The sequence below is a fragment of the Saccopteryx leptura genome, chromosome 6 (assembly GCF_036850995.1).
Source record: "Saccopteryx leptura isolate mSacLep1 chromosome 6, mSacLep1_pri_phased_curated, whole genome shotgun sequence".
Lineage (NCBI taxonomy): Eukaryota > Metazoa > Chordata > Mammalia > Chiroptera > Emballonuridae > Saccopteryx > Saccopteryx leptura.
Window position 1 is genome coordinate 164,105,761 of NC_089508.1, and position 70,847 is coordinate 164,176,607.

General features: G+C 50.6%; 1 protein-coding gene across 7 annotated transcripts; it reads right to left on the reverse strand.

Annotated features, from left to right (window-relative positions):
* Positions 1 to 22,844: 22,844 nt before the first annotated feature.
* PCDH1 (protocadherin 1) lies at positions 22,845 to 46,060 on the reverse strand. 7 transcript variants are annotated; one of them, XM_066344093.1, is made up of 6 exons: positions 38,079 to 38,206; positions 37,044 to 37,906; positions 31,899 to 34,094; positions 26,284 to 26,503; positions 25,269 to 25,307; positions 23,951 to 24,086 (listed from the first exon to the last, which is right to left on the reverse strand). In XM_066344093.1, exons 1-5 carry the CDS (start codon positions 38,161 to 38,163, stop codon positions 25,282 to 25,284), a joined length of 3,390 nt encoding a protein of 1,129 aa, XP_066200190.1. In that variant the 5' UTR covers positions 38,164 to 38,206; the 3' UTR covers positions 23,951 to 24,086; positions 25,269 to 25,281. The 7 variants fall into 7 exon arrangements, with proteins under 7 accessions (XP_066200185.1, XP_066200186.1, XP_066200189.1 ...); XM_066344088.1 differs by lacking the exons at positions 25,269 to 25,307; positions 38,079 to 38,206 and adding an exon at positions 45,832 to 46,060 and having other exon boundaries at positions 22,845 to 24,086; XM_066344089.1 differs by lacking the exons at positions 25,269 to 25,307; positions 38,079 to 38,206 and adding an exon at positions 44,344 to 44,626 and having other exon boundaries at positions 22,845 to 24,086.
* Between the last annotated feature and the right edge of the window lie 24,787 nt (positions 46,061 to 70,847).

Here is a 70,847-nt window from a genome sequence, read left to right on the forward strand (position 1 = left end):
TCTTACTCAAGGCACATACAAGAAGTAATCAATGACAACTAAAGCGAAGCAACTACAAATTGATGCTTCTCACTCTCTCTCTTCCCTCTCTCTCTCTCCCTTCCTGTCTCTCTCATTCAAAAAAACCCCTTTCAGTAAAAAAAACCTCATTTTTTTAGATTTTATTTTTATTCATTTTAGAGAGGGGAAAGAGAGAGAGAGAAAAAAAAAGGAAAGAGGAGCAGGAAGCATCAACTTCCATATGTGCCTTGACCAGGCAAGCTCGCGGTTTTGAACTGGTGACCTCAATGTTCCAGGTTGATGTTTTATCCACTGTGCCACCAGAGGTCAGGCAAAAAAAACCCATTTAAAAAAATAAAATAAAATGAGCCCTGGCCAGATAGCTTGGTTTAGCATTGTCCTAAGTACAGAGGTTGCTGGTTCAATCCCTGGTCAGGGCACATACAGGAATGAATCAATAAATTCATGTCTCTCTCCCTTTCCTTTACTCTCTTGCTAAAATCAGTAAATAAAAATGAAATAAAATAAAGATTTTTTAAAAATTTAAAGCAGCTCCCTAGATCTTTCTGAGATCCCAGATCTTTCTGTGTCACCACTGTTCTCACCACGCCTCTCCCGGTTTCTGCTCCTGATGGAAACACTGTGACACAGAGGGGACAAGGAGGGAGAAAAGAGAAAGGAAGAGATGGGAAGGCGACAGACATAGAGAAAAGGAGGGAAGCAAAAGCTCCTGAGCACATTTCCAAGGCTGTGCTAGTGTCGGGGACCAGAGCCCCTTCCTCTGCCTGCCCACCCCCCTCCTCTGCCTGCCCACCCCCCTCCTCTGCCTGCCCACCCCCCTCCTCTGCCTGCCCACCCCCCTCCTCTGCCTGCCCACACCCCCAGCCTGTGAGTGGTACGTCATGGCTGAGCTGGGCCAGCTCGCTGGCCAGGCTGGGCTCCAAGTCCCCAAGGCTTTGTCAGGGTGTCACTATCCCCATTCTGTGCTTCTCATCACCTGGAGGTTCTTCCTCCTCCTCTGGCCCACACCCCAAGCCTGCACACAGGTACCTCTGTGCTTGCCTCCTGCCTGGCTCTCAGTTCCTTCTAATTGCCGTCTTCTTCAGAGCCCTCCCCTCTGCTGCACAGTCTGTGTCCTTGCCCCTCTTGGTGCCAGCCCTGCCCCAAGCTCCTTTCCCCTTCCTCTTGTCTCCCTTTTCTGGGTTCTCTAGTTTTGGTGTAGGACAGACAAGGCCTCTGCTCCAGGGAGCCTCCTTAGCCTCCCTGGGAGGACAAAGGAGAACTGTCCAGAGGCCAGAGGCAGCACAACCAGGTGGCACATCCAGTCAACCGAAGACCCAGTGAGAACTGAGCATTCACCTAGTATCCACTCTGCGATGCATCCACGCTTCACTGCTTCAGCTTGGCTGCTCCTTAATGGCTTATCTCATACTCAGGACTCTACTGGTTATCCCATAATAAGGATCCACTTTCCCTGGGTCCCTGTTTTTGTCTCACTGTATAGCTTTCACCTGGGTTTTGGGCAATAGCAAGGGCCCTGAGATCCGCCTCCAATTCACTGTGTAAACCTTGAACAAGTCCCTTCCCCTCTGGGCTCCACAGCTGCTCCGCAATGAAGAGGTTGATCTAAATCAGGGATGTAAATTCTGGCACAGATGCCACCACTTCCAATCCAGTGCCCATGGCAGACATTGCTAATCAATAACGGCACTCTCTTCTCAGGACATACTCTCGGCATTGGCTGTTCATCATTCAGCTTTTAGCTCATGACTTAAAACTTCTTTTTCATTTCTGGACTGGTTATCTCTAAGGACTCTTCCAACACTGACAATCAAGGATTCTTTTGGCCTGGTTGGATCAATATCACATGCCCAATTCCCCAATTCTCCCTATAACTCATCTTTTGATCATCCTCATCCTTCTCTCTCTCTCCAATCTTGCCTTATTTCTAAGTTCCTGCTGCTGAATCCATGTAAACCCTCGATGATGTCTGGGTCTCCAAGGTTCTGCTTGCTGTCACTCAATTTCAGACTCCTTGAAAGTTACATTTTCCAAGCAGTCACACTTACATGTGTTGAGTGATTCTGTGGCATTGGCTCAGGGAGGGGGAATCTGTGATAGAGACACCAGAGAGAGTCAAAGGAGGAGCAGGCAGGATGTGGCTGGAGAAATATTAAAAGACAGAGATAACACGGTGGACAGACAGAGGGGCTAGAGTTAAATTTATGTATCAAGGACATACCAGTAGGAATGGGGAGGAGAAGTTTGAATGAAATTTATCCTGGACCTCCAAGGTCCCAATGGGAGGTAGGACCAGGTAGGAATTAAAAGCCAAGGATAGCCTGACCTGTGGTGGCGCAGTGGATAAAGCATTGACCTGGAATGCTAAGGTTGCTGGTTTGAAACCCTGTGTTTGCCTGGTCAAGGCACATATGGGAGTTGATGCTTCCTGCTCCTCCCCTCTTTTCTCTCTCTCCTTCTCTCTCTCTCTCTCTCCTCTCTAAAATGAATTTTTTTTTTTACAGAGACAGACAGAGAGTCAGAGAGAGGGACAGATAGGGACAGACAGACAGGAACAGAGAGAGATGAGAAGCATCAATCAGTTTTTCATTGAGGCTCCTTAGTTGTTCATTGATTGCTTTCTCATATGTGCCTTGACCATGGGGCTACAGCAGACTGAGTAATCCCTTGCTCGAGCCAGTGACCTTGGGCTCAAGCTGGTGAGCTTTTTTCTCAAACCAGATGAGCCCGCACTCAAGCTGGTGACCTCGGAGTCTCGAACCTGGGTCCTCGGCATCCCAGTCCGACGCTCTATCCACTGCGCCACCGCCTGGTCAGGCTAAAATGAATTTTTTAAATAAGCTAATGATAAAGGGACTATACAAATTAGTAGCTCAGCTGACAAACATGACAGGAGCAAAGGGCTTCTTTGGTGGGGAGGAACTGTCAAGAATTGCAATAAACTGATCAAGCAGTGGTGCAGAGGATAGAGCATTGGCCTGGGGTGCTGAGGTCCCAGGTTCGAAACCCCAAGGTATCCGGCTTGAGTGCAGGCTCTCTGGCTTGAGTGCGGGCTCACCAGCTTGAGCAAGGGGTTGCTGGCTTCAGCATGGGATTATAGACATGACCCCAAGGTCACTGGCTTGAGCAAGGAGTGACTGGCTCAGTTGGAGCGCCCCCGCCCCATCAAGGCACACATGAGAAAGCAATCAATGAACAACTAAAGCACTACAATTATGAGTTGATGCTTCTCATCTTTCTCCCTTCCTGTCTGTCTGCCCCTGTCTATCTGTTCATGCCCCTCCCTCTCTCCCTCTCTCTCTCACATGTGCGCACACTAGAAAACAAAACAAAACAAAAAGAATTGTAATAATGATCACTGGCTTGAGCATGGGATCATCAACATGATCCAAAGGTCACTCAAAGGTTGCTCATTTGAGCCCAAGGTCACTGACTTGAGCAAGGGGTCACTGGCTTGATTTGTGTCCCCGGGTCAAGGCATATATGAGAAGCAATCAATAAACAACTAAGGTAAAGCAACTATGAGTTGATGCTTCTCACTCTCTTTCCTCTCTCTCTAAAAATCAATAATAATGAAAAAAAGAATTGAGATAATGAGATGGTCTTATGGTGGTTGCTTCATGAACATAAAAGCAGCCACTAGTTATTGATCAGAATAGTTTGGTACAGAAAGGTGAGTGCTGGCCAGCAGCCAATTAGAAGCTTAAAGCAAAACCTGACCCAGGTTGCAGGACATGTCTTTATTGTCAGACATGCCTGGAGCAGTTTTAGCATTTCAGGAAATCCTGTCAAGTTTTTCTGATGAGCACATACACTTGTGAGACATCCCCAAGGCTCCAATCAGCCAGAAGTGAAGTGACCACAAGAAAGTTACTTATCTGCAGGCCTGGGTTCAAATCCCAGCTCACTGAGTACTAACTATGAGATCTGGCCTCAGTTTTCTCATCTGTACAATGACTATAAGTAGCATGGAACTCATAAAATCATTACGAATATTAAATAAGAATGTGTTTAAAGTGCTCAGCACAGTGTCAAGTTTGTTAATAATAAGCAGTAGCTAGCAAGCTGGTAATGTTAGCATTGTTATTATCATAGGTGATGCATTTAAGGGGTCCCCTGAGCCATCCCCAACTTACTCACTGTATATATGCCAGGCACTGGCTTAAATGTTTACTTAATGGTAAGATTCTGCTAGGCATACCATCTAATAATTCATATGGGATAGATGAGTTTTGCCTAAACCAAAAGGCTGCAATTCCACACGTCTCCTCTTGGCTGGGAACTGTGTGTGATATAGGAAGAGCTGGACAGCTCCCCTCTGCCCTGAGAGAAAAGGTCCATTTTTTCCCCAGGATGCAAAAACCAGGAGTGGAGAACACATTAGAGCAGGGGTCCCCAAACTTTTTACACAGGGGGCCAGTTCACTGTCCCTCAGATTGTTGGAGGGCCGGACTATAAAAAAAACTATGAACAAATCCCTAAGCACACTGCACATATCTTATTTTAAAGTAAAAAAACAAAACGGGAACAAATACAATATTTAAAATAAAGAACAAGTAAATTTAAATCAACAAACTGACCAGTATTTCAATGGGAACTATGCTCCTCTCACTGACCACCAATGAAAGAAGTGCTCCTTCTGGAAGTGCAGCGGGGGCCGGATAAATGGCCTCAGGGGGCCGCATGTGGCCCGCGGGCTATAGTTTGGGGACCCCTGCATTAGAGCCTGGTCCCAGGTTGGGAAAGGGCCCCAAGGTGCTGACCAGAGAGAGGGCAGCTTTCAAGTCAGTCTGCGTCTCCTTCGCAGTCGTGCTGTGGGCAGCCGTGGACAGGCTGCCAGCCACCCAGCCCCTGAACCCCCCAGGAAATAGCAAAGCAAACAGGGACCTGCTGCTGCTGCTGCTGAGACTGCTGCAGGAAGCTCCTGTGAGGGGTTAGCAAGGACCAGCATGTGGGCAGCAGCCAGGATGCTTGTCAGCTGACCACAGGGATCCAGGGACAAGGCTGGTGGGGCAAATTCCCAGATGCCCTGAAGCTGGCCTATGCTGCTTTCCTGAGGCTTGAACCGTAAGCAGCCCCAGATGGAAGGAGCCAGGGATCATCTGACCCCACGCTGTGCCCATGCCTGCGCCACAGCACACAGAGAGGAAGCCCAGGCCAGCATGGGAAGCAAGCCCAGCCTCCCAGCAGGCTTCTGTCCTGGCATGTGAGTGGTGCCCACCTGTGCCTTGAGACCACAGTCACTTTCAAGATGCTTCACCAGCATGGAGCTGTACCCTTGGGCCATAGCACAGAGGCCAGGAGGAAAAGGCTTAGAACACACAGACTTGGGGTCAAGTCCCAGCTTTGCCATTTACCAGTGTGACGTAGGGCTAGGGTCAGCTCTGTGAGAATCTGTGACTCAATCTCCTCACCTATAAGTGAAAGAAGATAAAAATGGGCTCCTGGATGAAGTAAGAATGATACATGTATAGTATTTAGGCCAGGTCTGGCACACAGTAAGTGCTTGGAAAATTTTAGCTGTTCTTCTAATTCTTACTGTTGTACGTGAGGTCCCCAAATGTACTACAATTGAGCAGTCAAACAAATTCCAACCAGGAAGGCCATTAGGGCCAGAGTGGGAGTGAATCTTACCAAAGCCCATTGTGATTTGGTCCCAGTCCTTCTGTCACCCTGAGGAAGTGGCCCGGGCCAGCCACAGAGGGCCACTGCAGAGCTATGTTTCCTGTGGCTACCTGATCAATCCCACAGCTGGGAAAGACAAGATCTCAGATGACATGCCTCCCGGAGCCCCCTGGGCCTCTGTCAGGGTCCAGGAGGAGGCAGAGGTATGGGGAGTAGATGTCTGAACAGCGTTGTCCAGAGTGGGCAAAGTGCAAGGGATAGGACCAAATCTGCTGGAACTTCCCTGGATTTCAGTCCTGATTGGATATCAGGGCTGGTCATGGCGGGGAGACAACCCACCACTTCTCCAGGCAATTGCTGAGAAAACCAGAGGAGAGCAGTCACTCATAAAGACAGGCAGGGATAACCATGAGGAGACTTCAGACCCTCCTTGTTAAGGACCTTAGCTCAAGAGCCTCACCCAGCGAGTGGGGCTCCCCCACTCCCCTCCCCCACTGGTTGCTGGTTTTCATTTCAGGAACAGACGGTTCCTGTGTTTACCTGGAAGAGTGGGGGCTGCTATGTCTGAGTATTGCTCTGTACCCTGGTCCTTCCTTGCCCCCCACCCAGCGGATGCCTGGGCTGGATTGTAGATTTCCGGGAGTCGCCTCCTTGAATCACAGGCTTTTATTTTTAGAAGTTTACAAATGCGGGGGCTGGGAGGGGCCCAGAGCTGGGCCCGGAAGAAGCTCAGGGGTCTATGGTGACTGTGGGACGGGAGTGGATTTAAACACTATGGGGAATAAGTGAGATGGTGGGAAATATGAGGTGAGGAAGTAGCTGGGAATCTCATTCTCCCAGCGCCCAGAGCAGGGAACAGTGTCTTTACCAGCTAGGCTGGGGACGGCTGGCATGTGGAGGGGGATGGGTCAAGGGTCACCTTTCTGGCATGTGGCTGGATCCCTAGGGAGGCTGACGAGCCTGGGAAAGAGACTGAGAAAGTTGCTCCTCTCCCCCCCCCCCCCCCCCAGGCCTCTGGGACTGGAAGAGCAGCTTCCTGCATGGACAACTCCTCAGTCCCCGGGGCTGAGGATGCCTTAACCCTTCTGGTGCTGGTATCAGGGAAAGCAGAAAGCAACCCAGATATGCACATATGTCCTTGTAGGCATGGCCCAAATGCTGTGTCTAACACAAGTGGGGCCTTCCACTTGTTGTCCTGCTCAATACTATCACCCTGGAGTCCTGACCTCAAAGCCCCAGATTGCCTGAAGCTGTGAAAATTCCATAAAGGTAAATAGGGCACTTCCTCTAGGGAGAGGCGCAGCATCTTCTCCTCCTCAAGGGGGTGGTGAGGGGACGTCAGACAGAACTTAGAGCTCACAAGGTAGGAAGTCTCCAACCTGCGATGAATGGGAGAGAAACCTTAAAGTCAGGAGACCTGGTTTGTCTGTGTGACCTTGGGAACATACATCACTCTGAGCTTCAGATGTTGCCCCTGCAAAGCAGGAGGAAATCAGACCTGAAATGGTCTGCTACCCTAAGGGGCAGACCCTTCTCCTGGCCCTCCATTCCTTGGACCAAGGCAGCCCCAAGTCCACCTTTGGGGCTTTCCTCTCCACTTGCTCCATGGAGACAGGAAGCCATCTGCTTTCTCCATCTCTGCCCAGTACTCGTTTGTACACACTCCTCCAACAAGCTTGTGATAAACAAGTAAATAGATGGACTACCCAACCTTGACTTAAGGATAGGAATGTCACTGTTTTCTCTTCCTATTGTCCCTTGAGAGCTTTAGACAAGGAGTCAGAAAGACGTTTCCTGGAAACGAGCCCTGACTGTTACCAGCAATGAAGTTTTGGACAAGCCACACTGCCATTCTAAGACTCAGTTTCATTTATTCATAAAATAAGACATCTACATTATAAATTTGTCAAGATAAATCCAAACAGCCTTTGTAAACACTAAAGTGATATACAAAGACAGGAAGTGCCACTATCAATAATATTGTTAATCCTAGACCCAGGTCAGGGATAGTATAAAGTGTGGGGGTCTTGAGCCAGAGTTGTCTTGATAGCGTGAGACCTTGGGTAAGATTCTTAGTTTCTCTACTTCTCACTTTTTTCATCTGTGAAATGGAGATTTTAATAGACCTACAGCCAAGAGTTATGAGTGTAACTGAGTATACAGTTAAGTCTTCCCTTAATGTCGGCAATAGGCTGTGACTTTAAGCCAAACGACCTATCCTGAAATCACTTTAACCACAGGCTAATTGATATAAATAAGAGCTAAGTTCCTAGGGTGTCTCAATGTTATAACCAAAGATGCTAAATGAAACGACGTTATTCTAGGAGCTGCTATACACATAAGTAGTTTGCACAGTGCCTGGCGCATGGTAAATTCCATAAACAGTGGCTACTGTTATTTTTACCTTCCCCCATTCATTCCACCCTCCCACCTGGAGGAGATGGTTGCTTCCCTGTATCTTCCTTGCATAATGACAGATGTTTCCAGTCTCATTTGGATGAAAATGTATCTCACAAAAGCTGCCTTTCTCCCAGCCCTTAGAGGAGGCAGAGTAAGAGAGAATTTGGTTCAGGGGAGGCCAGAGGATGAGGGCACTGTGAAGAGCTGTGTGGCAGCCAGGGGGACGTTTGGGGGTCAGAGGCTGTCCCAGAACCCCCCACCCACTGCCACCAGGTTTGAGGCCACTCCGCCTGCCACGTCAGCCTCATCGATGTTGGGAGCTGCTTATCAGGTTAGAGTGGAGTCGCTGTCTCTGCACATTACCCTACCCATCCGTCCAGCTCTCCTGCGTGTCCTGCCTGCCCCCAGCTCTGCCTGCGCTAACTAGTTAATTGGATCTTGGCTAACCTGGTTATGGGCCAAGTCAGCCCAGCTCCTCCTGCCTCCAGAAGTCCAGGTGGGGGCAGGGCAGAGCGGCTGTGCATGTATGTCTGTGTGTAAGAGCCTGTCTTTGAGTCCTTGTTCCAAGCCTCCCACAACCCACCTGGCCCATGGAGACTGGATCTTGGTGGCTGGGGTGAGCCCAGAGTATGCCAACCTGCTGTGATAGTCAAGGGCATGGACACTGCCATTAACATCATCTCTGTGGGGGGTCGGGGTGCTGAGCCTCAGCTTCCTCCTCTTTAAATTGTATTATGATAAAATGTCCCACTTGGTATGGCTGTGAGGTTAAGAGAAACATGCCTGACCTGTGGTGGCGGTACAGTGGATAAAGTGTCGACCTGGAATGCTAAAGTTGCCAGTTCGAAATCCCAGGCTTGCTCAGTCAAGGCGCATGTGAGAAGCAACTACGAGTTGATGCTTCCTGCTCCTTCCCTCCCGCCTTTCTCTCTATCCTCTCTCTGAAATCAGCCAATAATATCTTTAAAAGAGGGAAAAAAAGATTAAGAGATACAGAACATCTTCAGTGCCTGGCACTTAGTAGGCACTCTGGGAATGATAACTGTGGTCGCCATCATCATCATCAGGCACAGTTGGGTTCCTGTAATTCCCCCACCCCCATCCTAGGGTTGAGGATAAGAGGAATCTCAGCATAGGGGGTGGGAGAGAATTTCATTCAGTTCCTTGCAGGTGTTTCCTCTGAGGCCTGACTCCAATCTCCTCCATTGTTCCTTATGCAAATTATGTGCTAATGTTACGTCAGCACACCCCTGTTCCCCTCTCTGGAAAGGTGGAGGGTAGGCTGATTCACCAGGTTTCACTTCAGCCCAGTTGTCCCCTTTCTCCCTGAAAGAGAAGCAAATGCTAGTCCTCTGACAATACCAGTCCTCAGGGCAGAGTGAGAGGGAGAGAGACCCCGATCGAGAGAGAAACAAAAAAAGGCCCCAGTGTTGGTAGGAGATGGACAGCTTCATCATTGCCATAATCATCAACATCCAAAAGGCCTTTGGAAACGTCAGGTTCTTACCCGCCCTGCGCTGGCTACTCTGCAATTACTGAGGCCCAGCCCCCCGCCCTGTGGCGCTAGGGCTGGGGCTGGGGCTGGGGGTGGGGCAGGGGCGGGGAAGAGACGGAGGAGGAAGAGGGGGAGATAAGGTTTGTTAAAACAGTGGTCCCCAACCTTTTTTGGGCCACGGACCGGTTTAATGTCAGAAAGTATTTTCACGGACTGGCCTTTAGGGTGGGACGGATAAATGCACAAAATAAAATTATGCGACCGGAGTAAAAACTGTGGTATTTTTAAATATAATTGTCGAACTTACAAGACAAGCGTCAAGAGTGAGTCTTAGACGGATGTAACAGAGGGAATCTGGTCATTTTTTAAAAATAAAACATCGTTCAGACTTAAATATAAATAAAATGGAAATGATGTAAGTTATTTATTCTTTTTCTGTGGACCGGTACCAAATGGCCCACGGACCAGTATCAGTCCGCGGCCCGGGGGTTGGGGACCACTGTGCTAAAAGACAAGTGGCCACTCTCTGGTTGTCCTTGAGGGCAGAAGCCGCACCAGGTCCTCACCCATCGCCCCAGCTCCTGGCAGAGGGTGGGTTCATGATAAACTGGGGAGACCCATTAGGAAAAGGATCCTAAGCCTGCCATTCTTGTTCTGCTTTGCTTTCACTTTCTTTCCAGCTATGTGACCACCTCTTTGCCTTGATTCCTACACTATAAAATGGGCGGAAGTTCTCCAGGCTCCTGTGAGAATTAAATGAGATGCTATAGGCCTCAATGACAGATGATCCTCACTGGCAAACAGAGAGATAGCAAAGGCCCATCCCAGATCCTGCCCACTTTAGGGTGGTCAGACATAACCAGTCCCACTTTGTGTGAGTGGTCAGTTTTCTGAACCAAGGTTAAGAAATAAAATCAAATGGTGGGTGCCCTCTCAAACTAAGTGGGTTTGAGATTTGGATCTCCACTGAACATTTAACCTACCCTCTGTGTTGATGTTGGACAAGACTTTACATTTGAACCCAAATCTTTTGCTGCTGTCCTCTGGTTGGTATAAAAATAGGGGTGGGAGAGGTGCAGAGATGATACTGTAGGCACAGCACAGTAGGGACAAGCGGTACTGTCACGGCCAATGTGGAGCCAGCCTCTTCCCTTCCAAGAACCCTTTGTGATCACTGCCATTTTGCTGAGCTGTGCAAATCTGCAGGCAGCTCTCCCATGATCCCTCCAGCCCCTGTAGAGAGGAGCTCCAGCACTTGGAGTGTCCTCCAGGGCAGACCCAGCCCTTGAGACATAGTAGGTGCTCAATAAACACAAATTGGTCGGACTGGGGAGACAGCCACGAGGACACTGCCAGATAAATAACAAATTGTGCAAGCAGCAGGCTGCTGTAATTAAACCAAGGAGGCCAATCAGTTGTTAATATCAGCAGGGTTAACAGCCATCAAGGGTGGCTCTAATGAAGAGAGTCACCTCCTGAGCCCTTAGGGCCTTCTCTCCTTGATGGCCTTCTGAAGAGGGCTGAATAGCACCAAGTGCCCCCCTGCCTTAGGATCCCCTTGCCTTCATAGTACCTCAAATCATCTCTGTCTTCGTGCCCACGACTAGGGTCCTGGTCTCTCCCACTCCTGCCTTCCTACTAGAACCCCACAGCTTTATCTGCACCTCCATTAGGATGCTATCTGTAAGGAGTCCAATTAGAGTTCTTTATACCCAAAGCCTATCTCCTCCTTGGGATCCTCTACTCCCCGGGGCAGGATTTATCTTGTGTCACTACTGCATCCCCAGTGGTGGAAGCCAGCCCCATCCTGTAACAGATGCTTAATAAATGTGTTGAAATAGAAAATTAGGGTGAGAAGGAGAAGGGGAGTTAGAAAGAAGGGAGAGGAAGATATGAGAAGGAACAGGCTAGCTCCAAGAAGGGAGAGAGATGAGAAGGGAGAAGAAGGGAGGGAGAGAGGAAGGAAGAAGGGGGTCGCAAGGCAGCTTTGTCTGTTCCCTGACTCAGGGGACACAAGCCTAGCCCTATCTTTGGTGGTTAGAGTCTACTTAGAAAGAGAAGATGGCCACACAAAGTCTTGGCTCCTGTCCTTTTGTCCTGTTCCTGGCTATGTGACCCTGGCCTGGATCTGCTCTCTGCCCTATCAGTCCCCTGCTCCCCTTGGCAACCCACCAATGAGGAGGTGCTCCTGGGTGCCCTTCGGGGGTGGGGGGCAGCAGGAACTATGCCAAGCTGGGGAGCATGGCCAGGAAGGATTCTGCAAGGCAGATGCCTCCCCTCTCCTGCTGCCTTGATTAGAGAAATTGAGATGTTAATAATATTCCAAGATGCAAGGTGCTAATTAAAGTTAATTACTGTTTCCTTGTGAAGTAACCTTTCCTTGTGTTTACCAAGAGCAAGGCTGCCAGCCGCTCCCCTGGCTCGTGCCAATCACAATGCCCGTCATTCAGTGTCCCCACATACTCACAGGTGCCTTCAGCTGCCCTAGCCCACCCCAGCTCCAGCAGGCACCACAATCTGAGGTTCCTAGGCCCTGCCTCTTGGCACAGTACCAGAGCAAGCCTGCCAAGAAGCATGGGGGCATATAGGCATAAGTGGCCCATAGGATGTGGGGACAAGATGAGTGGCCTCAGGGACTGGCACCCCTGTTCTCTGTCTCCTCCCCCCAAACAAAGTCTTGCTCAGTCTCTTTCCAGTGTGTGGATCTGCAGCAAATTACGGAACCTCTTAGACTCTCAGTTTTCTTATCTATAAATGGGGCTAATAATTCCTACTTTGCACAGTTGTGAAGATCAAATAAGACACTGCCTGTAAAATGCTTACCACAGTCACATAGCTGAGATTTAATGAGCTCTCAATTAAGGTTAACTGTGATTATTGTTGTCTTTGTTAATAATCATCTCCCTCCCAAATCTTTCTCCTGTGTGGTCTGGCTGCAGGACTGGGGCTGGGTCAGTTGAGTATACACATGTCCTCCACACACACTGGGGCCCCACCCCAGGCGCACTCCCCCTCTAGAGCTGCTCCCCTGCCTAGCCCCCCGACACATCCTTCTTCTCCTCGCTCTGGTCCCAGGCAAAGAGGAGAGAGAGGAAGCTGATTGCACTCTCAGGAATAATTCTGCAAAGCCCAGTGTGTGTGTGTGTGTGTGTGTGTGTGTGTGTGTGTCCACTCTTGTGTTCCAGGCTTCATAGGGCTTTGGGGGAGAGGCCACCCTCTTGGGAGTCAAGTCAAGTTTCCATGACAACCACGGCAGATGCACACCTCCAATCTCCTCTGCTCCCCCCCCCACCACCACAGCCACTCTGGCCAGTTTTGGGGGAGATATCATCTCTTTGATGGGAGTCTCCCCATCCTCGCTCCAGGCTACCTTCCTATCCCTTGCCTGCATCTCAGGACCTGGGAGAGAGTCAAGGTACAAGGCAGAGACTGCGAAAAGATTCCTTCTTCAACCTAAGCTTCCTCTGGGGGCTTAGCGCTAATGAGTTAATATTGCTGTCACCTTTGATTTGGGAGAACAGAGGCTTCTGAAGGGGCCTTTCTGTACGGAACATGGGCAGTCAAAGGGTCAAAACCCCCTGCTGGCTCTGTGTACCTCCCCCGCCTAGGAGGATCCCTGGCTCTTTCTCTGAGGGTAGCACTGGCCAGCCCAGCCTGGAGCATTTCCTGTTTATGGGCTTAGAAGGGCAAGGGGAGGGAACCTGAGGCTGGGCACCCAGCCCAGATATGGGGGTGAGGGTAGGTTGGAGGGACATTGATGGCACCAGCAAGTCCTGGGAACTCCCTATGGCCCAGCTGTTTCTGGTGGCTTCTGTACTCCACCCAGCCTGGCCCAAACCCAAATTCTAAGCATTGCCTTGCTGCGGGCAGACCCTATCCTTGGCTCCCTATTCCAAGCTTGACCATCTCCTGCCTAAAGCCCCTCTAGCACTTCTGCGGGCCTGGAGCCTTCCCTCAAAGCCTGTGCCTCTGGCTCTTGCTCCATCCCAGTTCCCTCCTCACACCCACCTCTTCCCCAGTCTCCCTCATCCCCATCCCACCCATTCCCCCATGTCCCCTATCCATTCCCCCATTCCCTTCCCCATCCCCCATCCCTTTCCCCCCTCCCCCTTCTAACCTTCCCCCTTCTCCACTTTCCCCTCATCCCGTTCCCCCTTCCCCCTCATCTCCTTCCTCCCTTCCCCCTCATCCACTTCCTCCTTTCTCCTCATCCCTTTCCCGCTCCCCTCTCATCCACTTCCTGCTTCCCCCTCATTCACTTCCTCCCTTCCCCCTCATCCACTTCCCCCTTCCCCTCATCCACTTCCCCTTCCCCTCATCCACTTCCCCCTTCCCCTCATCCACTCCCTCCTTTCTCCTCATCCCTTTCCCGCTTCCCCCTCATCCACTTCCCCCTTCCCCTCATCTACTTCCCTCCTTTCTCCTCATCCCTTTCCTGCTTCCCCCTCATCCACTTACCCCTTCCCCTCATCCCCTTCCCCTTTCCCCTCACCCTCTTCCCCCTTCCCCTCATCCACTTCCCTCCTTCCCCCTCATCCCCTTCCTGCTTCCCCCTCATCCACTCCCCCTTCCCCTCATCTACTTCCCCCTTCCCCCTCATCCACTTCCCTCCTTCCCCCTCATCCCCTTCCTGCTTCCCCCTCATCCACTCCCCCTTCCCCTCATCCACTTCCCCCTTCCCCCTCATCCACTTCCCTCCTTCCCCCTCATCCCTTTCCCACTCCCCCCTCATCTACTTCCTCCTTCCCCCTCATCTACTTCCCCTTCCTCCTCATCCCTTTCCTGCTTCCCCCTCATCCACTTCCTCCCTTCCCCCTCATCCACTTACCCCTCATCCCTTTCCCACTTCCCCCTCATCCACTTCCCCCTTTCCTCCCATCTTCTTCCCTCTCTCCACCATAGCCCTTGTCACTTGCCTTCCTGTACACCTGTGGTCCACCCTCTGTCTGTCCTCTTTTTCTTGCTCTGGCTGCAGAATCCACAACCAGATTTCCTTCCATTCACTCATTCATTCATACATTCATTCAGCAAATATTTTTGAGTAGTGGGAAAAAAGCTAAACAAAATTCTTGCTTCCTAAAGCTTTTATTCTAGTGGGAAGAGACAGAAATTAAACAAGTAAACAAACAAATGAAATAATGATAGATTGGGACAAGGTCGAGGAAAAGGACAAAAGGGGAATTGTGACAGATTACAAAGTCACCTTCTACTCCCCCACTTTGATATGGAGGAAGAGAGCCGTGGAGAGCAGAGGACAGGGGCCACCTGGAGGCAGAGATTTGGCAGAGGCAGCTCCCCAGTTCCTGTGTAAGCAGTGGGCATGAAAGCCACTGGACCCCGCTATCTGCCCACTCCCCACATGCTCTGAAGGATTGCTTCCTCCTTACCATGACAAGCAAAGACATAAAGCTGGGGAGACCTCCTCCCTGCCACTCCTACCCCTAACCCTGTTCCCAGCCCACCAGCTTTATCAATTACTCAGCTCTCCCGATAATACCAAGGAGATGAGGGTTAAGGTTCCAGTCTTGGGAAACCTAAATGGGGAAACTGAATGCACAGGCAAGAAGAATATGACCATGTCAAAATATAGCCTCAAACCTGAACAAACTCCTGCAGCCGTAAGAAATAAGATATGCATGTGCTGAGGAGGGTTTTGGAGGGATCGTGGCCAGTAAAGGGTTCATTGGGGCAGTTTTCTGTGGGTGCAGCACTTTGAGGGTTGGGGCATGTGCAGAGGGCACTGGGCATGTGGAAGAGCGCCAAGCCACATGGAGTCATGAGCACATTCACAAACACAACTTGGGGACTTTGCCCTTCCCGGTGCTGCAGCCCCATGAAATATTTAGGCTTCTGAATGCTGCTCATCCCTTATTGTCCCCCTCAGCAAGCACACTTCCCTACATCACTGTGGCTGCTTGGCCTTCCCTCCTCTTCAGAGATGCAGAGAAGGGAAATCAGACCCAAGTCTGGAGGAGGGTCTATCCCTAACCTGTGGGCAGGGGGTGGGATCCAGGCCTATCTTCCCACACCATACTTCCCCAACATGGGGACAGTATCTTCCCCACTGTGTAGCCTTGGGAGTAAGCAAAGGGGGTGTCTAAGAACTGAGAGGTCATTTTTGGCTCAGAAGAAAGCAGAATCAGGAGGGGGTTTTACAGATGCAATGTCCAGGTTCCTGAAGGGCCCTGGTGAAAAAGGAAAGGAGTCTGGGAGTGATGATCAAAGCTGCCTTTTATTGAGCATTTACTATTATGCTAAGCAGTTTACACGCATTATCACCTTCAATCCACACTACGAATATAGAATTTATTATCCCCATTTCATAGCTAGAGAAACTAATGTTCAAAGAGGTTAAGAAACTAGTTGCAGGTAATCCAGACAGTCCAGCCCCAGAGACCAAGCTTCACATACTGTGTTCTCTGCAACAAAGTCTTTGGGTTTATGGATGGGAATAGAGTGTGTGTGTGTGTGTGTGTGTGTGTGTGTGTGTGTGTGTGTGTGTGTGTGTTAGTGTGTGTGTGTGTGTGTGTGTGTGTGTTAGTCATGCCAGGGCAGTGACGGCCCCATTTCCTTGTATTACCCAACGATGAGGTTGTTGTCAATATATATATTTCCCTCCCCTGCTCCTCCTCCACTTCTAAGTGGATCAACCCCAGCCCTAACTGCTAAATGCTTTACCTGTTTACTAGACAAACACTGTTGGCCAGGGATTGAGAGACTATGGGGACAGGAGAAAAGGGAGGTGAGTAATATATCAGGAGAGCAAGTGAGAGCCAGAGGAAAGGAGACAGAGAGAGCCAGGGCTAGGGCAGAGAGCAGGTGAGTGTGAGGGAACATAAGTGACAGTTGGATGGGGGTGTCAGAGTGACCCACAGCCTGGACAGTCATAACCCAGCCCATGTGCTGGATAGTGGTAAAATGAATGGAAAGTGATAGAATTTACACTCCGCACCCCCAACCAGCTGTCCTCACCCACCCTTCCCCTTTTCACACCCCAGTTTATCTTTCCCTCCCCCACTGTCTTCTCCGGAACAATTCTAATTAGACTAAGTGACTAAAAGGCAGTTTCAGCCTGAACAGCCAATTAGGCCTGGAGGAAGGGAAAGTAGCTTCCGCGAGTCTCCCACCCGACCCACCCCCTCATCTGCCCTTTATTTACCCAGACCAAGTTATCATAGCCCAAGACTCCAGACTATCACTCAAGTTCCCTTGCGCCTGCTCCTCCCCCACTGCCCACTGCCCATGCCCCACCCCCCTTACCTGTATCCAGTTAGCCTCCAGCTCTCTGCTTAGTTCCCACCTTGAGCCCTCCATCCTCAGGCCCTTCAAATCTTCCTAGCAGGGGGCTCAAGGAAAGAGTGGAGGCCTCCTTGGAAGGCTATCTTTCTGAGTATCTTTATGCCTGCTGTTTCTCCTCTCTCTCCTTTTTCTGGCACTCATTTCTAACATCCATGGACCAGGCCTACTGGTTGCCATGGAGATGCAGTGTGCAGCTGGTTGGTGTGTGAGAGGAGCTGTGTACGCTCTAGCTTGGGTGGCTGTGTGTGAAATGTACCAATGTGCAAAGAAGCATTCTTCATAATCTCCCTGAAGTGAGATGCAGGCCAAGGCCCCATAACCCTAAAACTCTCGGTGAGGGACACACATCCTTTCCCTCACCCCCTGCAAGTCAGATACTAAATTCTGCTCAATCCAGGCTCTGGATTGGCAGATTCTGGTGGGGCCTCAACCTGCCCCTCCTGTTCAAGGGGAAGACTTGGAACCCCAGGAAAGGAACTGGAGTAAGCAGAGAGGTTCCATTGGGAACAGCTGTGGTAAAGATTAAGCTGTACAGATGGGCTGACTGATAAGAGGCCAGCATCCCCCACCCCCAACACTACTTACTCCAGGGGATGAGGATGGGGAGACTGGTCCAGCAGGCTGGCATTCCACTTGTTTTTATTTACTTTACCCAGTATTTATGAAGAGGGTTGTGAGAAATGAAAGACATTGGTTCATGCCCGCAGTAAGCTTAGCATCTAAGAGGAACTTCTTTATGGGCTCCCATCCAAGGGTCTGAGCAGCTGCAGCTTCCTGTTCCTGGAATGCTCTGTTCTGAGCTCTAAACCTTCAGGTGTCCTCAGAGAAGCTTCCTGGGCCACACTGAGTAAGACCCCTCTCCCCCACCTTGTTATCCTCCTTCAGGTCCCACTGTTTGTTTCCTTCATGGTACAGAACGCAATCTATAATTATCTCATTTGTTTATTTAATATCTGTCTTCTCCATTGGAATCTAAGTCCCAAGAGATAGTAGAGGCCATGCCTGTCTAATCCAGTGCTGAAATGCTGGCACCTGGCATAGTTCCTGCCACATAGTAGGTGTTAAATATATCAAATAAAAGAGTGGACAAATTATTTTATTGAAGCCTCACAATAACCATCTGTGATGGTAAATGTTAGTCTCCCCATTTTACAGATAAAGAAACCAAGGTCCAGTCGCCTGTCCAAGGTCATACCACTAGGAAGTGGTGTAGCCAGAGTCCCAATGTAGGTCTCTGATTCCAGGTGTGATGGGAGGAGGTGGGGACCATCCTTCCTAACCTACACTGTTCCAGATTCCTCTTCCTGTGTGTCCCTGGGTGTGTCTCCACTCCAAACCCAGGCATTCCCAGAGACACCTGGGGAGAGGAGGAAAGAGAACAATTAGAATCTGTAAAGCTTATAAATCTGACCTCTTCTTTCAGAGGTTTAGGATCCTGATATGGCCCACTTCTATCTTCCTTACATTGACCAGCAGGACCTTCTAGTTCTGGCCCCTGCCTTCTTCTCCAATTTCTCTCGCCTCCCCGAACTACCTCACCTCCTCCTCCACCCCCAAGCCTTTGCAGCACTACTCCCTCAGCCTGTAACACTGACCCATTCCTCAGTGAGCTGTTCCTCACCTGCCCTTTGAAACTCAGCTCTGGCACCACCCCTTCCAGGAAGCCATCTGGACTCCAACTGGAGGAAACACCTACTTTGGCTCTCCAGCCTGAATTTACAGCTCAGGGCAGGGCTGAACACATGATGTGGTTACTGTTTACCTGTCTGCCTTTTCCATAGAGACCATGTGTCATTCTTGGGGTGTCCCAGTTCCCTGTGCTGACACAAGGAAGGGGTTCAGGAAATGTTTGTAGAACAAGTAGACCAACCAGGAGCAGGATTCTAGTACTGAGGTCCCTTGACCTCTGACATGGCTTCCAGGACTTGGCCTTAACAGAAGTTCCTCACCCCACACTGGCCAAGTCAGGGGTGGGAAGAATACGAGGACCTCCCATTGATTCAGCGCCTTCTCTTATCTGGAGGTGAGGCCTGGAGGTTAGGGGCCAGTCACTCTGGCTACTGGTAGGGGGAAGGTTGGTAATTCTGTAACTGGAAGATAAGTAGGGGCACCAGCTTGCACACTGAGCCAGGAAACTGACCAGACCTTAGGGATTCAAAGACTGTCAGAGGGGTCTTTGCCCTTCCTTCCCCACCTCCTACCCAACAAGGGTTGATCCAGGACTGATCTTGGCAGCGTCTTCTTCATTTCCACCATGACCCCAGCCTGTCCCTATAGCAGACCCAATCTCATGTCTCTGAGTGGGCGCCAGACCTTGCAAAACCCCACGTATGGGTGAAGGGGCACCATGACCCCCACCGTACCCGCGGTCGATCCGGGTTTACACGAAAGCTCATCCAGGATTAGTCCCTGCTCTGGCTAATCCCTGCGGCTGAACCGACCCCAGTGTCCTGGAGCCAGGCCCATGCTGCGCGGAGGACAGGGGAGAAGCATTTTGCTTAGCGGGAGCTCATGGTGGGCGGGGGCGGGGGGTGAGCGGGCTCGGGGGTGGAGGGGCGGCGGGAGGCCCGAGAGGCGGGGCCCGGAAACCCGCTGATCCGGTCTCTGTTCTTCAGCCTTTCTGGAGCTGGTGTTTACCCGGGAGCAGGACGGAGGAGGCCGTGGCGCTCGGGCCGGAAGCGGGGAGGGTGTGGGGATCGCAGTCAGGGAAGGGGACTGAAACTTTTCGGGTCCCCAAATCGACTTCCAACCCTTGTGCCTGAGCGCAGCAGGAAGCGACCGACAGACAGATGTCTCCCGTTCCTCTCCCATCCAGTTCCGTGATTCGTATTCTTTGCCAAATTAGGGGGTGTTGGGGGGGGGGGTGGATACATGCTCTTTGGAAGAAGGCAGCACCGTATAACTTTCCCCAGCTCTGCACCCGACCCCCATCCCTAGTCTGCACCTTAGCTCTTGGCGAGGATGGGGTGCATGGAGCAGGTCGGGCCCAGCGACCAGCTAGGTGGCACTTTGAGGTGCACGAAGAAAATGTCTGTCCTTAGTCTGCGTCCTCTTGTCCCTATCCCTGCTTGACACCGATTGATCCCAGCCTGGGTCTTGGTTCCTCTTCTCCGGAGCGCGTCCCCTGGTCCCCTCCAAGGTCTCTGCTCCACCCTTAGCCTCCCAATCTCTCCGGGACACAGGCCCGAGCGAGCGCCTGGAAGAAGCCAAGTGGGGACCGGTTTTCACACTTTTATTGTAAAGCTTGGGAATAATTACACGGGTCTTTCATTGACAGCTCAGCAAACAAACCGGAAACGAACCGAACCGGAGGGGGTAGGGGCGGTGCCTGCGCATGCTCACGGCGGGGTTGGGGGGTAGGTCAGAGAAAGAGAAAGACAGAAAGACAGAAATCATTACAAATCAACGGGATTGTGCTCGCAGCGCCAGGGACGGGGGCGGAGTGGGGACGGGGCGGGGGCCCTTCCCGGGAGGAGCGAGGCGGTGGGAAGTGGCACTAACCAAGAGAAACACAACCCCAGTGTGGGCACCTGATGGCACCCAAAACCCCCCTCCCTGACCCCACCCCCAACACACTAGAGAGACACGGCCCCCCTCCCCACTCAGATAACCAGAGGAGACACAGTCTCCTCCTTCCCAAGGGCAGACACATCCGCCTGGGAATCCCATGGGCGAGACACAGTCCCCCCCTCCCAGAGAAGTCCCACGTGGAGACGCCCCCGAAGAGATTTTCTCATGGCCAACACAAGCCCTCCCACCACCAGGAGACAGCCCCCATCCAGGGAAGAAATGGCTCCAGAGGCGGGGAGGCCCTCAGAAGAGAGAGGTTCCCCAGACCCCCTAGGAGAAAAGACAACTCAGAGCTGTCCTGTCTTTTCCCAAAGTGCTGCACGTCAGAGACCCCCCAGAGCAGAGATGCAGGGAGGGCCAGGAACAACCCTTCCCAGACATGCTTCAGAGATCACCCCCTTCCCTGGGAAGAGAGATGGCCCAAGACTGACATGCCTTAAGTACTCCCAGGAACCCTGGGAGGAAAACAGGCTCCCCAGAGAGCCTGGATAGGGGGAGACATGCTCCCACAGTCCCCAATGGGAATACATGTCCCCCCAGAGACTCCCAAGGGGAGAGATAGGGTCTCGGGAGTCCCCAGAGGTGAGGGATGCTCCAGAGACCCTCCTCCGGGGGTGTGAGATATACTTTAGGGACCCCAGGAAGAAATATGTCCCCATATACCCTACCCCTACCAAGAGACAACTCTGAAGTAGGGGAGTGGGGGCCAATTTGGTCCCCTCTAGGAAGACACTGACTGGGTCAGGCTGGGTTTGAGGGGGTCTCCTCTGGCCAAATGTCGCCTATTTGTACATAAAACTGTACACGACACAGGCATTAGGGAAGAGCTTCACAGACTTAGGACCAACAGGGGTGGTCCCCAGTGCTGTCACCCATCCCCTGCCCACCTTTGGTTTCACCTCTCGAGTGCCCAGGTGGTGACAGACTCAGCGTGCCTCAACCCCAACCAGGGGGTCAGGGGCTCTGCCTTTGCCTGTGGAAGGGCTTCTCCTCTGTGCTTCTCAGCCCTCCCAGACATCTGGGCCACCCCTTCCTTCTGGCTTCTCCATTGTGCAAAATGCTTCTCTGCCCTTCAACCCAGTGCTCAGCTCAGGAGTCTCTAAGACCAGAGCAGGATGCCCAGACCACCAGGAGCTTCTGGGGGAGTACACTGAATGCCTCCTGTCTGGACCACCCTCTCCACCAAGCAAATGGGCCTCATACAATCTTCTTGCAGAATCCTGACCTCCAGGACCCAGGGCAGCCCTCGAGGTCACTGCCCCACCAGCCGGGCGCCTCCTGTTACCAACTCCACCACTATTGCACCTGCCCCGTTTGTGCAGGGGGAAGGGCTGTCTCTTTAACAAGCCCCAGCCCACTTCCTGGGCCTCCCCCCAGGGAAAGGAGCCTTTGGCCAACCCCTAGACCTGGTTGCTGACACCCCAGCCCACTCTACCCCTTGCCCTCCATAGAAGGGCTGTGTCTGCTGAGGCTACCAGCCTAACAATGCTCTCCTTCCCAGCACTGTTACTCCAAGCCAAGTTAGGGGGGAGGAGCAGGGTATAGGGTGATTCTTCAGCTCCCTGGCTTTTCTGGGGTGGAGGTGGGGTCTCTGGTGTTACAGGAGTCAAGACCCCAGCAACACAGCTCCCAAAGGCACCAGACAACCCAGCAGCCTGTACCCACCCCTCCCACCCTTGGGCCGCTCCCTAAGCTTAGACTAAGTCAAGCAAGGGCCATACCCTGAGTCTCCAGCCTCCCAGCCTGGGCCCCTGGGGAGCTGGAGAGGTATGGGCCAAGGCAGTGGGGGTTTCTGGAAGGAAGAGGGACTGAGGCTTTGAGATGGCCACAGTGGGAGATGGGGGCTCTACAGGATGCCCCTCACACCCTGGCCCCCTGAGGTGAAAAAAAAGATTCCCACCTCATCATGGCTGACTGGGCTTCTCTGCCCCCAATCTCCCTACCCACTCCCCCATGGGACCCCTGACCCTGGCAAAGGGAAGCCCAATGGAAGAAGGGGGCCAGGAGCCCAGGGTGCCCTGAGGCAGCCCTTCCCACCCCGAGATCAAGGCAATGGTGGTTTTACAGGCTGACGGGTCAGTCATGGCAGGGGCTGGGGGGTGGGGGGCAGGGAAGAAGCAGGGTGCAGGTCCCCCCTATTGGGGGCAGCAATCAGCCACCCCCTGAGCAAACCTTCCTGCTCCCAACTCACCCAACCAGGCCAGAGGCACAGTCATCCCACCCCTGTCTAGCTGTCCCCCACAGCCTCAGGGCCCCTCTGTGATGCTCATCTGGGTGTGGGGGGGGGCCAGCCTGAGCGGGGATCTCCCCCCAGGGCACAGCGCAACAGTTCCAAAAAAATAGAGATTTGTATTTTTTAAAAAAAATTAAATAAAAGCCCAGCTCTGCTGATAGGCAAATGTTACCCCCATCCCCACCCCCACCCCACCCCCGTTGTTTCCCTGGCCTGCACCCCCATCCCACCGTGGCCTCAGGGGTATTTACAACATGGAACAATAGAGGCCTCGGGTGGTTGCACTGTGGCAGGACGTAGGGGACACAGGGCAGGTCCCCCCCCAGAGGGGTCCCCCAAGACAACACAACATCAACAAGAAAAGTTGCAAATCAGGCAGAAATAGGGACATCATTCCAAGGTCCTTATATACAGACACTGCATGACCAGCAGGGAAGGGGGCCCCGATGGAATAGGCATGGGCATGTGGCGGGCAGGCATGTCAGCCCAGGAGTGGTATGGGAAGACAAGGTCTCCCCCTCACTCCCATCCCCATCCCCACCCCACCTTTGGTAACAAAAGCCCTTCAGGGAGCCCCTGGTGGTCAGGAGTTTCCTCTGGAAGTTCCCAGGGAGAGGGGCTCCCCAGTTCAGCCCTGCTTCAGTGCTCGAATGGGGACGTCCTATCCCCGCCCTGGTCGGCCGTGCGGGAGAAACGTACTTAAAAGCGTGTGGCCCACCCCTGTTTCCACCATCTGCCCGAGCGAGGGGGTGCTCCCTGGAAGTCGAGGGATGGGAGCCTCGTCACTGTAGAACAGCCCTCTTGGGCATCAGTTGGGAAAGCCCCATCAAGGGGAAGTGGGACTCCCTGGGGGCTGAAGAGAAGGGAGAGGACCCGGACCCTGCATGGGAGAAGGGCCAGTGTGGTCATTAAGCCAGTACCCACCCACTACTTGGGGCCCTGGCCAGGAAGTCCACACTAGAGGGGTCAGGAGTGGGGCCCTGGAATGGGCCTATCTGGGAGCTGGCCGGCGGCTGGACGAGGGGTTGACCACCGGCCAGAAGGGGGCTCACAGGTAGATCTCGCGCTTGGCCGTTTGGGCAGATGCCGGTGTGGCTGCGGGTGGGAAGTCCGAGGTCTGGGTCAGGGGGATTTCCTCCAAGGTGGCCGAGTCCTTGCAGGAATCATGGCTACTGTGGGAGAAGGCACTGTAGGAGGGCAGGAGGCGCACAGGGGCCGTTTTGGTGTTCCGGTCTTCTGGGGGGCTGGGGCTGCCGGCGCCCGCGGGCTCCTGCCCTCCTCGGTCCTGGTAAGGCACGAAGGTGGAGAGTTTGAGGGCGCTGCTCTTGGTCCGGCGGCTGGGAGATGACTGGCCAGGCATCCAGCATGTGTCAGAGTGACCAAACTCACTGCACTCCCGGGTACATGTGCCCGTCATTGCGACATCAGGCAAAGGGCGTAGGTCTGCAGAACAGAGTGAGGACAGACATCAGGTAGGGTGGCCTTGCAAAGCTGTGTTCCATGGCCCCCCACTGGCACCTAGAACAGGGGTGCACATCCCTTTCTGCCCACTCAACTCAGAGGCACACACCCTCAAATAGACACATGCCTTCCCACCATCCACTACATGCGCTCTCTCTCTCTCTCTCACACACACACACACAGACACACACACTGTAGCCTTAAACACACACACACACACACTAGCCTTAAATAGACACATCCCTTCCATCCTCACCCACCCTCCAGCTCTGATCACACCCACCAAATCTGCTCTTAGACAGGTGCACAAACACACAACTCACCCACGCAACTCAACTCACTCCAATTCAACTCACTCCGTCATGTAACTCTTAGACATGCAAATGTACCATCCAGTAGGGATGAGGAAACCCCCAGCCTCATTTAAGGACTCTTGCTCTCACACACACACAAATTCACCCACACACCTGCGCTCAGATAAGGGCGGACACACAAATCTACACTGGGCATCCCTATCCTCAGACAAATGGTGCATACCTTCCTTCTGAACCCCCTCAAGCCTCACCATGCTCCCAGCCATCCTGGAAGCCCACCCCACCCCAGAGCAACTGCTTTATAGCCAGGGAGAGGAGACAAGCCTCTGCATGGGGAGTTCACATAGAAGCACACACGCACACAAGCACGCTCATGCAGCACCTCCCCACCTCACTCCAGTCCCCTACACCAACCACCACCCCTGGCCTTGCCCCGGCTCCCTGCCCAGAACACCCACGGGAACGGGAGTTGGCCGCCTGACATCAGCGGTAGCCAGTGTGGTTGCTGGGCAGCAGGGTCTCCACGGGAACAGCTAGGCCAGGAGCACTTCCTGTCACAGTTGCCCCTGTCCCGCTCTCGCTCAGGGATAGTACCAGGCCATGACCCCACTCAGGGACTGTGACTGACCGCCTGGGGCAGGGGCTCCCAACAGCACCCACCTGGCTTGGCCTCCAGCCAATGGACAGTGAGGAGGGGACAGCTCTATTGTTAACCCTCAAAGCGCCAAGGCTCTTAAGCTCAGAGCAGAGTTAGGGAACCCACGGTGGCATGGAGCGGAGTACGGGCACTGGGTGGGTGGGGTGGGGTGCTGGGCCAAGTCCCCCAGACCCCAGAGTAGCTCCCACATACCTGGCACTCCGCCTCAGGGCCTGCTCCGACCAGCCGGCTCTGCGCGGGCACAAAAAGGACGAGACGGGCATGAGACAGAGCATGGAGGGCAGGGTGGGGGCGAGGGCACTCTGAGACCCGGGGCCTGGGAGGTTAGACAGGGCCTGGTGCCTAAGTGCTGGGGCTGGAACTTTTCATCTTTTAGAGGCTGGGAGAGTAGACGGAGGGAGGGGGTGAATCCCAAGGACAGCTCCAAGCCGGGGAGTCCGTCCATCCCAAGGGGAGGCTTATTCAGTCTGTCCCTCCACAGGCTGCTATGGATGCCTACACACACGCACTCACACACGCACTCACACACACTACTCACATACATTCTGACAGCACACCCATCACACGTGCCCACACTGACCTCTGCTCCGGCCAGCACCTTCCTTCTGCCATCCCCCTCCTAACCCCTCCCAGACAAGCCTCTTGGCTTCCCAGACCTCCCCACTCCCTTTCCTCAGCCAAACCTGCTCGTGCGCCTCCCCCCAGGGGATAATGATACCCTTCTCTGAGATCCCCCTATGTCCCCTCCCTTTTCTCAAGGCCCTCTGATCCTGTTATGGGACCCTTTTCACCTCAGGGTCCCCTCAAGTTTCCATCTCTACTATCTGAGCCCTCTGGCCACCATTCTTATGGGTCCAGGCCCCAGAAAGGCAGGATAATATAGTGCTAAATGCCAGGCCATTGGAGTCAGAGAAGCCTGGGTGTGAATCCCTTCCATATCTGTCACTTTCTATGCATGGTTGTGGGAAGTGACTCATCCTCTCTGAGCTTCAGTTTCCTCCACTGTAAAGTGGGCACAATAATGTTCTCAGGTCACAGAGTGGTTGTGAAGATTAAATAAACATACACCTGAAAGCACTCCGCACAGTGATTACTAATAAACATACAACGAATATCCTCAATAAATGGAGGATATTTCTAAGGTCTCGTCACCACTTCTGGCTTCTGCTCACTCCTGGGGTGCCCTGACCATGCAGACGCGCCTCACCATTCTCGGGGTGCTCCATCTCTCCTATGCTGCCATCGGGCGTGGTGCGCTCATAGTGATCCTCAGGCAGCGCCAGGGGACCGAGTCGGGGCCCCGAGGATGACTTGCTGGACGGCGTCTCAGACTCCTCCAGACCACTATCGTAGTAACTGTGCTGGGATGGGTCCTGCAGCTCCTGGGCCTGGCTGGTGGCTGAGAAGGTGACGCGGCGGTGAGGTAACTGCAGGGAGAGAACTTGTTACTGCTGGCCAGCCAGGTTGCCCTCTGGGGCCCACCACACCAGGCCCCAGCCTCGCCCAGCCCACTCCCAGATCTTCCTGCCCCCTCAGCAGCAACCATGAAGAGGCCCAGCCCTTAGCACAGCATAGCCCCCAGAAGGCACACCCCCATAGAGGCCTTCCCCTTAAGTCTAAGACAGCTCCCAGTACAGCCAAGACCACATCCTGAAATTCCCAACACAGCATAGGCCCCAATGTTATTATAGCCCCCAGGCCACCACAATAAAGCCTAATCCTGTACAACCACTTGTTAGAGCACAGCCTCCCGATACTGGCGCAGCCTCCCTTTAATTCCTGAACAGCCGACACCAGGTTAGCACAGTATCAGCCAAATCCCCTAATTCAAGCATAGCCTTTAAACACTAGCAAGCCTCCAATTTCTAGAACAGCTCCCTAAAAGCAGTACAGACTCCTAATTCCAAAACAGCTCACCAATACAACTGTCCCCTGGTTTCCAAATAGCACCCCCCAAACTCCAGCTCCTCACCTGTCTCATTGCTCTGTAACTTCCCATTGCCTCCAATCAAATGAGAAGCCAACCTCTTTCTGATCCTGTTCCTCCGCCTGGTGTAATGCTGTAGGTAGCCTCAGGACCCCCGCAGAGTCTGCTACCACAGTCCCCCCATCCCTTCACCCCCTTCAGTCCCCCCCCAGAGAGGCCTAGGAGTGGGGAAAGGTGGGAGGGAAGACGGAAGGGAGCCAGATAACAAACCACCACCCACTGGGGCAGGAAAGTGCAACGATGGGAAGTCCCTCACCATCCAGACCAGGAAACAGTATTGACTATAGAGGGCAGGGCCCTAGAGGACATGGGCATAGCAGAAGGGGATCAGCATCATCAGAGGTTAAGAAGGCTGGCCTCAGATAGACTCCTTCTTGGAAACAGGAAGGAGCTTCTGGGAAGGGCTGCGGGCTTGGTGGAGCCAGGATTTAGATGCTTGGACTGGGGCTGGGTGGGGGGCGTGAACTGTGACAGGCTGCTCCCAGCCAGCCCTGCCTGCCTACCATGGGTTAATGATCTCCCCAGGAGCCTGGCAACCCCAGCTTGGCACTTGGCACAACCAGTCAGTCACCCAAACACCCACGTAGGACCGCCACCGGTTTTCTTGCCAACCAGAAATTAGGAATTATGTAGAATGCAGAGCCAGGGCCCCAGAGGTGGGAGCTGTCCAGGCCCAGGGACTTCCCGATGAGTCCCCAGGCTCCCTCTGTCTTTCCTCTAAAACCCTCAATAGCAGGTTTTCAAGATACCCAAAAGAGGTGGTCCTGGGATTGCAGCCCCATCCTCCTGATACCACATGTAATCGCCATCCCGTTCTAGGCAGCTGGGGTGGGGGAGGCTGTCAGGACAAGGCGCTTTGGAGCTGATGGGAAGGCAGCCCAGAACTGCCTTCCTTCCCAGCTTGGCTCCCACCCCATCTTCAGGAAGAGACAACCATTCTTAGGATCCATATTGTTATCCAAAACACTGAAGGATCTGGGTGATGACAGACCAGGTCCCAAAAACTGACCTGGATGTTTTGGGGCTGAGAGGTTGTAAAGGACCATTGTTCACCTGGTGTTGGAGTGAACAAGCTCCAGAAGGAGTCTGAGGGGCGCAGGGCAGTCTGGTTGTCAGGTGCTTCCCTTGCCTTCCTTCCTCCCTGCAGAACCCGTACCTGGCCACCTAAGGCTTCAATCCTGCCTATGAGGCCCGTCACTTGGTCTCTTTTACCTACGATTCTTTTCTGTAAAATGGAGGGTTGGGTCCTACTCAACACCAAATGTTTCCTTTAATACTTCCTATTAATTTTTATTTTTATTTTACAGAGACAGAGAGAGTCAGAGAGAGGGATAGATAGGGACAGACAGACAGACAGACAGGAACGGAGAGACTTGAGAAGCATCAACCATCAGTTTTTCATTGCGATACCTTAGTTGTTCATTGATTGCTTTCTCATATGTGCCTTGACCGTGGGGCTACAGCAGACCGAGTAACCCCTTGCTCAAGCCAGTGACCTTGGGTCCAAGCTGGTGAGCTTTGCTCAAACCAGATGAGCCCGCGCTCAAGCTGGCGACCTCGGGGTCTCTAACCTGGGTCCTTCGCATCCCAGTCCGACGCTTTCTCCACTGCAACACCGCCTGGTCAGGCTTCCTATTAAATCTTAGAAAGCCTAGATCCAAAAGCTCACTCAAACTATAGCCTGAAGTTCTAGACGCTTGCTGGATATTTCCAATTGGCTATCTCTACTGGCCCTTTAGATATGTCTGAAGCCAAGTTCTTTTCCTCCACTTAGCTTCTACACTACCCGGTCACCCAGACTCAGAAGGATGATGTCTATCTACCTGGGATCCTGGTAGCTCTCCCCTCCTTCCCCATCCCTACCCCCATATTCAATTACCGTAGGTCTTATGTGTCTTTGCTCCCTAAATTCAGCCAAATCCATCCATCTATCACCTCCATTGCCACCATCTTGGTTTCAATCCAGCAGCTTTCGCTCTACTCCCTTTAAGTCTGCCATCCATTCCAGTGGACTTTGTAGAACTCAGTTCATCCAAAACTCATAAGCTCTCCGGAACTCTCATTTCCTCTTAAGAAACTTTTTGGCAAGGCATCTGTGTTCTCCACAACCTCTAGTTCTTCCAGTCTCATCTCTCAGCCCTCTCCAATACTCGCCCCTCCAGCCAGAATACTCCCTTTCCTGCCTTCCCCCTGCCCCCAACTTGGTCATAATCACTCCAGACTCAGGAGTTGGCTCACAAGGTAAACCTCCTACCCAGTTCCTACTTATCACTGAGATTCAGATCCTCCTTCCAGGAGCCCACTCCCATGTCCTATGCAGGTCTTCCCATACTGTGCTCCTCCAAGAAAGGGAGAGGGCACTCTGGTCAAATTTGGAAAACCTAGAGTTATACAAAGTCTAACAGCTTCCCCCTTTCTTGCAGGCTTCGCAGAGCCTTTAATAGGACAATGGGATAGTGCAGCTCCTCCTACCAAAACTAACTTGATCATGAAGCCCCCCCCCCACTTTATCACATCATGGTTAACAGCAGACTTTGGAAATCAGATTTCCTGATGCTTTGTGCTTGAATTCTGACTTCATCACTAACTAGTTTTCACTTCTGTAAAATGGTCATTATAATGAGTTATGTCACGAAGAGTTATGAGCATTGAATGAGCTAATTCACATAAAGTGCTTAGCATGGTACGTTGCACCTAGTAAAAACTCAAAAAAAAAAAGGAAGCAAGTAGTAGCAGAAGTCACTGTGGGACAAGCTGGGAAAAGTTTTACTATGGCATTTCTCACTCGACACTTCGCGTTCTCAATTGCGTCATCGTCTCACTGGTACATCTTGCAAAAATGTGACCATTTTTCTTCGGGGTCTGGTACCATGCCGAGCACACAGTAGGCACTCAGCCTTTGTGTTTTGATGACAATGGTGCTGTGCTTTGGTTGAGTCCGAAGGTTGGGAGAAGGGATGCCATGTGGCTCCCTGCACGGTTTGGATTGGAGCCAAGTGAGGGATAATTCCTCAGACTCTGGGAAAGAAAAAGGATGAAGGAGCTAAAGGCATAGAAGGAAGAGCTGGTGGCAGCAAGGTTGGAACAAAAGAGACAAAAAAATGACTGGTCAGGAGTTGCTGGAGGTCACCCTGGAGATGCTAATTTGTCCGGGAGAAATGAGAGGAAACTGGATTTCGCTTCCCGTGCCCCACTCTCCAAAGTCCCCAGGAGCTTTCACTTTGGGGCTACCCCCGGGGCATCGGGGGAGTTTGTGGACAAATCAGAGTAGAGCTGGAGGCTGGGACCTCCTGGGAGTGTCTCAAGCCTCTTCAGTCGCCATGGAGAGAGGTTGCCTCTGGCCTCAGAGACTCAGCCAGGACCTGAGGCCCCTCACCTAGACTTTAGCCCCCTCCCCCTCAGGCACAGCCAGGGAAGACCCAAGAGAGCAAGAAGTGAGAGACGGAGAGAGAGAGAGGGAGAGCCAGCAACCCAGGTGGCCAGAGCAAGGAGCAGAAGGAAGGGAGGGGGCAGCTAGGATGCCTCCGCTCCAGGCAGCAGGAAGCACCCTGAAAGTGGGGATACAGAACAGCTCAATTCAAAGGACTCAAGGATTCCCTCCCCTCTCCCTGGGCCCTCCCTCCAGGCAGCCCAGGATGGTGATCTGCTGGGGACACACAGGGCAGGGCCTGCTAATTGCTGGGTGTTGACAGTGGTATTGGGATGAAGAGGCTGGGAAAGGGACTTGGGAAGATCTTGACTTGAGGGAAGGTGGCTGATATAATCAAGAGGCACTCCTCTGCCTTCACCTGAGGCGGGCAGGCTGCACTCCACCCCAGCAGGTGCAGGCGCTCTGGTTTGAGTTGTGTCAGAGGCTGCTCAATACGGACAGATTGGCAAGGTGAAATCTCAGCCAGTGGTGAAAGGGCAGGACTTGGATGCATGCCCTTTCTTGGTGAACGGCGTCATTCCTAGGAGAAAGGCCTCACAAACAGGGGGGAAGGGGACATGTTGAAGGCTACTTGGCAGGGCACTTTCCCCGGGACATGGACATGGGGTAAACAGGAAGATAGTACATTAAGATAGGGTTGGAGCTAGAGGGGCAGGTCGAGGATGTGGGAAGGGGCAGGAAGAAAGGATGGGAAAACTGGGCTAGGACCTAAGGACAAAGGGCCATTTCCAGTCTCTCTCACTCCTTTTCTCAGTTCCAGGAAAATAAGAAACCAAAACTCCAAAAATAGAGAACTTTATTGTTAAAGATAAGTGTTTGGGACTGGGGCCGGGAAACTGGGGCCCAGCCCCAGGAACCTGGGGTGGAGAAGAGGGTGGCACACAGTACACATAGAAGGCACAAGTGGGGAGGCCCCCTCCCTGACAGAGTCCCACCCAGTTACCCATCAGGACCCAGGACTCCCATTTCCCTCCAGAAAGCACCATGGCTGGTCTCAGATGGAGACTCAGGTTTAGAGGAGACTTCTTCATTTCCCTCCCCCTTCTGCCTCGAAATCCTTCTGTTCACCTGCCCACCAGCCCTCACCTGCAAGACCCAGCTGCTGGTCTAGTGTCCTGGGATTTGACAAGTCACAGGCCTTTCCCGGGGGTGGGGGGGGCAGGAGATCACACCCTCCCTGTTTTTACTCCACCTGACTCTCTATGCCTGGGTGAGGCAACCAGGACCCCAGCCTCCCCAGATCTCTGGTCCCACCTCCCACTGCTGGCTTGGACTGGCCCTCACATGGGCTGGTGAGCACGCAGGCCCGACACACCTGCTGTCACTCCCACACCTCAGTCCAGATGGCCCCATGGTAGGGGTGGGATGGGGGCCGGGGTGTACTGAGCCGCAAGGGCTGGCCTACCTGCTTGCTGGGGTATTTGGGGGGATTGGTGCGGTAGCTGTAGTCGGAGTACTGCTCAGAGCCCGTGGACGTGGTGTCCCCGGTGCCCACGAATGTGTTTGCAGGCGGCAGGTCCTGTACCACCTGGTGCTTCTTGGAGGCTGAGGGTGACTGGGGCTGCAGCTGGATGGAAGGCAGTGGGGAGTTAGAGCGGTAGTGGCGGCCCAAGTCAGGGCTGCCTGGCGGGTAGTTGAGGGGCAGGTGGATGCGGGGGCTGTCCCCAGGGGCATCGCTCATCAGGTTGAACTTGAGGGACTTCTGCAGCCCTGCCTCGTCCTCGTCCTCCACCGGCTTCACAGGCTTCGGGGACTTGCTCTTCTTGCCTTTGCTTTTGTTTCCCTTGGAGGCTTTGCTGCTGGGCTTGGGGGCATACAGGTCCTTGGTCTCCTTCTTACCAGCCTGGTAGCCACTCTTGGCCTCCCGCTGCCTGCAGTAGCGCACAAGCACTGCCAGGGCAATGAGCAAGGCCACGGCCACAACACCAGCCACCACACCAAAGAGGATGTTGCCGCGCTGCTTGGAGCGCTCATATTCTGGATCCCCAGCAATGTCGATGTCCAGAGGAGTATCCAGGCTGTGGCCCAACAGGTTCTCCAGCAGCGTGCGGTTGGCCAGGGTCTCATTGACATAAAGGTGGACCAGGGCTGTGGAATAGCGTGGGGGCTTGCCGCGGTCACTGACCTTCACCACTAGACGGTGCAGCCCGTGGTGGCGCCGCTCAATCTCCTTTTCCAGGGTGATGGCACCTGTATGTGACCCAATCTGGAAGAGTCCATAAGGGTTGCCACCAGCAATGCTATAGGTCAGCTCAGCATTGATACCAGAGTCAATGTCCTCAGCTGTCACCTGGCTGACCGTCTCACCAAGACGCGTCTGGGGGGTCAGCAGCCGGTGGGAAGTGTTGGAAGGGGCAGTGATAAAGGGCGCATTGTCGTTCTCGTCCAGCACATTGATAGTGACGCCAACATAAGCTGAGCGAGGTGGGACGCCACCATCCACTGCCTTCAGCTGGAAGGTGTAGGTGCTTTGCTGCTCCCGATCGAAGCTCAGGCTGGAGAGGATGGTGCCTGTGCCATTCTGAATAACAAAGTCACCGTTGTCCTGCTCCACTGTGAGCTGTACCCGGGCATTCTCCCCTTTGTCCCCATCAATGACAGTCACCATGCCCACTGGACTCAGTGCTGGCATGTTCTCCATCACTGAGAAGTTGTAGCCACTCAGCATAAACTTGGGGTCATTGTCATTGCAGTCCAGCACATTGATGAGGACAGTGGCTGTGCCTTGGAGGCTGGGGCTGCCCCGGTCAGCTGCCACCACCTTCAACTCATAGTTTTCCCGCTGTTCCCTATCAAGGGAGGTCTCTACCCGGATCTCTCCAGTCTCAGGTGAAATGGTGAAGAGGCCCTTGGCAGCTGGCTCAGGCTCCAGCGAGTACACCAGCTCAGCATTGGAGCCCGAGTCGGCGTCACTGGCCGTGACCTCGGCCACTACTTCGTCTGGCTTGTTGTTTTCTAGGAGGCTGACCTCAGTGGTGCTCTGGGTGAAGACAGGTGCATTGTCGTTAACGTCTACCACTTGCACCTTGAGGGAGTTGGTGCTGGAGAGTGGGGGGTTGCCAGAGTCCACGGCCACAATCTCAATGGTGTAGTCTTTGACCTTCTCGTAGTCAAGTGGGGTGGTGGTCTGCAGGAAGTACTTCTTCTTGCTGTCACTTCCCGTCTCACTGGCCTGGCGTAGCTGGAAGGGCACGTCACCTGCTACCACACAAGTGACAACTGCATTCTCTCCTTCATCCCGGTCAGATACCTGCACCAGGGCCACAGCTGTCTCCTCTGCCACATCCTCTGAGATGTTAGCCATCCCATCTTGATGGGTCACCAGCCCTATGCCCCGGATCTCAATGGTGGGGGCATTGTCGTTCATGTCCTTCACAGTCACCACCACCTGGGCACGGGCACTCTTGGGGTTGGTGCCTCTGTCCTTGGCAAGCACTGAGAAGCGCAGGGTACTTAGGTCCTCACGGTCCACGGGGCCCTGCACAGTGATAAGTCCAGTGTTCCTGTCCAGTCGCAGAAGACGCCTCACAATTTCGGGCGCCTGGTGGAACATGTAGTCGATCTCTGCATTGGCACCTTGGTCTGAGTCATTGGCCTTCACCTATAGAGCAGTGGCGAAAAGCAAGAAAGAGGGACAGATTAGTCTGGAACAGCAAATTAAGGGATGCATTGCCGCTTTTTCAACAAACACGACAGACACGACCGATCCAACACGGATCCCTTTCCAAAAGCAACACGTGTACTGCCCCTTTCCCAATCCCGACACCCTGGCACACATTCCTGATCTGGTTCCCTAACGAGCACAGGTGCAGTCTGCAACTCTTCAACTGGGTTACAAGTAACGAGCAGAGACGGGAGAGGGCAGAGTTAAATTCTACTTATCATTCCCGCACTAGCCACCCAACTATGGGAATGAGGATCCAGTTGCCCAACTAGTACAGCCCTTCCACTTGGTTAAACTGACCTTCAAGCCTCCTGAAGAGCTGGAAAGGTGTGAGCAGTAGAGACGGTATGTATGCATGACATATGTGAATACACATGCATGCACATACACGTGCGATCATGTGATTGTGATCACGGGAGGAAGTCTATGTGTTTGTGCACGTGTGTGGTTGCACATGCGTGGAGCCCCACATGTCCACCTGGAAGACACAGGTGAGGGGATTTCTTTTAAAAGCAGCCAGGTAGGGATATGGGTCAGAGGGAGCTGGCCAGGCCACTGTTCTGTCAAACCGGGAAAACCTGTTTCAGCAGCTTCTTCCCCTCCCACTGGGCTGGTACTGGCCAGGCACCAACTTGAGGAATCCAGCAGAGCCTGCGGCCAGGAGGGAGGGGTTGGTGCAGGCCACAGAGCCTGCTGGCAGCAGGCTGGGCTCCCAGCATCAAACAATGAACTGTCTGTCCCTTTGCATTGGGCACACCCTCCCACACCGACAGATGCACACGGGGAGGGGGGGGGCTGACAACTGGAACCAGGTAGAAATGGCCATGAGGTAGGTACTAAACAATGTGATGACAGGTGGGGTGGGGGGTGAAGGGGACAGGCATAATTTGGCAGAGCTTTGGGGAGCAGAGTAGAAGGGTCCTAGATTCAAATCCCAGCTCTACCACTCCCAACTATGTGTCCTTGGGCCAATTATTTAATCTCCCTAAGCCTCAGCCTACAAATGTATAAAATGGGGTTACAATAGAACCTGTTTCATGAGGTTGTAGTAAAAATTAAATGGAATAATAAGTGCCTAACATTGCCTGGCAAGTGCTCCCTATATAACACTGATCCTTCTTTTAGTCCAACCATCCATCCTCCTATCTGTCCATCTCTGAAAATCAGTGTTAACACGGTGCTGGGCACCGCACCTAATGGGCCCTCAAGCCACTATTCGTCTCCTCTCCTTCCTGCCAGGACTTTTTGACAGCAGGGTTTCCCAGCTACCCTGGTCTCTGCTCACCTCTGTAAGCCAAACTCTCACCCTGCTGAAAGCCAAACTTCCTCCTCACCGCTCAATCCACCCCCCATAGATCTATCTGTCAACGTTTTCATTATGATTACCACTGTCTTCCTGTCTCTACACTGGTCACCCTGCTTCTTAGCTGCCTCTCATGGCATTTTACCTCCCTTTGTCTGTCTAGGGCTCAACTTCTGTCTGTTTCCCTTCCATCCTTGCTCAGTTCTTTCTGCCTCTTTCCCACTGCTGGTTCTCCCCCCCCCCCCCCCCGCTCTCTCTGCTGCCCTGCCCTGCCCGCCTCCAGTCTTGTCTCTGCCCCACTCTCCTGCTTTACCCACTGGCAGGGGTGCTAGCAACCACACACACACAGGCTCTGAAACCAGACCCCTGGCATGGTTAAGGTGGGATCTGAACATATAGGCTGGATGGTATCAGGCAAGTTTCCCAATCACTTTGGGCTCAGTTTCCCATCTGTGTAATGGGGATAATGCCTACCTTGTACCATGAGGATTAAATGATAAAATACACATAATGTATTTAGAGCAGTCCTGGCACCTACACTATTATTATTCATTATTCCCAACTGTCTGTCTCTCTTCTTTTGCATTTCTCTCTTTTACAGGTTACAGTCCACCAGCCTCTTTAAAAAAAAAAAAAAAAGAAAAGAAAAAGGTTGAAACTCCTCCCCATGTCCCACTTCAGTTTGAAGACACAGGATGAAGGATTTCCTAGGACGGGTAACGGTGTCCAGGCAGGCTTAGCTCTCTTCGGCTCCCTCACATCAAAGACAGACAGCTTCAGCCCATGGGGAAGGAGAAAAGAGCCAGGACTGGCGGGAAGCCAGGGCTGAGATGACAGTAGGAGATACACCCACCTGTCTGCAGGGACGCTTTCTCTGCTCCCTCCCAAGCCCTGGTCTTACCAAGCTGCCCAGCCCCTGGGGCAGTTCCCATGGACAGGGGTGCTGAGAACTTCAGCAGAGGCAACCAAACCCCCCACTGTGCCAAGCACCCCACACCCAAAGGCACCCCGTGCCTAGTGGAGGAAGCCGGTATACAAACATCTGAGTAGTTTTCTAGAACTCTGAGGACACTGGCTAAAATGATCTCATCCGACTTTGTCGAGGAAGGGGGCAAAGTAAGCTCCATCTCCAGCTTCAGGAAAAGTCTCATTGGCTTAAGGGCTCCTGGTTGGGCAGATACTCTCTAGTCTGGAAAGATTCTACTTGGACAAAAGGTGATTCCCTTGTTCCGGCTCAGCTCATGTGGCTGTGTGTGTGTGTGGGGGGGGGAGATCGATTGACTTGGGAGGGAGTTTTACTTCTCAGAGATATATCCCAACTTGATTCTGCCTTGGGGATAGGGGATTACCAGCCACATGCTATGTCACTGTCACTGAAGTAGCTTGATAGAGGCAAGTAGTATCACCTGCTAGGGTGGGTTGGGGCTTTGGGAAGGTCTCACCCAGCTGGGGCTAGGGACAAGAGGTCTCCCTGCAGTATCCTATGATTTTCCCCCTATGTGAAGGGAATTCTCACCAGCTTAGGGTGAGGTCCCATTTCTAAAGGTGAGTCACCTAGACAATGAGGTGGAGGGGACTCTCACCTGGATGACCGAGTGGCCTATTGGGCTATTCTCAGACAGCTCAGCTTCATAGGAGGGTCGCTCGAATTTTGGGGCGTTGTCATTGGTGTCGAGCACAGTGACGCGCAGCAGGGCACTGCTGGCACGTGGGGGGCTGCCACCATCCTGCACCTTGATGGTGAGGTCATAGGAGTCCCAGCGCTCCCGGTCCAGGTTGCCCATCACGATGAGCTGTGGCTGTTTCCCATCCTGATCCTCTGCCACCTGCAGCCCAAACAGCTCCTGGGCCTCAGGCCCAGCCTGCAGCTCATAGGATGCCACACCATTGGGGCCAGTATCACGGTCTGAAGCCACTGGGATGGGGAAGAGTGAGCCGATGTTGGTGTTCTCAGGGATGGGCAGCGTGATGACCGGTGAGGCAAAGTTGGGTGTGTTGTCATTGATGTCCTGTACCACTATCTGGCCCTCGAGCAGCCGGGGACTGCCATTCTGCGCAAGGTCTGTAATAGACACCTCGAACTCCAGGATGCAGGGCTCACCAGGGAGCTGGTTTTGGCATTCACGGAGTCCCTCACGGTCAATAGAGGTCTCAGTGGTGAAGATGTCACCTGTCTTGCCATCCACTCGCAGGTATGGGGCGCCCACCTCTAGTTTGTACAGGTGGCCCGCATCTGGAAAACCATAGTCAGCTGCGAGGCTCCCAATGAGGGTGTTGGGTGGCTGTTCCTCCGGCACCTTGTACATGACCTGTATGGCATGGCCTGGGGATGGAGCCAGCAGCAGTAGCAGTACCAGTAGTAAGGGGAGCAGCAGCAACCGTTGCTCCCCCGGGCCTGGGCTGCGCCTCAGGGGCCCCATCCTGGCAGGCTCCAGAATCAGGAAGGCTGCAGGGGGAAGAGGATAAACAGGAGGTCAGTTAGTGGGAGGAATCTGGCCCTGAGGGCTGCCCAGAGCCAGCCCTCCACTCTCCCCTCTCCCCTCCACACTACTCTTCTAAGAGGAGAGCTCAGTCCAGCACAGAACCCTGACTCCAGACCCAAGAACCCCGAGTCTCACCCACAGCTGGGCGTAGCAGTGGTGTCTGCCCCAGCTGGAGGAGCCGGTGAGGGACCTGGAACAGGTCTAGTGCAGTCCCGCCCATGGAACGCCCTGACCCACCTGACACTCCCTCCTTCCTGCCCTGCTCTCTACTCAGTGCTTTGCCCAACACCTCCTTCTCACCAGCATCCTGCCTTAGTCACCCGTGGTAATTACCCTGATACTGAGATAGAGACAGCTAGTGGAAGGGTGAGGCCTTGAACACTCCCCCCCCAAACACACATGGTAGAAAAGAGACACAGGTAGCCTTTCCACGCCCCAGACCCTGGCTCATTACTGACCACACGGAGGGCCACTCAGCACTCAGGTTGGTTGGAAGGGATGATGTCTTGTTTCTCTCTTCTGAGATGCCAAGTCAGTGTAGTGTATGAGGTACGATATCTCAAATCCTTGTCTGACAAAAATCACCCATTATGCCCAATGTCCCTCAATGCCCATGAAGGGCCAGCTTGAACTGGGTACCAATTAAGGCCTGAAAACAGTTCGAGTTGAAGAGCAGGTGTCAGCCCTCCACAAACACACGTGCCCCTGAGCACACGTGCATGCATACACATACAGTTCCTAGGGCTCCTCCCCATTCCCTCTGCCTTCCACTGGGGGGTAGGGGCGGACACCAGCAGGTGTGGGGAAGATAGTGAAGGTCAGGATTGGGGTCAGGACTGTGGTCAGGACTAACCAGCCTTGGAATTGTAACTGGGTGCTGCTCTGACCTGTCCTTTGCAACAGGGAGCCCAGCAGGTCTAACTGGGACAGAGGTGCCAATGACACCGCCAGCCTTTCCCTGACCACACCCCCTCCCCTTCTCAGAGTCTCTCAATATGAACATTTGGTTCTGTTTGATCTCTATCCCCCAGACATCTGGCCCCCATTTCATACCTGGCTCCTCCCTACCTTAAGGGTCAGGTCTCATCTTTCCCTGCCCACCCCCACATCCTTCCAATCAGTTCCGAATGCCCTAGCCAACCACAAGCTGAACCCCAACACAATGACTCACTCTTTGGCCCATCTCCCACCAGCTTTGAGGCTGTGCATTTGCAGACCCCAGCCAGACCTGCTAGCTTCTGTCTCAGTCTTGACCCCCTCTTCTTCTCCAACAAAACCATGGCCAGCCCCTCTGTTAAAACCCGAAGTCTTTGGCCAGCACTTCAGCAAAAGGCTCAGGTTCAATCTCTGTTCCCCATCTCCCCATGTGTACCCAGAATACCTGCCGCACACCTGGAAATCCCACCCCAGGCTCCATGACAGACCGCACCTACCCCCCTGAAGACAGGCTTTGGTGCCCCAGGAATCTTTTCCAGGCCTCTCCAGCCCACGGTGACCTCTCCTTCCTCCAGCTCACAGCCGCTTATTGTCTGCCCCAATCCCTCAGCAATGAATCACTCTGCCTGGGACACCACCCGCCCATGCTCTTCAGCCCCGGTACTATGCACCTATTCCTGTGTCCTCTGCCTCTCCAGGCTCCAGGCAAACACTACACATCCTCAAGGAAGAGACGAGGTTCCCTACACTCATGCCCCAGCCCCCACCCATAATCCTTCACAAAGCTGGGCACACTGTAGGTGCTCATTCATACAGTCAATGAACATTTATTCGGCATTTACAATGTGCCAAGCTTCGTCCTGGGCACTGCGACACAGCGGCGAACAGGACAGATGCAGTCTGCTATTGTGAAGCTGACAACGGTTCTTAACTCAATGACTATTTGTCAGTTTTGTATGATTGTATCCATCTGGCAAATGTACGACAGCAGGGTGGAACAGCAGGGACTATGACATTGGATAGTCTGGGACTAACCCCAGCTACCCACTTCCTGGCTGCATAAGCTTGAGCAAATGATATACAGCCTCAGTTTCCTAATCTGTAAAATGGGGATCATACTACCTTCTTCCTAAGGAGTTTGAAATCATACGAGCTAAATGCTAAGCACACAGTGAGTACTCAGCAAATGCTTCTCAACATACAATTGTAGTTATGGAGTTGTTTGGGAAATAATCTGCAAATTGTCTTTCTTCCAAGACTGAGCAGAGAGCAGGAGAGCCTCTGCTTTGTTTACTCCTAGATTCTCAAGACCCCAACCCCGGACTCAGCATACGGTAAGCCCTCAACAAGGGCTCCTATGACTGATTATCTTAGGTCCCAGGCTTAACCTATCCTGGCACTTTTGGCGTGGCCCTTGCTTGTTTTCCTGCCCAGTTCTCCTTCTGAGAACCAGCTGGGGTTAAATTTAATCTTTCTCTGTTTAGGTCCATAGTAGACTCTCAGGAAATGCTCGCTGAACATGTAGATTCCTTACATAAGTCAAACACTTCACTTCCTCTTCATAGCCCGCCCAGAGCACAGCCCCTCCCTGGCCACTTCTCAGAATGTGCTTAAAGTAGACTGTCTCATCAGATTAGTAAATGTTTGTTCCCGGCTGCAGTCTCAATCTCTTTAAAAGAGGGAGGAATTTATCTGATGGTCCACTTGGATTCACTCTCTAGACATTTCCCCTCTACCTTCATTGACCAGGCACAGGCTTATCTTACCATCATGCCTCAACCCCTACACACATGTCTCCAAAGAACTCCCTTCCCTCTGGGTGCCTTATTCTGCCCTTCCCCACATCACGCATCACTGTGAGCACCAGTTCCGTGAATAGTCTTGGCAGGGTGGGGGTTACAAGGGAATCACCCTAAACCTGACAACTAGGATAAATAAGGCAGTTGAGTGCTTGCCTCCACTCTCTCTCTTCAGATCAAGGATTCTTAAGCTTTTTAGGTCACATCCTCCCCCTTTATAAATTTTATGAAACTATAGTTCAGATTTTTCCAAGAAAAATGATCACAAATTTTGGCTACAAATTCAAAGGCCCATGGTCTGGTAGAGTTAGAGTGACTTTGATTTGTAGCTGGGGCTTCTTTCCCTTCATCAGGGTCACAACCTGGGGCTGTAACCCCTCAGGCCTCCAGGCAGCACAAACACATGTTTCTGATGCCTCTCCCCAATTCTCTCTCTCTCTCTTTCTCTCTCTCACTCAAAGAGATCCCTTACCTCCAGCCAGCACAGGAGCCAGGAAAGGACTGTGGTATCCAACTTTTGAGTTGGAAAGAAAACAACAAAGGAATATCCAACAAAGGAATATGGGGGAGGGGATTTCCTGAAAGGTAGGAAGACTCTGGGGGGAAACGGGGTTGAGGGAGGGTACACAAAGTAGGGGTAAGAGTTGAAGAGGGGTTTAGGCGGATAAAGCACCTGGAGTTTCTTTAAAATGAGGATTTTCAGGCCCCACCCTTAGGAATTCTGATTCCAGGGAAAGGACCTGGAGAAGTCTCAGGCAGCAGGAAGTAATGGCCCTGAACTTCTGAGAACAACTTTGAGATATACTAAATCCTAGGAGTCGAGAAAGAAGTGCAAACCCTATCATCATTACTTTTACCATCATCTTTGCAGTCATCACCAGGTCCCTGAGATTTTACTACATTTACATACATTATTTTATCTAATCCTCCCAACCTTCTGAAGTGAGTAGTATTTATTATTATACAGTTTTCCACAGTACAGATGATAAAAATTGTGGCTCAAAAAGAATAATTACTTGTCTTAGATCACAGAAGTACTAAGAGGAAGTCAGGGTTTGAGAAAGAAGACTGCCTTTTCCCACGCCGGAGTCTGGAGGAGAGGCTGGATCGAGGAGAAGTATTCAATAGAAACCACGCATGGAGGCCATAATATGGTGTTAGCCATGTACCCCAACACACACACACACACACACACACACACACACACACACACACACCACACACCCGCCCCTGAGCTGCCAAACCTGCCAGGCAGAGGGAAACAAAGAGAAGGCTAGGGTTCAAGGACTGAAGGACTCCCAGTCTCCCAGGCTGCTTCAGAGACCAGAACGCAGGGAGAATCAGAGCAGCCTGGAACAGCAGTGAGGCCGCCTTCCTCACCCCTACTCCCACCATCCCTGAACTTTGTCCCCGCGGTTAGTTATTGGGAGTCATTAGTCCTGGATGGCAGCCTTTGAAGTGGTTACTGCCTTATCTGCCCTTCCCCAAGCGTTGGCTGCCTTCCTGGCCAGGCTATCCCCACCTCTGCCCAGTTACATGGGCACCCAGGACCCTGAGAAGCCAGAGCCTCAGCAGGGACACTGACTCATCCTTCTCAGACCTAAAGCACAGTGAGGTGTGAGGGGGCAGAGTCCAGGAAAGGCCAAGGAAAAACACCATCTGTGTCAATATTTGGGGAGAGAGGAGAGCAGTGGTGAGGGATCACCTAGAACCTTCATTTTCAGCCCACTTCGGGGACTAGGGTCCACTCCTTTCGAATGTTGTGGCCACAGATACACTAAATCCTAGGAGTCAGCTATCAATATCCCAGTGACCAGGTCAGTCCCAGACCCCCAGACCTCACCTCTGCACTGTTACACAACAGGCACCCACACCAAGCACAAAACACCAAGAGATAAAGTGAACGTCTGTGAAAGGAAGGCAAGCAAGCAGGACTGTGCGGGGTGGAGCTGTTCAGGACCTCCCACAGTGAGCAAGTGCCAACCCTTAGCTCCTCTCTCCCTTCTCTCCCACAACCCCCTATTAGTCTTTGCAGGGCTTCCAGACACCTGCACTCTTCAATCAGATTGTCAGGGTTCAAACCCTTGCTCCACCACTTCCTAGCTGTGTGACCTTGGCCAAGTGACTACACCTTTCTGAACCTATTTCCATGCTATGAAATGGAAATAAATCCTGCCTCTTGAAGTTATTTGGGAGGATTAAATGAATGCATCAAGGTCTGTTACATTGTATAGGATATATAAATAAATAGACACACACCTCTCTTTATCACTGACTAGAGCATTTTATTCCCAGCATCAGGCACACAGTAGGTGCTCACTGGTTCAAAGACAAATCAGTCTCCTGCCAGCTGGGAAGACCTATGAAGGCAATGATGGTCTGTACCTTACTACTGTACTGCATCCTCACCACCCACCATGGGCCTTGGCAGACAGGTGCTCAGTACATTGTTGAATCTCTCCCTGCAGCACCAACAATCCTTGCTCAACACAGGGCAGCCCTCACCCTGTCTGTATTAGAGGGGCCTCCTCCATCTCCTCTCCCGCTCATCCTTGATTCCCACGCAGCCACACACCCCCACCCTTGCAGGTCCTCCCCTAGCCCTTCCATCCCCCTTTTCCCAGCAGTTAGCTCACTCTCAGGGTCTAGCCCAGCTCCCCCGAAGAAACAGCCATAGCAGCAGGTCCTCTGCCAGGAGGACACCAGACCAGCATGATACCCCTTTCCAGCTGATCCCTTTCAGAACTGGGGATTGGGTGGTGCGGGGGAAGCAGGGAAACCAGACCTGCTCCCCTACACACTGGGCCCCGCCGTCTCTGGAGGTTCTTCTTATCCCTCCCCCCTCAATTTCACCCCTTGCCTTGGTCTAGTTGTAATTACAATTTTCAATCTTTCGAGACCCCTACGTCAAGAAAGTAACACTCTGCCCCTCCCCAGACACACACCCAGACCTCTGGGCTGTCACAAAAACCTCCTGGGTGCCCTCTTTCCTGGCAGAAAAGGAGGGTTGGCCCAGAGCAGGTAATGGAAGGCTCCCTGCGTCTTCCAGCACGACGCCCCGGGCTCTGCCGGCCAGGGCAGCCCCTGGCTACAGCGCGGTGGTAAGCGGGCGCTCTCCGCATACACCCAGAGAGCGGGGCATCTCCTCCCAGAGAACACAGGAATGTTGAGGGTGGGGGATGAGGGGGTGATGGCGGCAGTTAATCCACCACCATCCTCGAGCTCAGGCGGTTCCAGGAGAGGCGGGGGCGCCGCGGGATGAGCACGCGCCTCGGCCTGTGGGCCCCTGGCGCCCCCAGCCCCAAGGGCAGCTGCGGGGAATCTCTCCCCCTCCCCCGCATCTCTGGCCTCTTTTGAGGGTCTCCCGCAAGCCCGCGTGGGCTGGAGCCACGCAGCGGGCGCCAGGAGGGGGCGGGGAGGGACCCGGCGCCGGAATCACAAAGCGGCGAGCCAGGCCTGGCGGGGACATTCCATAAATTCGACCATCTCGCGGCCAGCGGAAAAAGGGGTCTTTGCCCCGCGCTCAATCCTCAAAGACCTCAAAGCCGACCCGAATATTTCCTGCTAGAAGGAACAGTTGCCAACCACTGCTGGGGAAACTGAGGCCAGAAGTCTGGGCTACCGAGGATAGTCGGGGGGAAGGGGTGCCAGTTCATCTCACCTACCACTTTTGCTCCTGCGTGTGCTGCCATCTCCCTTCTGGCCCCAGGGCCTTGCCAGCGCTCAAGACTCTGGCCTGCAGCCGAGAACCCGCGGAGGGGGTGCCCAGGTGTGAGAGGGGAACAGGTGTGCTGGGGACCCAGGTGGCTCGGCGAACACAGCTTAAAGGTCCGAGAGGATCACAAACACCGCCCCAGGCTTGCACCTTCTGCAAAGGGACCTAGGGCCCTGGAGCCCCGGGGAGGCTGGATGGCGCGGCCAGCCTGGTCCAGCTGGTTCCGGGAATACACAGCCGGCCCAGCCTCGGAGTGGGGGTGGGGGAGGCGCCGGCGGGGAAGCCGGTCCGCAGGCCCCCAGGTTCTCTCTGCGGGGATATTTACACTAACAATGTGATTCAGGTGAAGGGGCGCTAGGGGCTCGCCAGGCAGCCCGGCTACGCCGGAGGGAATCTGGCCTCCGAGGGAGTGTGTATGCACTGCGAGGTGTAATGTGACACTCTGTTGTAAGGTGTGTTAGACAACCACTGTTAGGATAGCTGAAGCAATAGATGTTGTGTTTGTGATCGTGAGGCACTGCTGCAGGTGCCACTGGCTGTGTTAGGGTGTGTGCCCTCACCGCGTGTGCTGAGACACTGGGTTGTGTGTTTATGTGGTTGTAGTCCAGGGATGAAAGCCGACTTGTGATGTGTACCTATGTTCTGGCCAAGAAGTAGGTAACATAATTTGATTTAGGGTGTATTTCTCAAAAGAATATATGTGTGAGGCTAGGTTTTGAGTGTTCATCTGGCGAACTGTGGCCCTGACACTCCTACATGAGGGCACAAGATTGTGATGTGTCCGAATGTCACACTGGTTGTGTGTCCCTGCCGCTGAACATGCAGGCGTTGTTCTGAGCTAGTGAGGGTGCCCCAGTGGGCGCTGGTGTGCCGAAGGTATGTCTGTGTGCACATATGAACGGATGTGTGTATGCGTGTACGTATGTCTGTGGTCTGGTCCTCAGGGTGCCCGCGGGGATCTGGAAGCGCCTGAGTGAGCAAAGCTGGTCACCCAACAAGTGTGTGTGTGTGTGTGTGTGTGTGTGTGTGCGCGCGCGCGCTCGCGTTGTGGATGAGGGGGTTTGCTGTTTCGTCCTCGGGGACCCCCCCAAAACTGGGGGCTGTGCGCTTCCCCAAAACCATCTCCATCCCGCAAGCTCCTACAGTCTCCTTATCCTGGCGGCTTCAAGCGAGCATGGGTGCGGGACGCCAAACCTGGGGTCCGATTCAGCACTCCCGCTCCTCTCTCTGCTTCTCGCCGCGGACCTTGGAGGCCGGGGTGCCCCGGCCGCAATCTCTACTCCGACCTTCCAGCATCTCCCACCTCTGCCCCGGCGCTCTGAGCACTAACGGGGCCCCCTTGGCCTCGTACGGATGAGCGCCCCTCCCGCAGCTCCCTCCGGCCATGGCCGCTCCCGGCCGGGAGCCACCGCCGCCTCCACCGCCGCCGGATCCTTACCCGCCTCGGGGCAGCGCCGGCCGCCGGCCTTGCAGTCCATGAGCCACTAAGAGCCCTGGCCCGGGCTGCGGCTCGGCACGGCTCGGGCTGGCGCTGCGATTCAGGCTCCGGCTCCGGCTGGCTATGGGCGCAGCAGCCCCGGCGGCTCCGCGTCCGCGCCGCGCTCCCGCTCCCCGAGTGTGTGAGGCGGCGGCGGCGGCGGGGGCAGCGGCGGCGGAGCCAGCAGCTAGCAGAGCGCACAGCCCGTCCCGCCCCCTCCCTCCTCCTCCCTCCTGGCCCGCCTGCCCGCCTACCGCCCGCCTCCCCGCCCCCCACAACCCCGGCCGGGAGGTGGAGCTCCGGACCGCTCTGGTCCCATTGGGAGGGGACCCCGAGCACTGCTCCCCAAAGCCCGGAGCCCCATTTGCTATCTCTCCACTACTCGGGGCCCGGATACACAGGCCATCCCCCTCCCTGGCTCTTCACTTTACACTTATACCACCCGAACCCCCATCTGGGACCCCTCCTGAATTCCCTTCCTAACCTCACTCAAACACCTGTCCCTACCCTGATTCCCCCACCTCCCGGAAGTCGAGGCAGGGGAAGTGTCTTCCCCAGGGCCTTCTTCTATGGGCATCTCTGCTCCTCCAGACCCATTCTTTTCCCGCCAAGACCCCCAGATCACCCCGTGTGGCCCTCCCTTCCCACTGCGCTCCGGGAAAAACCACCCCTCCCCCTCTGGCCGAAGCCGCAGAGCGGTCAGCCTCGGTGGCCGCAGCAAACCGTGGAGGTGGGGCTTATGGAGGGGACCATTGGAGGTGGAGGGTAATGGGACCCGGAGCCTCCTGTAGAATGTGAATGGGGGAGATTTGCAAGTGTGAGAATGAGGTGACGCGCCGAGTCGGGCTATTTGAGGGTCCCCCAATCACCTGCTCTCAGGGTGGAAGGGAGCTATGGGCCCACACACTTACCAGTGACATACACACATTCACACAGAGTCACACGGGTCCCTGCCCCGCGAGGCCGCGCAGTGTCACGGCCTGTGTCACATGCCCTCGCAGTGCCACACGTTCCCTGTCACACTCACACTCACCGAGTCACACACAGTGTCTTACAATTTGGATACTCTTGTTTCTCTCGCTCAGCTCTGGCTCTCTGGCGCCATCTAGAGGTCGCAGAGCAGCTTGGGAACTCCCTTTCCTTCGCTCAGGGTTTGGTACCCTAGGCTCCCAAATGCCCCAGTTCAGTATGACCTCCTGCCACCTAGAGGCATAGGCAGGATGTTCTAGGTCAGAAGAATGAAGAAGGCTGTCGCTGGCAAGGCCTGGCCCTCCGTGTGGAAAGACCTATTATCGATGACCAGTTGAAGGGCCTTTATTTACCATAACCTCTAACTCCTCCTCCTTGTCTTCCCCCATTTTCCCATCCATACCACTCTTCCCTGTTTCTTCCCTCTGCTTCCTTCCCTCCTTATACCTGGCCTATCTATAGAACACTCTTCAAGGTAAGGGTGGGATCTCTGGCCAGCTAAGCCTCACAAGGACTGCCCAAGATCTCTCCCAGAGTAGTCCACCTCAACTGGACTCCCTTTCTGGCCTGGACTCTGATCTAGTCTCTACCCCCAGCCCTTAGCCCTTAGCCCCAGGAGCCCAGGTCAGGGGCTCTGGATGAGAGATAGGGTGAGCTAGTAAAAGGAGGATCTGCCCTGTAAGTGGCTTCTCTCTGTCTCCTGCAAGACTCATACTCTCCCCATCACTGAGCACAGCTCCAAGGAAGGAATCAGTGGCCCAGAGAGAAGAAATCTTCCACATAGGAGCTGCCCCAGCCTCCCTGCCCCCAGCATGTGCCTGCTTCCCAATGCAGCAAGCCCTCCCCAGTCTGCTTGCTGGGAGCCATTCAAAGGCTCCTCTGTTCTCCTTCCTTGCTTGGGGCTGAGCAAGATAGGCGGCTGCAGAGCTGGGCAGGAAATGCTAATCTCCCAGATGTTCTCCTCTGTCCTCTCTGCTTCACCACCATCAAACCCAAATCCTGCACCAAGTGGTATAAGCAGAACTGGGCCAGGGCAAATCAGGGTGTGCCCACTCTTCTCCCTGACCCCACACCCTCCTACCCAGCTGCCAGCCTGGGCTTTATGGGGGACCTGAGCCTGCAATGTAGACATAGAGATCAGAACTGACTTCCCCAGGGAGGGGAGCTGGCAAAGGACAGGGACTGGGAGGCGGCATTTGAAGAGAAGAGAAGCCAGCCTCCCGGTCCTGTATCAGACCAGGAGGAGGCCTTGTTTAGCAAGTAGAGAATTGTAGGGCTTCTGAAACTGATGGTGCCTGAGATTCCAGCTGAGACTGTGGCCTGGGATTGAAGCAGAGGGGATGCTAGGTGTGAGAGTGGTTGGGATGTTTGTAACCTAAGGCTCTTGCTGTGATATGTGTGTACCTGAGATGTAGCTAAGAGGACTGGGCTTCTGTAAGGCCTGGCACTGTAACAGAAAGGCTGTTGCCTCTAATTTCAGCTGGACACTGTTGTGATGCTGTGATGTTGTATGCCTAGGCTACAGCCAGAATAATCAGATTACAAGAGAGACTGTTGCCAAGCTGTGCATAAGTATGTATGTGTGTGTGTGTATTCATGTGTGCATGTGGAGGGGAGGTCTGTAACTAAAATGCCATTGGACCTGAAGCTATAGGTGTAAAGCTGGCACACCTGAGACTGGGGATAGTTGTGAACCCATTCTCTACTAATATGACATAGGTGGAGCTGTAACTGGATCCATGGCCTAGGTCCTAGGAGATGAGAGGCTGTTGCTAGGAGCCTGTACTGGGGAGGAAGGCTGTTACCTGGGATAAAAGCAAGCTACTGTTGTGTATAAGATTGTAGCTGGGATGCTATTGGTCCTAAGCTATAGCTGTAATGACAGTGTACAGGGATTGGCTATAGCTAAGATGCTGTTGCCCAGGCTTGTGGCTGGGCTGTTACTGTGTGCAGTACTCTAGCTGGGATGCTGTTATGCCTGCAGCCATAGCTCTGAAGCTCAAGTGTTGCTGGGAGGCCATTTCCTGGTAATATAGCTGGACCACTGTTGTGTGGGGGCTGTAGCCTAGACTATGTTGCCTAGGAGGTGAGAAGCTGTTCCTCGGGATGCTGTTCTAGGAGACAGGGTGCTGCCTAAGATGGAAGCTGATCTGCTGTTGGAATTTATCTGCTGTTGTACTTGGGACATGTCCTGAGTGGCTGTTACTGTGTCTGTAGCTAGCTGGGTGGGGGAAGGCTAGTGAGTTCTGCCTTGAGGTCTGGGAGATGCCAGGAGCCGGAGGCTGAGCAGAGGCTGCTACTCTGGGGAGGCTTCAGCAGCTGTTCTGCTGTGGAACCGAGAAGCTTGTTTTCATTACTGTTTTAACTCTTTTTTTAACCTTGTTTTTCTTTCAGCTGCACTTTCACTCACTCATTAATTTTGGTATTTTTCTCACGGTGTCTCAGCCCCTGTCACGGCTGCCATGGCAACAGGAGGCAGTGTGCACAGTGCCAAAATATCTGATCAAAAAATAACCAAAATAAGCAAACACCAAAACGGCTGTGCTGGGAGCTATGGTCAAGGGAGAGCCAATGGCTCAAGTCCAGGAAACCTTATGTGTCCAAAGGACCCCATTTGCTCCCCCTCTTCTCAGGGAAGCTTTGCTGAACCTTCTAATAACCTGAGAGGCTCCTTCCCAAGCAACCCCACAACACACTCTCCCAGGATTCCAAGATTTCCAGTAGTCCCTGCCCAAAAGGCAGCATTGCCTGAGTTAGAAACATTGCGAGGGTATGAGGCTGGGGCTCACTTCCCAGGATCTGAGAGTCAAGCCTCTAGGAAGCTTCCTACTTTCCCCAGCCACATGTATATCAGCAGTCAGCCACCCACCCCTCTCCTGGACCCTCCTTCCTAAGCTTCTTACTTCTTTGCTGGCAACCCTCTATCTGCCCACCTCTGCTTTTTTTCCCCATAGTCAAACCTGACAGGATGGACAGAGTGAGACAGCTGCAGCCTCCCAGCCTACCACCAACTCCTCAGAAGAGATGCTCAGGAGGGATGCTGAAAAAGCACGTGTCTCTCCTAGGCCTCTGGCCACCTCTAGTTCCATCTGCCTAGGGGACATTCCTGAACAGCCCTAAACACCCACACCCACTTCCATTTCCCCTCCTATTTCCTGGGCCCTTCCTATTCCCTGGGGGAACTCCTTTCAAGTGGGCATGTACCCCAGGAAAGTAAAACGATATGGAGCCTCAGCGTGAATAGAAACGGACAGAGCTCTTGGTATTACCTGTCTCCCTACTTATTTGCCCACTTTCCCTTCTGAGGGGGCTTGTCCAGATGTTTGGATCACTGAGAACTGGGGGAGCAAAAAGGAGTCCCTCAAGTCTGTCTCAATCACATTACATAATTGCATCTCTCTCCCTTCTTCCTGATGGCCCTCACTCCCCACCTCCAACAATGAAAGTCTCACTCCCAACAGGTCTCCTCCTCTTCAGGGAATAGCTAGAACTCACCTCCTGTTCCTCACTTTCTGTTCCTATCTTTCCCTCCCCCTCAAGAGCAGTATTGGCCTTGGCCTTCCGGCAGAGCCTTCCAGGGCCTGTTTCTATAGAAACCGAGTAGTCTGTGCATTGCGGGAAGGGGAAGGGAGACAGTAGCCGGGAAGAAGACAGACCAGATCTCAGGGCAGACCCAGGAGAAGGGACATGGGCACTGAGAGAAGGAGAAAAGCTGTCTCATCCAAAGGGAGGATGGAACCTGGGGAAGGGGAGAGATGAGGTAGCAGAAGTGTTCTAGATTCTGTCTCCACGCATCTTGCTGTGCTGCCTGCTGAGGAGAGGACACAGAACTGTTTTCTCGCCCGGTACAGGTGTCGAGGTTGTTCTATCCGCACCCCCCCACCCCACCCCCACCCCCGAAATAGTTTTTTACCAGGAACTGCCTGCTCCGGGATGAATCTCCTTCCTAAGAGCCACCAGTCTCTAAGACAGTGACCATTGGACGCCTTCCTCCCCACAAGAGTGCTCTGGAGGCTGGGCAGCCCCGGACCCGGTGGCCGCCGCTGACCCCGTGGCGTGCGGCTCTCAAAGGCTCCATTCATCTCTAGGGGCTGAAGGCGCCATTGTCCCCGGCGCGGGGTGGTGGGGGCAATGTGGGGTCTCGACTCAGGAGGAAGGAATGCGTCTGGAGAAGTTGCCCCCAGGGCTCCAGTCTCCAGGTCCCCACCAGATCCCCATCGGAACCGCTTCACGACCCCGAGCTCTTTCCCCACTAGCTCCCAGAAGCCTTCGCGCGTCTCCTAAGGGTGGGGACGGCCGGGGCGCGGGGAAGCCTCGCCCCACCCCTCTGCCTCACTCCAAAGATGCTTTTCTGGGGCTGGGAGCTGTCCAGCACCTCAGGTCCTGACGGACCGCTGATTCGCTAGGTACCATAGGACGAGAGGGTGCTCAGGGCCAGCCCTGGGGATCGGGAACTCTCTTTCACCCCGCTAAGACCACAGACCACACCCGTCCTGGGTGGGTATTAGTGCAGCTCCAAATATGGGATCCATCGGTGCTGAGAACTGACCCAAGGAGTAAACTTGACCTCTGCCCTATCTGAGCAGAATTGAAAGGTTAAGTTCCTCCAGGCCACTCCCTTGGAATTTTGTTCAAACCCCGCAGAAGAAAGACCTCCGAGAGATCAGGCCCTCGCTTCTCTCTCTCCCCATATCCCTGTGCCTCTGTTTCTGTTTTCCTCCCTCTCTCTTCCAACCTCCTCTAGTTTCCTCCCTGCTGGGTTGGGGGCTGCTGAATTATCATTTCTCAGCTCTACTAATGTGCTCCCTGCTGTGGGGAGGGATCATAATTCTGGGAGATGATTAAGTTTCAAATTGTTTTTCTTTGCGGTGTTGAAGATGAGGCTTTAATATGGTCCCTCCCCAGACAGGGGGCCTGGCCTGGCCCCAGCTGCCTGCTCCCATCCCTCCTCTGCTAGTCTTCTCCTCTCTTCTAGGCCAGGTCTGGGACCATATCCCTGGGTTCCCCTCTAAACTTTTGTGTGCTGGGTGGGAGTGTAGAGGTGGGGTTATGGATCTACCCTTGACTCAGAGGGGAATACATATCATGTAGTGGGGAGAAACACTGGTTTTGAAGTCTGACAAGTCAGGATTCAAATCCTAACTCTGCCACTTACTATCTGTGTGACCTTGGATGAGCTACGTAAGCTATCTGAGACTCGGTTTCTTCATCTATTAAGTGGGGGTAATTTAAAAGTTGCCTCATAGAGTGTTTGTGTGGATTTAAAATGATAATACATGTAAAAAGTGCTTAGTAGAGTGCTGGCTCATGATGAGACTTGGCAGATGTTAGTGGTTGTTAGTACACATATAGTCCATTCTGCCTGATCCTGCCTCCCCATCCTCCCTCTGTTCTTCAGTTCAGTAAATGTATATGTAGTGCCTACTATTTTCCAGGCATGTGTGGTAAAGATTAAGTTTTCCAGGAGTGAGAAGGTTGGGTATTTTTGCTTTTCTGCCCTCAAACACTCCTTCATTCACCTCCTTCCCTCCTTTTCTTTTTTTAACAGAGATAGAGTCAGAGAGAGGAACAGATAGGGACAGACAGGAAGGGAGAGAGATGAGAACCATCGATTGTTTGTTGCAGCACCCTAGTTGTTCACTGATTGCTTCTCATATGTGCCTTGATTGGGGGACGGGGCTACAGCAGAGCAAGTGAGCCCTTGCTCAAGCCAGCGACCTTGGGTTCAAGCCAGCAACCTTGAACTTTAAGCCAGTGACCTCGGGGTTTCGAACCTGAGTCCTCTGAGTCTCAGTTTGATTCTCTATCCACTGTGCCACCGCCTGGTCAGGCTCCTTTCCTCCTTTTCATTTAAGTTCACTCCCACTATACTTTCCCACCTACTTCTGGCTCTTTCTTCATTATTCCCACACCATTCTTCCTTCTTTCACTGCAGCCTTATCACTTCACAGTCTCATCCTCCTAACACATGCCCATCTTTTACCTTCTATATCATTCTTCATCCCATTTGGGGCCATATCATAGTAAATAAATGGGTTGAATTTTCAAACTAGGAGAGAAAATCCTGAGTCATAGTGTGTGTGTGTGTGTGTGTGTGTGTGTGTATGTGTGTGTGTGTGTGTGTTTCTGTCTGTCTAAGGGTCACATACATTTATTCACATTCCACAGTGGATCTATAGCCAGCTTCTGAATGCCCATATTTGAACTGTGTGTTTATTTGCCTGTCTATCCCCTATGCATATGTCATACAACCTTTGAAATATAAGTCTATTTCTTTGTCTACCTACCTACCTGCTCTGCCCCTGCCTCTCTCTATCTTTGTTATATCCTGAATGGGAAAGTCTGCTGATTATCAGTGAAAAAAGCTGATAATGCATTTTTGTCTCTGCTCACTAGCTTGCTATCCTGCACTATTCTTGCCTTTGTTTTTTTCAGTTACTTGAAGAAGTCATTTTGCAACTCTTTGAGGGATTGGTTCAATGCAAGAAACAGAAACTACTGTAGGTATTTTAAACTGAAGGGAATTTAACATGTTTATAAAAACAATAAAAGGACTTGCAGAATGGACTCCTGGAAAATGTACCAAAAGAGCTAATAATACCAGGAGAACTAATACTTAGGCCATGATCAAAGAGATGGGGACTCAAAAGGCCACCATTGGAACCATTAAATTAAAGAACACATTGCAAGAGATTTGCCTCCCAGGAGTTAGGCAGAAGAGACAGGAAGCTGGAGCGGCCCTTACAGGAGAACCCCATGTCTCGAGGATTCTGTTTGCCGGCAGAAAGACAAAAATAACAGAGAGAAGGCCTCTTCCTCCTTTCTGCCTTCTAGTCACACAAGTGAACTTAATTATAAGGGAGTCGGGGAAATGTAGTCGAGCTTTCTATTTCCTGTAACATAGTAGAAGAAAGTAGAAATGGAGAACACATGCCAATTGACTGTATTCAATACCTGACCCTGCCCTTTAGGAGTTCACAGACTAGAGGATCAATGCAGGTTGAAAGGGTGAGCCAGAAAGTGTCTGTGACAGACCAAATTTCATCCACATGAAGTCTTGGACCTTAGTAGTCTTTTTTTTTTTAATTTGTTGATTTTAGAGGGGAAGAAAGAAAGAGAGAGAGATAGAGAAAGAAACATTGACCTGTTGTTTCACTCATCTATGAGTTCATTGGTTGACTCCTATATGTGCCCTGACTGGGGATCAAACCCACAACCTTGGTTCAGCAGGATGACATGTTTACCAACTGAGCTACACGACCAGGGCTTAAAAGTGATTCTAGACCTTATTTGGAGCTATAGAGCTGATCTGCTAGTCACTGGGGGAACAAAGCTAAAGTCAGTGCAGTAGGGAGAGAGAGGGGCAAAGAAGAGACCATGACCCAATGTCCAAGACAGTTCTCACTGCCTGGAAGGGGCTGTGCACAATAATCTGAGGCCCTGAGTGCAGTTTCAAAAAGAGGTCCTGTGCTCCATGGCAACTTCCCCCTAACACTGACTGGTTTTGGTTTCTGCGGCCTTATGTGGCTCACCTGTCACCTGCCTCAAGATCAGTGAAGAGTCCACAGGATCACCACGGGAAATAGAGAAGTACAGAGAGAAGGCTAACATGGGCCTATCTCTCAAGCAAGAGGGCCGGAGCCCAGCATGGTTTTGCTGGAGAACATCAAAGAACTGGCACCTTACAGCTGCCTGTATCTGCTTCTTCCTGTGATTCCAAATGTTTTGGCATCTCTCCTCTTCTCTGACTCCAGGAATCAAGAGCCAGGTCCAGGTGCTTCTAGGACAAGGAAATAGTGACAACATCCAAGATCCCAAATAAATCCCTAGTCCACAAATGGCACAGTTTCTATCTGCTGAGTGAGTAGGAAAGTCTAAAGATAGGGAGTGGGTTCACATCTCCTCATGGGCTTAAAATGAAAGGTAGTATATCCTGGTGGGTAAAAGCATGGCCTCAAAAGTCCTTTCCTGGCTGGCCTGACCAGGTGGTGGCACAGTAGATAGAGTGTCGGACTGGGATGCAGAGGATCCAGGTTCGAGACCCCGAGGTCACCAGCTTGAGCACAGGTTCATCTGGTTTGAGCAAAGCTCACCAGCTTGGACCCAAGGTCACTGGCTCAAGCAAGGGGTTACTCAGTCTGCTAAGGCCCACGGTCAAGGCACATGTGAGAAAGCAATCAATGAACTAGGGTGTCGCAATGCACAATGAAAAACTAATAATTGCCTGACCTGTGGTGGCGCAGTGGATAAAGCGTCGACCTGGAAATGCTGAGGTCACCGGTTCAAAACCCTGGGCTTGCCTGGTCAAGGCACATATGGGAGTTGATGCTTCCAGCTCCTCCCCCCTTCTCTCTCTCTGTCTCTCTCTCCTCTCTCTCCCTCTCTGTCTCTCTCCTCTCTAAAAATAAATAAATAAAGTAAAAAAAAAATCTTTAAAAAGAAAAAAAAAAAGAAAAAAAAAAAAAAGAAAAAAAAAGAAAAACTAATAATTGATGCTTCTCATCTCTTTGTTCCTGTCTGTCTGTCCCTGTCTATCCCTCTCTCTGACTCTCTCTGTCTCTGTAAAAAAAAAAAAGTCCTTTCCTGGCTCAGCTGCTTTCTGGTTGTGTGACCTTGGGCCAATGACATAATATCTTTAAGCTTGTTCCTCGTCTGTAAATGGGAACAATATGTACTTACCTCACAAAATAGTTAAAGAATTGATTTAAGTAATTTTATATAAATATGTATATATTTATCCACTGGCTGGTAGCTCAGTGGATAAAGCATTGGCCTGGTGTATGGATACTTCAGGTTCGATTCCCAGTCAGGGCACACAAGAGAAGTGACCATCTACTTCTTTCCCCTTTCTCCCTCTCTTCTCCTCCTGCAGCCAGTGGCTCAATTAGTTCAAGTATCAAGCCCTGGACACAGAGGATGGCTTGGTTGGTCCAAATGCATCAGCCTCAGGTGCTAAAAATAGCACTGTTGACTTGCACATCGGCCCTAGATGGGGTCACCAGGTGGATCCCAGTCAGGGCACATGCGGGAGTCTGTCTCACTATCTCCCCTCCTTGCAACTAAAAAAATAATGTGTGTGTGTGTGTGTGTGTGTGTATAAAATGTTTAGTCCAGTGCCTGGCATATAATGTGTGTGTGTGTGTGTGTGTGTGTGTGTGTGTGTATAAAATGTTTAGTCCAGTGCCTGGCATATAGTAACCTTATGGCTCTTTAATATTTTTGTTATTATTGTCAAAATCATACGTTCTCAGCAACAAACATCTTCTATCCTACCAGGAAACATCTATAAGTGGGGGCTCCTCATGGAAGGCTTGACCCAGAAATATGAACTCATAGTCACATTGTGGAAAAGTGAGGAGCCAGACCAGGCCAGATGTCACGCAAACATGTTCCCCCCTGCTGAGAAATCTCTGTTCCCTTGAATCCTAGTACTGTCCTTCTATATTTCCATTGGACATTGCCCAGGGAACATTATGTCACTCTGGCAGATGAGGGAGAGACTGGTGATATTCAGAGGCCCAAATCAAAAGAGTTTGGAACCATCTGCTCTGACTTTCTGGGCCCCTTTCCCTCCTACTTTGCTTTTCTTTCCCCAAACCCTTTAGTTTCATTTAAATTGTATTGAATATCTGCTATGTACCAGGCACTATGCTAGGCACTGGGGGTACAGTGAAGAGCAGAGAGTAAGGCAGCCCTAACCAACTGAAGTGCTCAGTCTACAGGAACCACAAACTATACATATATAATCACACAAATAATCACTTAATTACAGTTTTAATAGGTGCATCCAAGGAAAATAACAGAGAATAATGAGAGCGGATAATGGGGGAACTTAACCTCTTTTATTAATCTGAGGGAAGAGAGAACGGCAGAGAAGGCGAGATCAGATCTGAAGAATGAGTGAGAGTCAGCCAGCCAGGAGGGGAGGAGCCCTGGGCAGAGTGAGTTTCTGCCAGAATGTTAGATGATAACTTTATGGTGTGTTGCCTTGACCAGAGGTATTTGATTCTTAACTGGGGACTCCCAAGGGATAAATATTTAATGGTGGGATTTTTTGAGAAGCATGTGACCTAATTGATAAGGTCAGGAAGCCTTCTCAACAGTATCCAATCCCAACCGTGTCTCCAGAAAGCTTATCTCTGTGTAGATTGTGTGTGTGTGTGTGTGTGTGTGTGTGTGTGTGTGTGTGTGTGTGTGTGTTGGAGTCTAAATGCACGTTTGTGACTGAATGTTAGTGCAGGTATGTACAGAGCTACAACTAATAATTTTGACATCTGGGCCAAGCAGTAGAAACATATATTTAAGTCCACAGATACACCATCTCATAGGGGAATTGGGGGAGAATAGAGAAGGAAAACTGCTCCCTCACATGCACACAGGTACCCCCAGTAGTTGGGTTTCTTACCTTTGACCTTCGACATCCCAGATCATCTATGTCAACAAGTATGGGGGACAAACTAGCCAAGCCTGCTAGAGAACCATTGATGTTGAAAGAGAAGGAAGAGAAGAGGCTTTAAAATTTGCAGTCTTTTAGAATATTATTATATTATTTAAAATGTTGGTACCCTCTATATTTTTGTTCCTGGGCCCCTGGTGAGTGTACCTTTATTGAAACTTTGAATGTATGCATGCATATAAACATGTGTGAATATTGAATGCATGTGCTTATGTGTATATGAATTAGTGTTTGGGGACTACAGTGTAAATTGTGATAACCAAGAGTCCTGTGAGTTTGAGTCCAGCACAGCCACTTGTGTGCTCTTCCCCTCCCACTACGCCTGTCTTTGCTGATCTCATAAGAAGCAGAAGCTGGCATTATCTGCTGGTTAGGGCTGAATCCTTTCATATTAGCAACAGACTGAAAATGTACTGACGGCTACAAGGCAAACAGAAATAATATGCCTATATTCATCTCCATTCCATAAAGCATGTGGAACCTGTGCCCATTGCAGTGAATGAGCCTCAATAATTCATCCCAGCTGCTGATGTGGCATTGACATAAAGCTAATTTACCACCGGGAGAGACAAGGGATGTAAAGAGCAATTATGCTTCACCTGCAGCACGGTCACTCTGCTAGCACTCTGGTGCTATACTGAAAAGCTAAATCCCGGAGTGAGAAAAGGGCTAGGGAGTCCACTTGTCCTCTTCCCTCCTTACACTTGAATGTCTGAGGCTGTTAGAATACTGTTCCGTTTTGTTCTTGATGATATTCTTGAATAGAGACTTCCCACCCCCATCTCAGGATTTGAACTTCCCAGCAGTGAAGTCTTAGGTTGGACTAGGTTCTCTTTTGTATCTCTTTCCAAGGACTCAAAACCACTGCCACTTTCTGTGGGATTTGACAGTTGAATGAATGAGGCTGAGGTTTTTTCTGGAGAGAGAGGGGACCCATGGTGAATGTTTTAAATGACATCTGTTAACGCACTTGATTTTCTGCTGTGTCAAAAATAAAAATAACTCATTCAACATCCAAAAAATATTTATTGAGTTCTTATCTTAATTTATTCATAACTGTTTAGTAAGCACATGCTGGTACAAGGTGCACCAAACAGACTGGATCCTTACCACATGGGTTGGCTGTATAGTGAGCATGAGAGAGAGAGATTCCACAAACAAAGACAAAAATAACTATATAATTGCACATTGTTACCAATGCTACTTATTTCTATTCATGTATTTATGCAAACATCAATTCAATGAGAGGGAATAATAGTAAGGAACAGCTTTGGAATTGAAAGGCCTCTCTGAGCCCTGAAGGATGAGTAGCCTGAGAAAGAGAGTAAAAAACCAGACGAGGGGGAGGCAAAGGCAGACACAAGTTTAATGTTTTGCTTCTTGCTTTGAGCAGATGGTTAAACTTGACTAGAGCCTGATGGGAGTAAAGGAATTGGGGGGGTGGAGAGATCTGAGTTCAAATTCTGTTTTTGCCATTTTATGGTTGAGTGGCCTGAGCAAGTCCCTTCTCTCTTGGGCAAGTTACTTGAAAGTCTCTGTTACTTTATGTCTAAAATGGAGAGATAACATTTCCAACTTTATAGAATTGTCATGAAAAGTTAAGTAAAGGCCCAGGCCAGGTGGCTCGGAAGACAAAGCGTCGGCCTGGCACTCCAGAGGTCACAGGTTAGGCCCTCCATCAGGGCATCTACCAGAAGCAACCAATGAGTGCACAACTAAAATAGAACAACTAAATAAAACAGCGAGTTGATGCTTCTGTCACTCTCCCCCCCCTCTCAAATCAATGGAAAATTTCTTTAAAAAATTAAGTAAAATAATATTCTAAAGTGCTTATCAGTGCTTGGCATATGGTAAGTGTCAATAAATTACTATTATGACCATTTCGATTATCCTCAAGTGCTCCAATTTCTGTATTACTCCCAGGCTTTGGCACAATTCACTCCCTTTGCCTGGATCACACTCTGTTCCCTTTATTCACTTATGCTCATCTTTCAAGTAACAGCTCAAATATATTTCCCAAGAACTCTCCTGAACTCTAGATCAGTGGCTCTCAAACTTTAATGCATGTAAGAGTCTGTGTGTGTGTGTGTGTGTGTGTGTGTGTGTGTTTATTACAAAGCAGATTTCCAGTTTTACAAAGTACCATGGTAATGTTAGATGATAACATCTGGGAAAACCGAAAATGAAAGAGATATACAGGAACTTTCTGAACTATCTTTATAACTTTTCTGCAAATCTAAGATTATTCCAAAATAAAAGTTTATTTAAAAAAAACCCAGATTCCTATGCAAATTAAAATCTCAATGTCGCCTGACCAGGCGGTGGCGCAGTAGATAGAGCATCGGACTGGGATGTGGAGGACCCAGGTTCGAGACCCCGAGATCGCCAGCTTGAGCACGGGTTCATCTGGTTTGAGCAAGACTCACCAGCTTGAGTCTAAGGTCGCTGGCTTGAGCAGGGGTCACTCGGTCTGATGGAGCCCCACAGTCAAGGCACATATGAGAAAGCAATCAATGAACAACTAAGGTACCAAAACAAAAAACTAATGATTGATGCTTCTCATCTCTCTCCGTTCCTGTCTGTCTGTCCATGTCTATCCCTCTCTCTGACTCTCTCTCTGTTTCTGAAAAAAAAAACTCAATGTGACATCAGCTCAAACTATTAAAAAAACAAACAAAATAACAAATGTTGGCAAGAATGTAAAGGGTGCCTTGTGTACAGTTGGTGGGAATGTAAAATGCCACTTTGATAAATAATATGGCGGTTTCTCAAAAAGTTAAAAATAGAATTATCATATGATTCAACAATTCTACTTCTGAGTATATACACAAAAGAATTGAAAAGAGGCTCTCAAAGAAATACTGTATGCCCATGTTCACAGAAGTACTATTCACAATAGCCAAAAGGTGGAAGCAAGTCAACTTTTTATTGATGGATGAGTGACTAAACAAAATATGATATATACATACAATAGAATACTATTCAGCCATAAAAAGAAAGAAAATTCTGCCTGACCTGTGGTGGCGCAGTGGATAAAGCGTAGACCTGGAAATGCTGAGGTCGCCGGTTCGAAACCCTGGGCTTACCTGGTCAAGGCACATATGGGAATTGATGCTTCCTGCTCCTCCCCCTTCTCTCTCTCTCTGTTTCTCTCTCTCTCTCTCTCTCTCCTCTCTAAAAATGAATAAATAAAATTAAAAAAAAAAAAGAAAGAAAATTCTGACACATACTATAACATGGATGAACCTTGAAGACATTATGCTAAGTGAAATAAGCAAGTCACAAAACAACAAATACCTGTATGATTCCACTTATATGATGTGTGTGTGTGTGTGCGCGCGCTATTGAGTCAGCTCTAGCCCCTGGTGATCCTATGAATAAGTGATGTCCACAATGCCTGGTCCTCAACAGCCCTGCTCAGTTCTTGTAGACTCATGCCGATAGAGCCAATCCATCTCATATTTGGTCTTCCTCGTTTCCTGCTGCCTTCTATTTTCTCCAGTATTACTGTCTTGTCTAAAGAACCCTGCCTTCTCAGGATGTGTCTGAAGTAGGACAGCTTCAGTTTTTGTCATTTTTGCCTCTGGCAATGTTTCAGGCTTAATTTGCTCTAGGACCCACTTGTTCATCCTCCTGTCAGTCCAGGCTATTTGTAGAGCTCTCCTCCAACACCGTATTTCAAATGAAGTATCTAGAGTAGTCAAATTTATACAGACTGAAAGTAGAATGGTGGCTGCCAGGGGTTATGGGAGGCGAGCTAGTGAGTTGTTTTTTAATGGATATAGAGTTTTAGTATTCCAAGATGAAAAATTCTGGATATTAGTTGCACAACAATGTGAATATACTTAAAATTATTGAACTGTACACTTAAAATGAATAGAATAATAACTTTTATGTTATCTGTGTTTTACCACAATTAAAAAAATTTTAAACAGAAGATTTCTGGGCCATACCTTCAGATCTTCTAAAAGTACAGAAATGAAAAAGCTGATTCTACAGTTTATATGGAATTACAAAGGACTTAGAAGACCCAAAACAATCTTGAAGAAGAATAACAAAGTTAATGGCTCACATTTCTTGATTTCAAAACTAACTATAAATCTACAGTAATCAAAACTGTGATATTGGCATAAGGATAAATGTATAGATCAATGGAATAGAATGAGAGTCTAGAAATAAACTCATATATTTATGGTCAATTATTTTCAACTAGAGTGCCAAGACTATTCATAGCTCTGAGACAACTGGTAAATGAAGAAGAAAAAGGAGGAGGAGGAGGAGGAGAAAAAGGAAGAAGAGGAGGAGGAAAAGGAGGAGGAGGAGAAGAAGAAGAAGAAGGAGGAGGAGGAGGAGGAGGAGGAGGAGAAGAAGAAGAAGAAGAAGAAGAAGAAGAAGAAGAAGAAGAAGAAGAAGAAGAAGAAGAAGAAGAAGAAGAAGGAGAAGAAATGCAGAGGAAAAAGAACAAAAAGGAAAAACAAACCCTGAAAAATTGAATCCCTACCTCACACTATATACAAAAATTAACTCTGGATAAGATACCTAAATGTAAGAGATAAAACTATAAATCTCTTAGAAGAAAACATAAGGGTAAATCTTCATGACTTTGGATTTGGCAATGGTTTCTTAAATATGGCATCAAAAGCATAAGAAACAAAAGAACAAATGGATAAATTGGACCTTATCAACATTAAAAACTTGTGCACTAAAGGACACCATCAAGAAAGTGAAAAATGGAACTGCCTTTTGACCCAGCTATCCCACTTTTAGGAATATATCAGAAGAATACAAAATCACTGATTCAAAAGAAGATATGCACCACCATGTTTATTGCAGCATTGTTTACAATAGCCAAGATCTGGAAATAGCCCAAGTGTCCGTCAGTAGATGAGTGGATTAAAAAGCTGTGGTACAGTGCTCACTTCAGCAGCACATATACTAAAAATTGGAAAAAGCTGTGGTACATATACACAATGGAATACTACATGGCTATAAAATGAAGAAAATCTTACCTTTTGTGATGGCATGAATGAACTTGGAGATTATTATGCTAAGTGAAATAAGCCAGGCAGAGAAAGACAAATATCATATGATCTCACTTATATGTGGAATCTAATGAACAAAAGTGAACTGAGGAATGGAATAGAGGCAGAGGTGGGGTCACAGGGAGCAGAGGGACAGCTGTCAGATGGAAGGGAGATGAGGGGATGGGATCAGAGAAGGTGAAGGCATTAGTAAAATTATATATACATGACACATAGATAAATAACAGGACAGCAAATCCCAAAGGGAAGGGCGGAGGGGCAGGCAATGGGGGACAAGGGGGTGGGGGTGAGGGAATTATATTGAGTGGGGCACTTGAATTCATGTTAACACAATAAATTAAAATTAATTTAAAAAAATGAAAAAAGATGATGAGAACAACAACAAAAAAGAAAGTGAAAAATACTCTTATTTTTTTGAGAGAGAGGCAGAGAGAGAAGGAGAGTGACAGGAACATTGAGCAGTTCCTGTATGGGCCCTGACTGGGGAATCAAACTGGCAACCTCCATGCTCCGGGATGACACCCCAACTAACCGAGCTATTTGGCCAAGGCTTAATTTTTATAGAATTTTATAAAGACAGAAAGAGGAAGGGGGTGGGGGGAGGAAGCATTCATTTGTTGTTCCACTCAGCCGTGCATTTTTGGTTACTTCCCATGCGTGCCCTGACTGGGATTAAAGATTGAACCTGAAACAACTTTGTTGTTTCGGGACAACACTCTTAACCAACTGAGCTAACCAGCCAGGGCATTTCTTTCCTTCTTTCCTCCTTTCTTTTCTTTTCTTTTCTTTTCTTTCTCTTTCTTTCTTTCTTTCTTTCTTTCTTTCTTTCTTTCTTTCTTTCTTTCTTTTTTTCTTTCTTTCTCTTTCTTTTCTTTCTTTCTTTCTTTCTTTCTTTCTTTCTTTCTTTCTTTCTTTCTTTCTTTCTTTCTTTCATTCTTTCCTTGCAAATTATATATCCAATAAGGTCCTGGTGTCCAGAATATATAAAGAACTCTTACAACTCAATGAAAACAAATGACCCCATTTGAAAATGGGCAAAGGACTTGGATAGACATTTTTCCAAACAAGAGATGCAAATGACCAGTAATGTACACTAAAATACATTCAACATCATAAGTCAGTAGGAAAATGCAAGTCAGAACCACTTTACAACTATTAGAATGGTTATAATAAAATTTTTTTTTAAAAATAACGTGTTGGCAAAAATGTGGTGACATTGGAGCCCTTGTACATTCCTAGTCAACATATTAAATGGTGCAACCACTGTGGAAAACAGTTTGGTAGCTCCTTAAAAATTAAACAATTAGGCCCTGGCCGGTTGGCTCAGTGGTAGAGCGTCAATCTGGCGTGCGGAAGTCCCTGGTTCGATTCTCGGCCAGGGCACACAGGAGAGGCACCCATCTGCTTCTCCACCCTTCCCCCTCTCCTTCCTCTCTGTCTCTCTCTTCCTCTCCGGCAGCCGAGGCTCCATTGGAGCAAAAGATGGCCCGGGCACTGGAGATGGCTCCTTGGCCTCTGCCCCAGGCGCTAGAGTGGCTCTGGTCACGACAGAGCGATGCCCCGGATGGGCAGAGCATCGCCCCCTGGTGGGCATGCCGGGTGGATCGCGGTCGGGTGCATGCAGGAGTCTGTCTGACTGCCTCCCCGTTTCCAGCTTCAGAAAAATACAAAAAAATTAAAAAAAATAAAAATAAATTAAACAATTACTCAGAGGAGGTAAAGGGATTTGTGAAATTATATATACATAACACATAAATACAGATAACCAGACAGCAAATCCCAGAGGGAAGAGGGAAGGAAGTTAGGGGGAGGAGAGCAAAAGGGGGGTAATGGGGGACAAGAGGGTGGGGGTGAGGGGTTATATTGAGTGGGACACTTGAATCCATGTTAACACAATAAATTAAAATTAATAAGAAATTTTTTTAAAAAGTTAAACAATTACTTTAGGACCCAGTGATTCCACTCCTAGGTATACAAGGGAATTGAGAACAGCTTCTCAAATACTTATACATAAACATTCACAGTAGCAATATTAACAGTAGCCAAATAGTAGAAACAACCCAAATCTCTGTTTTTGAAATTTATTGATTGATTTTAGAGAGAGGGAGAGGGAGAAGGAGAGACAGAAACATCGATCTGTTCCTGTATGTGCCCTGACGAGGGAATTGAACCTAATCTCTGCGCATCAGGATGACAGTTTAACCAACTGAGCTATCTGGCCAGGGCCCAAATCTCTACTGATGAATGAACAGATTAATAAAATATGGTGTGTATATATATATATATATATACACATACATATAATGGAATATTATCCATTAATAAGAAGAAATGAAGTACTGGTATATGCTACAACATATATGAATAAACCTCAAAAACATTATGCTAAGTATAAGAAGGCAGACCCAAAAAGATCATGTATAATTTCATTCATATGAAATGTCCAGGATAAATAAATCCATAGAGACAGAAAGCAGGTTAGTGGTTGCCAAGAGATGGGGGGAGGAGGGCAGAGGAGTGATTTTTTGATGGGGTTTTTTGGGGTGGTGGGGTGATGAAAATGTTTTGGAACTAAATAGAAGTGATGATTGCACAACATTGTAAATATCCTAAATGTGAAGTGCACATTTTTAAATGGCTAATTATGTTATGTAAATTTTACCTAAAATTTTTTTAAATAAATGCAGATTTCTGGCCTCACCTTCAGAGCTTTTGACTCAGTACATCTGGCATGAAGCCCAGGAGTCTGAATTTTCTACAAATATCTCAGATACCTCTCTCTGATGCATGCAGGTGGTCCATGGATCATGCTTTGAGAAACATCACTAAACTATTTTAAACCTCCTATTGGCCCTGGCCGGTTGGCTCAGCAGTGGAGCGTCGGCCTGGCGTGCGGGGGACCCGGGTTCGATTCCCGGCCAGGGCACATAGGAGAAGCGCCCATTTGCTTCTCCACCCCTCCCCCTCCTTCCTCTCTGTCTCTCTCTTCCCCTCCCGCAGCCGAGGCTCCATTGGAGCAAGGGTGGCCCGGGCGCTGGGGATGGCTCCTTGGCCTCTGCCCCAGGTGCTGGAGTGGCTCTGGTCTCGGCAGAGCGACGCCCCAGAGGGGCAGAGCATCGCCCCCTGGTGGGCGTGCCGGGTGGATCCTGGTAGGGCGCATGCGGGAGTCTGTCTGACTGTCTCTCCCCGTTTCCAGCTTCAGAAACAAAAAAAAACAAACAAAAAAAAACAAACAAAAAAAACTATTAATCCTCTCCCTTAGAATCCTGAGCCTGTCCTTTTGTAACATAGCTCATAACTGAAAAACTTATTCTGCACTTCTTTTCCCCTAGACTGTAAACTCTGGAAGGGCCTAGAGTTTACAGTCTAGGGCAGGGCCCATGTCTTCATTTGTCATAGTATCCCAAGCATTCAAAAAAGCACCTGGACATATATGTCCTCAGGACATACGGGGTGAGTGGAATTACTGAACTGCATTAACAGAAAGGGGTCAGAGTAACAGGTAAAAATCCTAAGGAGCTTAACTTGTGGTTGCGCAGTGGGATAAGGCATCGACCTGGAACACTGAGGTTGCCAGTTCGAAACCCTGGGCTTGCCTGGTCAAGGTACATATGGGAGTTGATGCTTCCTACTCCCCCCCTCCTTTCCTTCTCTCTCTCTCTCTCTCTCTCCTCTCTGAAAAAAAAATTGAATAAAGTCTTTTTTAAAAAATTATTTAAAAAAAAAAAAGAAAACTAAAATCCTAAGGAGTCACTAGTCCAAGAACCCACAGTCCAGGTGGTGGGTCCAAGGTTTAATCTCCCTTCTCTCTAGGAATTCCACCACATGGCAAAGTGTATCAGCCCACAGTGTGGACATCAGTGCACTCTGGTTGGGAAGGAGGCTTCTCTGGGATCCCAAATTGGGCTCCCCTTGGAGAGGAACATCTAGGGAGCTCATGTTTAAGCTGGGCACAGCAATCTCAGTTCTGAGACCCTCGGACATGGCATCCAGAGGTGCATACCTCTGTTGGCATCTTTCAGCTAGAAGACTCTGGCAGGTTTTCCTGGCCGCCTAGCTGATCCCAGCACCATTTGGCTGGGTGACTGCTCTTAATCTTGGCTGCTCCCATGGTGCCTTAGAGCACAGAGTCAGCAGAATGACTTCCCTCACTGTCACTGAGCTGGGCCTGGGCCATCCTACTGTCACCTGTGCTGACTTCTAAGGCCTCATCCACACTGCAGGAAGCATGATGCAGCCAAGAGGGTGTGGGGAGACATCCTGAGGACCAGCTGGAGCCTGGGGCCTGGGCCTCTCACATGGGGCCTGCACAGATGTAATTTTTTTTTCTCACTGCTCTTATCCTTGTCATCCAGACCCTTTAGGATCCCCCACTTTTCTGTGTCTTCTCTGAGGGGGAGGGTGAAATTTCCAACTCTGCACTAAGCTTATTACAGTCAATTAACCCTAAATCTATATCCTCCCCGCAAACACATTTACACTTACGCACAGGACACCACAAAAGTAGGAAGTCAATATGCTTTAAAGGAAAAAATAGGGCTTTTTCTTAATTTTACCATTTTCTTAATTTTATCATGTGGCCTTCTTCAAGGCCCTAAATCTTTCCCTCCACATGAGAAAAGTCACTTCTATTGAGCACATACTATACACCAAGCAATGGAGCTTAGTGCTTTACCTGTATTACAACCCATTCAATTCTCACACAACAGTACCAGGTAAGTGATGTTTTATAAGCTTAGTTGTGAAATATAAGACATATAGTAGAAGTCTAAAACATAGACTTGTCCCTATAACATTTATAGATTATGTACTATTATTACATATATCTGTGATAAACATTCCTTTGCTTTTCTTTATAGTTTTATTACCCATGTATGCATTCCTAAATTATATAGTTTAGTTTTGCCTATATTTTACTATAAACAAATGGAATAATACAGTAGATATTCTTTTGAGGGTTTTTTTTTAAGCATGATTCCTTGTGGAATTCATTTATATTATTTCATGTATCTGAAAGTAATTGATGTTCATTGATGTACATTCCATTGGTTGAAATACCACCATTTATATTTTCATTCATTATAGATGGGTATTAGGGTTTTTTCCCCTTTTGGGACATCATAAACATTCTTTTGCTTGAGTTCTGGTGTATGTATCTATAATTCTCTAGGATATATAATTTGTATTGGAATTGCTGTATCACAGGTTATGAGTATCTTAAGCTTTAATGGAGAAGCCCAAAAATTGCTTTTCAAAATGGTCATGGTAAGTGTTGTATCTGTCCCTCTCATTTTACTGATGAGGAATCTGAAGCTTGGGAATGTTCATCAGTAGCCCAGGGTCACCAACTCTAAGTGGGGAGCTAGAGTGTATACCAAGTCAATATAACTTTGAAGCCTAGGCTCTTTACCAGCACTCTGTTTTAATTTAAGTATACTCAACTGCTATAAGTAGAAAGCCATTCATAACTCAGTAGCTTAAAAAATGTGAATATTTATATCTCTCTCCTATAACAGTCTAACGAAAGTGTTTCAGATCAGCAGGCTGTTCCATTCTACATAGTCATTAAAAAAATCAAGGTTACTCTAGGGCAGGGGTCCCCAAACTACGGCCCGCGGGCCGCATGCGGCCCCCCTGAGGCCATTTATCCGGCCCCCACCACACCTCCGGAGGGGGCACCTCTTTCATTGGTGGTCAGTAAGAGGAGCACATTGACCATCTCATTAGCCAAAAGCAGGCCTATAGTTTCCATTGAAATACTGGTCAGTTTGTTGACTTAAATTTACTTGTTCTTTATTTTTAAATATTGTATTTGTTCCTGTTTTGTTTTTTTACTTTAAAATAGGATATGTGCAGTGTGCATAGGGATTTGTTCATAGTTTTTTTTATAGTCCGGCCCTCCAACAGTCTGAAGGACAGTGAACTGGCCCCCTGAGTAAAAAGTTTGGGGACCCCTGCTCTAGGGCCTTGTCATAGGGTGCACGGTTCAGGCCAGATTGCTACCATGTTTTTGGCCCAGCTGGTGAAAAAGTAAGAAGCATGTGTTATGTGTTAGTTTCTATGAACCTGACCTTGAAGTGATCCACATCATTTCCTTACATGGTCACCTGGCCATCCTAGCTCAATTCTGCTACCATGGAAGAAGCTGAGGATGAATATTTGGTGGAAAATTATCCATCTCACTACAATGTACTGCTTTCCCCCTTCTAGTGTCTCAAGGCTTGTTTCTAATAATTTCCCCCTTCTTTTCTATCTCATGGCAAGCTCAAGGATAAATCACGTAGTCAATGAATAGGCTTTAGTTCAAAATAGTTGCATTCTAGGTTATTGTCAGGCAAAGTGAACAGAAGTGCTCTTTCATACCATCTGATTCTCTTCAATAAACTTATTGTGAGGGCTTATCTCATGTAAGGTACTGAGGGCATACTGAGACATCAGCTTGCTTGCCACACATGGGAGTTCCAGAAAATAGCTCACATGGGTGAAGGGTTAAGGGCATGTGCACTACAGGGTGAGCTTAGAACCAAATAAGAGTCCAAGATATGCAGCCCTATCCTGTTCTGCAAGGAGAGTCCTGCACAGCACAACTTGGGCTGGATGGGATATACTTATGGAAGGAATGTACGCTTATTACATACTTCACAAAGGAGGGTGTGATGGAATAGCCTCCCCCTGTGAAGAATCCCTCTGTTGTACTCAGGACTGGAGATACAGCTCTGGGCCTTAGCAAAGATAGGTCTAAAGGGACCTGACTGGTGGTGGCACAGTGAATTGAGCATCAACCTACAATGCTGAGGTCCCAGGTTTGAAACCCTGAGGTTGCCAGCTTGAGCGTGGGCTCATCTGGCTTGAGTGCAGGCTCACCAGCTTGAGCATGGGGTCACCAGCTTGAGCAAGGGACATAAAAATGATCCCATGGTGGCTGGCTTGAAGGCAAAGGTTACTGGCTCTGCTGGAGCCCCCAGGTCAAGGTATATATGAGAAGTAATCAATGAACAACTAAAGTGTCACAACTATGAGTTGATGTTTCTCATCTCTTTCCCTCCCTTTGCCTGCCCTCTAAAAAAGATAGAAAGAAAAAAAAAAGGTCTAAATGGGCTTGGTCTGGGGAAATCATGGTTTCTCACATTCAAATGGTCCTATTCCATGTCTATGCGTCTCTTAATCGCTAAAGGCAGCAACAGGTAGCAGGGACTGCCCTGTAAGAGGGTGCGTTCTCTGCACCTGCACCTGTCGGGAAGCCTGCAAGGATGAGGGAGGAGACCAGCTGAGATGACCTCTAGGTCCCTTCCAAATCTGAGCCTCTGTTCCAAGGTTAAATGGATATTGGTCAGGCATTCTGAACCACTAACTTCTAGTCTTTTCTTCTGCCTCATGGAAAAGAAGGCACCCCCTTTCTGCCAGGCAAATGGCATATCCTGGGAACCTTGGAGGAGCAGCTGGGCAAGGGGTGCAGGCGAGGTAGGATGGAGATCAGAAGGACCTAGGCTAGTGCCCTGGCTCTGGCTTAGTTGGGCAAATCGCTGAACTCCTCTCTGCCGCAGTTTCCTCATGTGTGAAATGTACCTGTATCTGAGAAGAAAATAAAATAAGAATCCCCATTTTGCAGATGAGGAATCTAAGGCTAGAAGTTAACTTGCTCTGGAATGCACTATGCAAAGTAGCATTAGCATTCGAACTAATGCCATCTGACTCTGGAGTTGATTACTAGTGGGGTGGGGGTATATGGCATGAGTCCAGGGAGGAGGAGATTCTCTAATATGTTTAAGGGGGGCATCCACTGCTAGATGTTTTCTGGTTTCCAAATTGTTAAACGGAGAGTAAGTATGTTTCAGTGTGAAAGGAATGCATAGCCTGAATGGGCAGGAAGAAAAAGGAATCAGAGACTCAATGTGACTAGACTCATGCTGCTTCTTTCTCGGGTTTACAGCCAGAGGCAGGCCCCAAAGTAGGGGGTCCTAGGCGCCTGCTCCCCCGGGATGCAGACGCCGAGCCGTCTTCTCTGCAGGGTGCCACCGACTCCCTTCCCCCAACGGCCAGGGTTGGGAGGAGGGAGGAGGGTGTGCAGCGGTTGAACAGTTTATGCTCCTCCAGAGCTTCGGAGCAAGATTTCCCCAAAAAGCCATATTAAATAAATAAAAGAAAATTCAGCAGATGGGAACATGAATCAATGAAAACTCCCATATGAGTGCAAAGATTTATGTCAAAAAACAAAACACCAACATCTGGGAGCTGCCGCGTCTCCTCTTGGCTGCTCGTTTGGAATGGATTCTCGGTGTCGCTTTCTGCCTCTTTCTGGCTCTAGGAGAGGACAGAAAAAAATAAAGAATGAAGCCCTTTAAAAAAAAAAAAAGTCATTAAAATCAGAAATGAACACTGGTTTTCCCCTCAGGGCTGGAGGGAACGTGATCCAGGCGGCGGGGCTGCAGCGCTGGGCCGGGGGAGAGCGGAGAGAGAGAGCCCCCTGCCGGACGCCGCGGGGCGCCCTCCCGCTCCACCCCGGCAACTCT

Excerpts from the sequence above, each read along its gene's own strand:
- PCDH1 (XM_066344087.1), bottom strand. The coding sequence starts at position 38,163 with ATGGGCGGGACTGCACTAGACCTGTTCCAGGTCCCTCACCGGCTCCTC. Across the intron at positions 34,095-37,043 it reads TAGGCCACTCGGTCATCCAG|GTGAAGGCCAATGACTCAGA; the intron begins GTGAGAGTCCCC and ends ACTGCTCTATAG. Across the intron at positions 24,087-26,283 it reads GATGGAGCACCCCGAGAATG|ACCTACGCCCTTTGCCTGAT; the intron begins GTGAGGCGCGTC and ends TCTGTTCTGCAG.